Raw genomic sequence first — 72089 nt, 5'->3', positions numbered from 1 at the left:
GAAGGGACCAAAAGTATCATTGAAGCCCGGCTCCTGGCAGTAGCTCTACAAGAGTTGTAATAACCCATCCTTAATATTGTATAATGTTAACAGCAGCTGATCATGCTATCACCAAGTACAGTCACAGTATGTTATTAGAAGTCAAGTTGCCCAGATAAACTCTGCAAATGCCTTCTACAAATTCAGGTTTCAGAAACTTGATCTTTCTTGGTTGAGAGTTTAAGGTATCAAATAAAAAGGAAAGCAAGAAAAAAAAATCATCCTCATCTATGAGGTCTTTAGATTGGTCCATGTTGAAGTGAATCAGAATACAGTTCTGAGAAAAAAATAACAATGCTTCTGAAAACAACAGAAACTATATGCATGGGCATATTATTGGAAAAACAGCTCTTAAAAGCAGTGGGATGCTTCAATTATGTAATTAATATTTTACTGAATAGATCCCCAGTACAAAAAAAATCTGTGACATTCAGTAGACATCAAACTCCACCAGAAACATCACACATTTGAGATTTATCCTACAATAAATGATCAGCTTACTTGAGCACATAAGTTCAGACACTCTTGAAGCTCAAGACTATTTCTGTAGTTAATTGACATAGTCTCTACAGGGAGGATGTTTTTAAAAAGCAGGATTAGATTACAGACAGCTACCCTTGAAACTGAGGAAAAAAATGCTGTTATATACCAAACAAAAATCTTATCGGGTAGTCATTTATTTTTGAAGTTTATTACGAGGTTCAGACATCCTAATAAATTGTCATTCTACTCAGAAAATTAGTCTGCTTTTTTTTAAAGAAAGGATATGAGTGTATGAAAGAGTATTCACAGAGGATAAACATGGAGATAATATTGTTCTGATTTTTTTGACCTTTAAAGACAAGAGACATGTTCATTTTTATAGACTGCAATAACTCTAAACCATATTCTGTGAGACACTCTCTAGGGTCACAAGCTTCCCTACAAACATCTATGTTAGGGACAATATAAGTTTCCAAATAAGTTTCTGGGTTTTTTTGACCTTAACAGTTAAAATGACAGTGTACAGACATGTCAACTGCTTCCTATAAGAACGGACTCAGGGCTCTCCCAGCTGGCAAGCACAACTCCTTTTATTCAAAGGAAACACATTTTACCTATTCCCTACAGATACGTGCATCTCTGCAAGCTCCCAGCTTTTCCTCTGAAGACATTTCTTTGTGGCTGATTATAATGTGTACAATAGGATTCACTGTGTTTATATATGTATATATATATATATATATATGCATATTGTCCATTTTCTAATTTTTAGTCTTGTTTTACTGCACGTGAAGACTAAATCTTGTGTCAGTATTTCTTTGGTTGAAAGTTTATATTTTTTTTAAGGTGAAGGTCTCCAAAAGATACTAGATCAATTAAAGAAAATTAGAGAAAGGAATTATTTTCAAATATGTGTAATTTAATAGCCTGTTCATTGGCCTTCAGAGCATGTACAAATTTTTCATTGTTGCTTGGTTGCAATTTAAAAAATATTTTTGCTATGTAAAATAAAGAAAAAAACATGTTAGCATTAACAAAAGTCTGCTTGTAACCTTCACTGTGCAGATGCTTTTTATCAAAGCATTTTTTTGATGACCTGTAACTCAAAAATCAGCTTGACAGATTTAAATTCATAATTTACAGGAAATATACACATTTGGGTGCCACTCTGCAACAAATCCATTACCACTGCAGAGACGATAATCTACATAAACCATACAAACCTTCATATCTAGGATTAGCTCTTGTTAATCCTCTTTTTACTTCTCTCCACTGTCTTTCCATTCCCTGCTGCACCAAGCATAAATGACTTGCTTTCGTATTTTAAGTCCTTATGACCTATCTCTGCCCAACATTTCATCTCTTCTGTGATAGCAAGACATTGACTCCCACCTGCAGTTTTGCTAGCAGTACCTGTACATATATTTGGTGATATTGAGCTGCTTTTTAGTAAAGATCTTCCCTCCTTTTCCCAAACCATCTGGCAGGAATGGACAGTATGGTCTTTTCATTCTGACCCCTCATATCTTCAAAATGATGACATTATCTTTTTCAAGTCCTTTAAATCTATTCTATGCTTTACAGCCCACAATGGGTAGGTAAATGAGGTGGTGCATTATTTCCCCCACCTTGGATATTTCTAATTCTGCTTCATCTATTGCTACAGTACATAGCTATGTTGGTCTTCCTGACACATCTCATTCTCTGTATTTGACAGTTGAAGGGATAGTTCTCATCAGAACTAGTCAAGTGCATTTTTTCCCTTTCTACTTTTTAGAACATTAAGATTCTAATATGTCAGGTTTTGAAATATTTCAAGCATCCTGAATTGCATCATAGTGTCTAATGCCAGAATTAGTACTTGGAGTCTGGTTCTGGATTTATAAATAATAATATATCATTCTAGAAGTTCTGACAGAGTTTTTCTGACAAAAAATATGTTACCGACATGGAGAAATTCTGTCTTAGAGTACAAGTTACATATTAAAGTCATTTATCTTCTTCTTGAAAGTCTAAAATACACTCACAGTTGGCAGCTGGCAGCCTAAAGAAATGAGGTGCATTGGTTTATTCCGACCACAGTTTGAAGTGTGATGACTACCCAAACTTCTCTTTTTATATATCAACAGGCTTTTTCATTTGCATCACTTTGCCTCATATCCCATCTTTATTGAAATCGTAATGATCAACTCGTTTTCCTGACATTAACAAAAAATATATCCATTAGAAAATAAACAAATTAATCCAACAGAATAGGTGCTGTCTTCTATTTTGGCTTATACCAGCATTTTGAAAATGAAATGTATACTCTACATTGTTCATCTTCCCATTTTTTCTATGGTAAAAACTGTTTTCTGAATCCTAAACAATCACATTAGTTGAGGTTTGTCTGTTTTCACTAGGTAAAAGACATGCAGGCATACATTAATCAGATGTGATGGAGACTTTACACCAAGATGGAATGTCATAGAATCATGGAATCATAGAATCATAGAATCACAGAATCATAGAATCAGCTGGGTTGGAAAAGACCTCTGAGATCAAGTCCAATCCTTGATCCATGTCATGCTAATTTAGGCCTTTATGTCATTAAAAAAACAACAACTTATGCTTTTCTACTAGAATACTGTCATGCAATTTCTCAATAACCTATGTCATTAAAGTATGGATTAGTTATGCTCTTCCTGGCTGAAATTAATAGATAATCTTTTCAGTCTTCCTGTGATGCAGGTGCTGTCTATTGTGGGGCTAACTGTAAAGGTTAGAAACACAGACTTCCATTTTTTGAGACTCATGTCATTTGTCAACTTCAATTTCCATGTAACAAGCAATAAAATGAAATGATAAAATGATGCTTCACAGCAAAAGTTTGCGTTCTAAGCAATAAAAAGATATGCTCATCTGGGAATGTTGCCATCAATTCATGCTTTTCAGTGGAGAGAAAATAATTACGCTGAGCTGGCTTTCATATGAAGCAGAGAATTTGAATTGTAAGCATGTTTTATATTTATAATTGTTATCATTTAGCTGGATTTTAAAAGTGGAATGATAATGTTGAATAAAAGGTGTAATTAGCCTTTCTCTGGTAGTTATGCATGAGTAACAACACATATAAATCCATTGTGATATTGTTTGTGCAATCTGCTAATATATCTGATGGACAGCAATAAATAGCTGATAAGGGACAGAGTGTTGATTTTTTCCACTTGCTTTATCTGTTTCTAGGGTCTGACTCAAACTAGTATGGGTGGTTATATTTTTATCTATTTGAGTAAGGAAAGTATTTTACAATCATGTAAGAGAGGAGGGGGAATAGATGTACCAGTATCTGCATGTGTATAAACAACATGGATTTTCCTTTGCATACTGCGGTGTTAAGAAAGTGTTGTTCTGTGAAAATTGGACTAGTGTTGAGAGCACCTATGAAGATGTAGCTGGACACAAATTAGGGGTGAGGCAACCTGATATCGTTCTGAAAATAAATATTCTGCTTCATCTTTCTGAAGTGTTACCATAAAGATTACTAAATTCTTAGGCTTTTCCTCACTGGGACACCAGTAATCTTGAAATACTTAATCCTGGATTAATTCTCAAGCTTGTCAACTTTACTGGAGAGTATTGAATTGTCCTTGATTAGCATTGTAATTATGCTACCATGTCCCAAAGCCATATTTTCCACCTCGTTGACATTTCATTACGAAGCGTTCATCTACCCTGCAAATTCATTGCACGTTGTCTTAAATATCTACACTGAATCCCATAGATTGCCAATTTTCTTTACACATTACAGGTACAGAACTGTAACATAAGCAAACTAAGTGTGTCAAGTTCAACTCAGCAACATAGTTAAATCCAGAATATTGTGACTACTGGGAAACATTTTTTCTTCTCTGTTCTCTAATCTGTTTGCACACTGGGTATAGAATTTTCAACCTTTAGATCGATTCAGAAACCAAACATGGTTGAATTCATATCAGGTGTTAAGCAAAAGTAAGGATCTTTGGAGTCTTCAGAAGCAAAAAGTAGTTCAAATGGAAAGTGTTTAACCTAAAGAATGCATAGATGCTTTCTAACTTTTCTGTATCACAAACCCACAATTTTATGGAAAGTTAAATAGCATTTCTAAGATAAAGGGATTTATGTTTGGTTTTGTCTTAGTGTTAAACTGCCTAAAATCTTTTAAAATTTTTTTTTCTATTTATTTTGCATTTGTTGAGACCATTTGTTTGCTGTTTTCTCATGACAATTAAATTAATTGTTATGGAACAACTGTCCAGCTGTTTCATCAAATGACCTCTGGACTTTATTTTTTTGAGTCCTGAATGAGCAAAGCTGCAAGAAAAAAACAGTGAGAGATGTGACTGTTCAGAGCTTTAGGAAAAACAGAAGAAAACTCAACTTAATGCCAGCTGACTGGTAATAAAATATTAATCATATAAAACACACAATTGGTTATCAACTACTTTGTCATTATTAAATGTATATTGTTCTTGTTTACAAAAAAAACCCAAACCACCTGCCAATATTTGAATTGATGATGAACTGGGTTTATTGCTGGTTTTATTCCAATAAGGTCAATACCCTCACACCTTGAGTGAAGGAGACTAAGAAGGATAGGAATTGGAAGATATAATTAGCAATAATGTAATTTAATATTGTAATTAGCTTAGTAAGTGGATGCTAGCAGATTCAGCTGATGGAATTTTTAAGCTTTCATGGTAGGGCATTTGTTTTTAATATTTAAGGTCTTTTAACTTACTTTATGAGTCACTTCTTGGTATGAAAGATTGCTTTGAAATTTCTCCCCATAAAAACACACATTATGTTTATTTTAATTGTGTAAAATTATACAAGATTTAAGAATTAATTCTGCTTGTACAGCACTAATTGTATGTTACTCAGAGTAGGTCTAAGCTTCATGTTGCCAACATAATTTTCTTGGTTACCAGGCTTTATTTAGTCACCAACCTGAAATGCCTGCATGAAGAAAGCAAGAATATGTGTTGAAATCTTTCTTATTTAATCACATGAGTATAAAGGTTGCGGCCAGGCATTTTTTAAGTATAGGTTTTCTTTTAATGTGTTTTCTTGACACATGTGCTCCATGCAATATGTATAAAACTGTACACAGTATGACTGACCCAGCTTTAAACATTCTATGCCATGCCATTTAAAATATAGATCCTCATTTGTCAGGACCAAAGAATTTACCAAATGTTGTTCACAGCTTTGTTGTCTAGTTACAGTACTTCAAAAAGAGTTTTCTATTTAACTGAAAATTATCTCAAAGTTTTCTAAAAGGAAAATGTTTCCATGAATATTCAATGACTAGTATGAAAATTTGAAGTTGGAGCACTGTATAGCAACATTGTTAAAATATTCAGGGGCAGAGTTATCCATATTGCACTTGAGTAGTCAATTGCTTATTGATGAAAATTAGTCTAAAAAATTAATTTGGCAAGGTTCAGATCTGGAAATTCCCATACTTAGTGAATCAAAAGTTGGATCTAAAATGTATATCAAAACAGCTTATCGCCAATGATGAAAACACATGAGAAGCCTTGAAAACAGCGGGGTGAAGAAAACTGACACAGAAAGCCTCTGAAGAGTAACCTGAATGTCAGCTTTGATCAATGTTGACAAATTTGTACATTCAGCCCTTTTCTGCTATTACTCAAAAGTACTGAAAGAGCCTTGGGGGGATATATTCTTTGGAAGCAGGAGTAAAATAATACAAAATGTGACCATTTATCATGTAACATTGTTTGAAAATTAACTATCATATAGATACACTATGAGCAGAAAATGTCAGCCTACACACTGTTACCATTTTTTTCCTAGATATTTGAGATGTTACTGAAATTTGAGCTCTGAAGTGCTTAAGGAAAAGAGTGCTTAGGGAGTTGACATGACCATAGGCCATCAGATACAAAGGATATCTGTGCTCATCACTTTATATTACTTTTCTGTATGAAAGAAAGAAAGAAAGAAAGAAATGGAACCTTACAGTTCTGACCTGTAAAATGAGAATCCACAAAGCAAGTTAGGAGGTTTTTGTTTTTAAAACTGGAAATTATAGTTTTTCTCTCAGAAGAAAACCATCCAGTTTCTTAAAGAAGACAATAGTTCTATCAGTGAAGTAGAGCTTCTTTATCTACATTGATACAATTGATGCAATGAAATATGTTTTCCACTGGGCAATTGTTTGTACAAGCTCAGAATGAGAGATAGTTCTTGTCCTCCTGCAAAAAATTAAATAATTTTAAAAAGGAGTCTAATACCTTTCAAAATGGCCTTTGGTCTGTGACAATCTATTGATAGAAGGGGGAAGACTCAGTGATCACATAGGTTTCTTTCTGTCACGTGTCTTGACAAAAGCCATGATGCAGATTTGGTCAGATCTGAAAACTAAACCCTTATCTCCTGAGTCCTAAACGCCAGAGCTTTTCTGATTGAGCACTTGTAGTAGCTGGGAACTAAATTTTACATTTTTTTTTGAGTTCCTGCATGACTGGATTTTGAGGGATGCTGAAATAAACTCATTCTTTTCTGGCAATAGGCCTATGTTTTCATTTTTGGATCATTGACCAGTCTGCCACAAAGCAATTGAAAATTGTGCTTTCAGCTTACTTATCATTGATTTATTAAGGGAGGGGAAAAAAAAGGAAAAAAAAAATGAACTCCAGTCCCATCTGCGTTAAAAAATAATTAAATGTGTGAGCAACCTATAAGCAATATGTTGGTGATAAAGGCCATGTGTCTTGTCACTCTCAGTCTGCTGTCTCAACCATCACAACCTCACCAGGCCATTGCCTACTCATGCCCTTGGCAGGACCAGTCCTGACCTTGACCCTGTTCAACTCAGTGGGACACAGGGGGACTGCATCCCTCTAGGGAGTGGATTACTGTACTCAAAATGCTAGAAATGCCCACACATGTATTTAGTTGTTTACTTATTTGTTTTGAAGCATCATTAATATGTTTGTATTATGGCCAGGCTATAGCCCTAGAGCCAATGCCCTATCACATAGACAGATATGCTGCATAAATTCTTAAAAAAAAAAGTTAAGCTATCCTCTGACTCATATGTTGCTATGATTAATGAGAAGGTAGAAGAGAGATATTATTCTGCAATGGTTTATATAAATTGATAGCTTTTTTCTGGCTTTTGGATCCTGTCATCTTTGTACTACACTTTGGTTCAAGGGTCTTCATGTATCCTGGTGTTATATATGAAATCAATTACTGGAGAAAACAGTAAAAAATGAATGGGTCAAAATACACTCAAGAAATTGTAGAAAACCATGACTCTGGGGTTGGAACATGCAATGTCAATGAATTTGATAAGAAATGAGTATGTCATTTCACAGTAGAAACTTGGATGAACCAATGAAATAGGCATTTTCTTACTGCACACAGTGCAGTTGCATTAAGCCAAGTAATCAATTGTCTGCTATTTAAAGTGACTGATGTACTAAATCGCTACAGCAGGAGCTTTCAGAGTGAACAGATTTTTAAAAATGTAAAATAGTTTTTGCTGCTCAAGTTTTCTCCTGGTCCCTTTTCCCTGTATTTCTGTTTTAATCTTATGTTTGGTTTCAAAAATAGTCAAAGACAGACATGTGTACATTTCCCAGATCCTTCTGGGAGGCCAGCATGAGGGATTTTCATCCCTATATATATATATTTTTATATATATATATATATATATATATATATATATATATATAGTTCCCCTATGCTCAACACTGATGAGGCTGCACCTCAAGTACTGTGCTCAGTTTTTGGTCCCTCACTACAAGAAAGACACTGAGATGCTGGAGTGTGTCCAGAGAAGGGTAACATGTTAGGTGAAGGATCTGGAGAACAATCATCAGAATCAATCATCAGAATCATTTATAGAATGACTTGATTTGGAAGGAATCTTGAAGCTCAATCTAGTTCTAACCCCCTTCCATGGGCAGGGACACCTTCCTCTAGACCAGATTGTTCAAACCCCCATCCAACCTGGCCTTGAACGCTTCCAGGGATGGGGCATCCACAACCTCCATGTGTAACCTGTTCCAGTGCCTCAATACCCTCTGAGGAACAAGTTTCTTCCTAACATCTAATCTAAATCTCTTCTCTTTTCATTATAAACTCTTACCCCTTGTCCTATCACTATCTGCCTGTGTAAAAATTCATTCTCTCTCTTTTTTATAAGCCCCCTCTAAGTACTGAAAAGCCACCATAAGGTCTTATCAGAGCCTTCTCTTCAGGCTGAATTTCATGGGAGAGGTGCTCCAGCCCTCTGATCAATTTTGTGGCCCTTCTCTGTACCCACTCCAACAGCTCCATATCTTTCCTGTACTGAGGATCCCAGATAAAATACTCCAGGTAAGAGTGGAGTAGCAGGACAGAATGAGCCTCCTTGACCTGCTGGTCACACTTCTTTTAATACATCCCAGGATGTGGTTGGCTTTCTATGCTGTAATTGCACACTACCAGATCATGTCGTTTTTCATCCATGAGAACCCCTCCTCCACAGGACTGCTCTCAATGAGTTCTTCTACCAACCTGTGCTCATGTCTGCAATTACCTTGAGCCAGTTACAGCACCTTGCATTTGGACCTGGGGAACTTCATTAGGTTCTCATGGGCCTACTTCTTGTCCAGATCCCTCTGGATGGCATCCTGTCCTTTTGTTATGTCAAATGTACCTCTCAGCTTCGTGTCATCCACAAACTTGCTGTGGGTTGTTACAACCCGTTCCTGAAAATGAGGGTAACTAAGATTCTTGTTAATAGATCCCTCTGGGTGGATTAGAACGAAATGACATTGAATGACTGATATTTATATATATATATAAATTTTTTTTTTCTTAATATACTCATATATATAGGATTTATTTTAGAACAATTTGGTTGCAATAGAAAGGAGATAGGTAGCCATTTTTGTTATCATCTATAGAAATTCAACAATATAAAAGCATAAAAAATCCATTTAAGAAAATGTATAAAGAAAAGAAGAAGAAAGAAAGAATAAGAGTAGAAAGATATTACCACCCATGAATCCAGCAAAAATTGTTTCAATTTAGATGTCTAATTGTCTAAATTGTTTCAATTTAAATGGCTGTTGATTGAAGTGATGATTGTAGTCTGGATCTGTCAGTGGTGGCAGAAGCCCACCAAACACTAAGTTCAAGGGGTTAATATATACTTAGGCTTATGTGGGAACATCCTTATACCTCCCCTGGTGGGGGGAGCTTTGCTGTCTGTTGCAATACTGTGGATCATGCATAGTCCTGTGGTGGAAGCTCCCGAACTTAGTCTGGAGGCACTTTGGGGGTCTTTGACGGTTTATGACACCCTCTAAGACATGACATCTGCCTCTCACATCAGCACAATTGAGCCAATTATGTCCCATCAGAAGAGGTGAATACCTTCAGGCCTATGGGTGAATGTCCCAATATCTCCCCCTGGGGAGAGAGGGTGGGGGGGAGAGTTTTACACCTGAGCCAGTTGTGTAAGGGAGGACACTGGCATGATAAAACATTGGAATGACAAAAAGCATTAACCTACATCAGCCTGTTCCCTTATCTGGGAACCAAAATGAAGCTTCTTGCTGAACAAAGGTTGATTTGCTCTGTTCATCTTCTGGTGCTCACACCCTGTATGTGGGCTGTTACCTTGCCCATTGTTAGCAAAGTGCCCACTGCTTTTTCAAATGGCCAGTAGTTTGAGCCATTAACCATCAACATTTCAGTCACTCACAAGGGTGCACTCGATCCTATTGTCTGTGTCACTGATAGAGATAATAGTCTCTGTCATTGATAGAGCACTAGTCCCAAGATGGAGCCCCTAAGGGACACCACTTGTCACTAGACTCTGCCTAGACAGAGAGCCATTGAACACAACTCCCATAACAAGTCTTATGAGGAACAGCTGAGGGAGCTGGGGTTGTTTGATCTGGAGAAAACCAAGCTGAGGGGGAGACCTTATTGCTCTCTACAACTACCTGAATGGATTGTTGTGAGGTGGGGGTCAGTCTCTTCTCCCAAGTAACAAGTGTTAAGAGTATATGGCCTCCAATTGAACCAGGGGAGATTTAGATTAGATGTTAGGAAAAACCGCTTCAGCAAAGGGGTTGCAAACACTGGAAAAGTCTGCTCAGGGCAGTGGTGGAGTCATCATCCCTGGAGGTATTTAAAAGGTGTATAGAAGTGGCACTTAGGGACATGGATTAGAGCTGGACTTGGTAGTGCTGGGTTAACATTTGGACTCAGTGATCTCAAAAGTCTTTTACAACCTGAACAATACTATAGTTCTTTGATTCTGTGTGTGCAGACACACAGAGGCTCCACAGATTCTTATTTGACAGCCTATTTTTCCCAAATTGCCAAACTTACACAGCCACTCTCATTAAGTGCAGGAAAGGTGGCCAGCTGAACTAGAATCACATCTGTGTGACTTTTTACAGGTAAAAAAAGGGCTCATTTTAGAGTCTCTGGCTAAGCAGCAGGTTTTGTGATGTTTACCTCTGAACTTACAAAGTTGTCTGAACTTTGCATTGTCAGCCATTACAGCTCAAAACCCCTGGTACACCAGCAGAAAAACATGAACTTGGAGAGCTGGTTAAAATTTGTTCTTCAGTTCACATGAACTGCTTAGCTCCTGTGCAACTCACTTTGGCAAATAGTACTTCAATATCTGTAATTGTGCTCCTCTTACCTTATTTTCAAAAAGGCTGACTGAAACCTTTTCATTGTAAAGATAGAAAAGCTATTAAAGCCATCTAGGACAATGAAACACAATAACCTGAATACTGTCCAGGACAAGTGTCAGTTCACAGACAGAGGTGAGATTTCCTTGCCCATGCTGCAAGCTGGCAAGCAGTGTGCTTGCATAGGGAAACAGATGGCTGCTGTGCTCTACTAAAGTAGCAGAACTAGTACATACTCTCTCCTAGCTTCTACATAAAAAATAAAAAAGTTCTCCCATGTAATATATACTGGTTTTATTTGGTTATGACACTTTAATCCCATTTTGTCTTTAATTTATTATGTGATGCACAAAACAGCACATGTGTACTATATCAGTTTAAATAATTAATAATTTTTATTTCTATTTTAGCCCTTATGGCAAGAATTTTGAAAACCTGGTTTATCTGCAGTATCCTGCCTAGGAGCCAGGAATGAGATTTGTAGGAATGAAATATTAAGATAGGATTGAGTTAAAAGCAAAAAACGGTCCATGATCAGTACAGGAAATAAATTCTAAAATGTAGTAAAATGTCAAGTATGTACCAAAAGTAAGGGGGAACTTAATTACAAAATAAAATAAAACCCAAACAGAAAACCTGACGAAACCAATCACTTTGAGCACCGAATAAAGGGCTATAACACAGCCAAAGGAAAACTAGTTTATCACAGGCTTAATCTCTGTTCTCATTATAAACAAAGGGGATTTTGTCACCACCTTCAATCACATGTACAGTTTTATGTTTCTGAACTCTCAGATCCTTTTTTTGCCAGACTCCTAGCTAAAGAATTAGGAATGTTACTACATTACTGTCCAAGACATCGATAATACTCTAACATTTTCTTATGACCATTTTTTGTCACCTCACAGCCTTATGTTGTATCTCTGAAATTTAGCATCAAAGGATACAGAACTACATACAAAGCCTCAATTAAAAGCAGACTGCATATGGCCAGAATTACTATATCTACAATCAGAGATAAAAGAGAAAGAAATCGAACACCAGTTCTCTCAAAGTCCTGCACTCTAGAGGAATTTTTTATATGAAATTCAGAGCCTGAATTTTACGTACTATGAGCTTGCATTTGATTGCAATAGTTTGAATGTCAAAGGCATTCTTAAAGGAGGGAGTATGACCTTTGGTTTAATTTGATTCAATTTCGTGCTGAACACTGAAGCGGTGAGGTCTGTTTATGTGTAAAATAATGTAGGTTTCCCCATCCTTCAGTCCAAAACAAAAGGGGAAGATAAAACATACAGAAAACAAAGCAAAGCAACCCCCCCCTCCCCCATGGAATGTTAATATCAATTCCACATGAATAATGAGATATGAACAAGTTACTTAGGAGATAAAAATCTTCCCATAGTTTTGGACATCTAACTTTCCTCATGTCTTCTGTTCATGTTGTAAAACTCAGTTTTTGCATACTCATGTATTATTCCCACAGCCAAGTATCCAAGGGAACATAAAAATGTAAAAGAGGTAACATAAAGCAAATTTCCATCCTCAGTTTTCAGATTTTATCTTTTTTTTTCTGTTCTTAGTAAATTTCTGTGTACAATAACGCATCACATCAAATACTTTTACTTTCTTCTTTTTGCATTTTTTGCAACTTTTTTTGTAGATAAGGAGGAATTTTAATACTTCTTATAAATTGGCACATCAATCTAATAATTACTTCCTTTTTAAGTTTTACAAGAGAAAGACCTTTGATATACATTATGTGATATAATGCCGAGGTATCTGTGTTCAGAATCTTCTTTTCACATGAATACTTTCACTTCATGGTACTTGCAGTGTTGTGCCACGATCTGTGGGGAAGGGGTGAAGGAACACGGCACTGCACAAAGGGGTTCAAGCGAGGTTTGAGGTGCAATGGCTACTTTATTGAAAGTGTGAGGAGTTATATGAGCTCTGGTGTGGAATGCACCAGAAAATGGGGTGGAACATGAGACAGACAACCAGGGAAACGGATAGGGGTAGGGACCGGGCGAAGAGGGAGGAACCGGGGAGGAACCGCGAGAGGAAAGGACGAATGGCAGCTCTCTCCATACTGCGGCTTCTTCAGCCGATCAGAGGGACAAGCGGGGAAGCAGGGAGCAGGCGACTCGTGGCATGCCTGGGCATGCTCAGGTATTACAACTGTAGGGGAATCATACAATGTACATATTTAAAACCACATAGTTACTGTAAAGTCCATGTAATAAAGCCCTTTCAATTGCTGTATATCTTTTTCCACGTCTGGAACCGTTCCCTTTCTGATTCCTGCTCCTCCACAGTGTTGAAGTGTCACAATTACAATTTGATTGGCAGAAAAGGCCATGCAATGGCATGCTAAAGGAAAATAAATGGAGATTTTCAGGGATCTATAATTCATATGTGGTTGGGAATCTAAATTTTTTCTTAGACTGAAACTGGATTTTATACTAAATTTTTAGTAAATGTAAGAATTTGCATGAAGTCCTCAGAGATCTGAACTTTATGAGACTCAAAACTGTGTTAAAAATTCTAAATCTTAAGCCCATATTTTATGAGAACAATTTCAAATAAATTTCCCCAGGAGTGTTTTCTTAATAAAAACCACAATTGCCTTAAAGCTAACTCTGGTATACAAAATCTAATAAAAACAAACAAACACAAAATAATGAATAGATGTGCCCAGACCATTTCTGTGTTAACTCAACATTTCACTTTTATGAAGCTTTTTCTTCCCGTCTTCCAGTTCTTTCTCTCCTCTGATCAATGACTCTGATATAAAGATTAAAAATTATTCAAAGTTCTCCACATCAGGAAACTTGAATTTTCTGTCTGTAAAGCACTTTGCAAAGTTACAGCTTCTAGAAAATAAAGAAAACCTAACAGTTATTCTTATATTCTTGTTTATTGAGTTTTTTTTCCCTCAACATATTATTGCTTCATATTAGTGTAATAAAAACATTGAGAGTAAACAATTAAGACTCCAGATGTACTCCTCTTTGACTTCAACTGGTTTCTTAAAAAGAATAATACTGAATTTTACTGTTGTACAGGAAAAATGTTTCTTTGTATAATCTTATTTTGAGAAATGAAAACTTTTGCAGTTCAATACTTTTAATTGCCAGAAAAGGAAAATCCATGTTCCTTATCTAAATGGTTTGAAAGTTGGCTGACAGAATTTTATTACTATGCTATATGCCTCTGAAAATGGACATGCTGACAAGACATAAACAGGAGCAGTTTAACTGACATTGCTCTCTAATATATTCATCCATTTATTTATTACTGCCATGTTTATATTTTTCTATTTAATTTTTAGTTATGTTTTTCATTTACTTGGAGATATAAATTGCTAATTTTGGCAGATAAAAAAATAGTGGAACTAAGAAAGTGATTAAATAATGTAAATATTCAGAATTTTTATTCAGATGCCTAATAAAACAAATAGCAATCCAGCTTTCTTTGATCTGAGTCTGCAGAGGAGACAGTAAGAAAAATATTCTGTCACTTACTATTTCAGTTTTCCTTTATGGATCGCTAAGAAATCAAATCAAAAAATAAAAGTCTGAAACTTCACCTAATAACATAATATGCTCCTGACACCTCTTATTAATAAGACAAAATTTAAACAGTAATTTATATATACTTTTTTACCTTATTATTCATAGTCATCCTGTTGGCCCTAAGATTTCTTGTAAAGAAACTTGCGCAAAATTTCTTGCTTTCCATGTGTATGTTAGTATATTCCTTTCCCTCAAAAAAGTCTTCAACTAAATAAACAAAGAATATTGGAGAAGGCTGTAGCATGCTATCAAGGACAGGATATTCCTTTGTATTAATATATTTTCTGTAGCATTGTTACATGAATAAATATTGTAGTATGCATGTACAGTTTGCTAACTTTGTATTTCGTTGTAAAATTCCAAATGCATATATAAAGACTTCAAATAATAAAAGCATTATATAATGTTATCATTACGTGGCAAATATTGTGGAAGATTTAGTATTGAGTTGACATAAAATTTATATTTTATATAAAATATTAATTTATTATTAGATAATATATATATGAAAAGTTTGTGTCAAAGGCTTTCTTTTTTCTTAGAATGGAATAGAATTACAGTCAGAAATTACTTACTATAATGAGATCCTACTCCTTGACTGGGTTTCCTTTACTTTTGATAACAGAGATGGCTGCTAGAAGTAGTTATGAAAAATCTTCAACATTGACATTATTATTCTTTCTGACATATATATAGATGCCTTTTTAAAGTCTTAGTACACTATCATAAACAGTCTTATCTTAACTCTATTTTCTTAAATTCAGTAAGAAGCAACACATTTTTACCTGTGGATTTTAATGAATGTTGTGCTAGTGATGGGGAAAAAACTTGAAGACCATCACAGAACTTATACTGGAAGTCGTGCCCTGTACTGTAGGTAATTTATTTTCCAATAAGATCACTCATAACTCTTAAGATGTTAAGGACATGTAGTACCATGCTTTTGATATTAGCAACTTGTTGCAGTAGGGGGGTGGACAACAAAAGAGTTTTTTTGACCTTAAAGACCTCTTCATGTTTCTGTAACATAAAAACTTTAATTTGACTGACAAGTAACTAATATAAGTAAACAGTGAAATACAAGTATTATGTTGGACTAAAGAATCATATATTATTTCACTGGTCTATGTCAACAACCCTAACCTGTCCTCTCTCTGCATGGACTCTCTAGCCTATTCTGTGATTTCCCCAGAATATCTACCGACAGATCATGCTCAATACAAATGAAGGAAAATTCCTATTACTGTTCTGTGCTTCACATGCTACCTACTTTTTTTCCCAAGTACATTTTCTAACAACTCAGTACAGTCAATCATGAAGACCCATAGACCAAGCATGTTCTTCACAGGATACATCAACCAAAAATATCTAAGTCTCAAAGGTTTTTCTTCATAAGATCACAAACGCGCTGCCCTCCCTAAACATTCAAGTTTATCAAAAATGTTCTCTAATATTCTAACACCTTTTTCTTTGACAATGTCACATGCAGTCTTCCCTATTTATATCCTGCTGCAAGTAGGATTTAGACCTTGACTTAGGACATAAAAAATGAAATAAAACAAACAAACAAAGATATTAAGTCATTAGAAAGCATCCAAAGGAGGGCAATGAAGATGGCGAAGGACCTTGAGGGGAATCCGTATGAGGAACAGCTGAGGTCACTTGATCTGTTCAGCCTGGAGAAGAGGAGACTAAGGGGAGACCTCATTGCAGTCTACAACTTCCTCGTGAGGGGAAGAGGAGGGGTAGACACTGATCTCTTCTCTTTGGTGGCCTGTGACAGGACCCGAGGGAATGGCTTAAAGTTGTGTCCGGAGAGGTTTAGGTTGGCTATTAGAAAAGAGTTCTTCACCCAGAGGGTGGTTGGGTGCTGGAACAGACTCCCCAGGGAAGTGGTCACAGCACCAAGCCTGACAGAGTTCAAGAAGCATCTTGGGCACATGGTGTGACTTTGGGGATGGTCCTATGCAGGGCTAAGAGTTGGACTCAATGACCCTTGTGTGTCCCTTCCAACTCGGCATATTCTCTGATTGTGTCAAAAAAAAAATTCCACACAGACCCCAGACTGCAGGAAAATGTTTTCATTTACCTTTTTTTAAGTGGAAAGCCTGTGATACAGCAGTAAACTTGTTTTATTTTAAGGTAGTAGAATGGACACAGCCAAACCAGCCAAACCACTCTGATAAGATATAGATGATCCACACATTTGGAAGAGATAAAGTTTTGTTCTTGTTAGTATTCTTTTCTATTATTTAGACTCAATAGTCATGTGGCCAAGAGAAACTACAAAACAATTGTTTATTCGATAAGTTAACTGCATATGGATACTTCCTAGAAATCACAGATTAATAGGGCTTTTTTAAGAAAGGTTGGATCAAAACAGTCACGTGGTAGAGCCCAGCTAAATTTGCAAAAATCATTATTTACTACATTAAGACTAGTCTCTCTGGATCAGTTCAAGTTTAGAGAAAAATGTTAATCTTTATTCAATAGTCTTCATTTAACATAAAATGGTTTCTAATAGTACTAAGTATGTATCAGTTTAAGAAAAGTCTTTGCTTGTTTTCAGAATAGAATCACTATAATTGGGGAAAGAAGTCATGAAGTGCTGATGCCTTTTGTGTTGAAGTGCATGAAGTCATAAAAATATTAATATTTTGACATTTTTGTGCATCATATCTATTAGTTTTGAAATCATACAATGAATAGTTAATCTGTGTCTATGGGATTTATCTTTGATGGGGATCTGAGTTCCAGTTGTGTGAGCAGAACTCTTTCCACTGAAATATCCAGAAAGACATCCAACTGTAAAGAAGTTTAGAGCACTCTTCCTCTCCCAGGTGCAAAGATCATTATTTTGTTATTGCTACAGTTACTGTTCCTGAATTAATGTGACTGTTTTCTGCAACTGTGGACAAGTAAAAATAATTCCTTTATGGCTAAATGTCCTTTTATCATAATTCTGATAGTGATTTTACTGAATTTATACCTAGAAAAAAAATTAACTACTTATTCTTGGAGAACTGATGTCAAAATCTCAGTAAAACCTCTAAGTATTTTTGCCATCTAATGTAAAAAATAGATCGGTGTATAAGTTCAAAGACATTCAAAAACATAAACATTGTAAATTATATAATCTTCAAGTCCACTTGTGGATTCTGGTCATCCACACTCCTTTTACATCATTATTTGGAATTTGTTACTTATGTTCACCTTCCTTTTTAAAGCTTTAAGGCTGATTAAATGAAATACAATACATATATATATATGGAACATATTTGTACCTAGGAATCAGAAACCTCACTGCAAAGACTTCTTTCCTGTGCGTAGAGTGATATGCTTCTGCTTTTAGTTCTGAAAATTTGAACTTAAAAAGCAGATAGAGCTTTACTAATTTCAGTCTAAAAAGCTTCGGGAAGTGCACAAAAATAATATTGACTCTCTAACCCTCAAACTAGTATGGTCTTTTGATCCCTATTAAATCTTTAGACCTCATTTATGTTTCCAGCATTCAGAGGATCAACTTCACATCAATAAGAGGAAGAATGGCCATCATACCTTCTTAGTAATTTGATATTGTCCAACTAATGTTTAATTGTTACTTGCTTAAGATCCTATTACACAGGAGATATTACACAGTGCAAAGGGATGCTAACTTATAAGTGAACTTTTTGTATAGATCATATATAAAAAATTGCCTCCTAAATTTTCCATTTTGTGAGTAGATTTTCTCTTCTTCTAACACCTGACAACAGCAGTGTTCCCTTCCAAAATAGAAAGCCAGTCACATCCTGAGCTTTTTAATAAGGCCTTGTGTGCAGCCAGTCTAGAGAAAAGATCCTTTTCCTCTTTTGGGCAGTTGAGAGATCAAATACAGAGTGGTGTGGCTCCTCCATATAAAAAAAAGAAATAAAATAGGCAGTGAGTACAGCAGAGGCCCATTGGAATGACTAGGGGTTTGAGCACAGGATGTATGTGGAATGGTTGAGAGAATTTTCTGCTCAATAGAGGAAGAGAAGGTGAATGGAAAACTTACTGTTGTCTGTAACTACCTGATCAGAGGATATGGAAAGAATGGAGTCAGTTTGAAAGTGCAGAGGGAATGGACAGGAGACAACAGGTAAAAGCTTGAAACATAATAGCATTGTTCCATGATGGGGAACAGGTTCTGAGGGAAGTGGTGTGATTTCTGTCCTTGTAGGTGTTCAAGACATCTGAATGTGTTTCTGAGTCTTCTGATCAGAGTATTCTTTCTATGACTTTGCAGGAGGGAATTGAACTGGATGATCTCTGGATGTCCTCTCCAACATGAGTCGTTCTGTGTTTCTGTCATTCTGTGAAGTATCTGACAACTCATTTTTGGTATGGAAGAACAGCATTGTACCTACATCTCTATAGCTAGAGTATTTTTTTTGTACCATTTGCTATCACACTACTGTTTACATATCTAGATTTTTTTTTTCCTTTTACAATTTTGTAGTGAGTGGGATCTGAGTTAAATGAATTAAGATATTACAGACATCATTCTACACTGCTGTCTTGGCAAATTTATAATTAAGTGAGATTATAAAAGCTTCTGTCTTCTTCCTTAGGCTTTTCAAGACAATAATAATACTCTTCTTCAAAGACTTTCAAAGGCAGTTTCCAAGTCTTTCTTCATATATTGTTTACTTCTCCTTGAAAGCTTTTCAACTGAATTATTTTCTATTCAAATTTCACTACGTAGAATTTTATCAAAAAAACAGAGAACACTCTTCCCTGTTGTTCATCATCAAGCAAGATAAATGCCAAACATGCTGCCTCAATACTAATGTATTTGCAAGACTTGGAGAGTTCTTTCACAGAGCAGGCAAAAAGACATTAAACTAGAAATACCATTATCCCATATGTCTGTATGTCAAACAACTAAAGCACTGGCAATGGTTGATAACTAGCAACTGCTAATAGTTTCTGCTGGAAGCAAATACAGGCCAAGAAGAACTACATCATGGTGTATAAGATGTGAGTGTGGGCTGAAAAGTGTACCCAGATTTTGTTTGACTGTGGAAGTCAGGAACATGGCTAGATGTCTAAGCACTATTATTAATTTTCAAATGTTAATGGTGTTATAACTATCCCTTTGTTTGGATCTGTGCTTATATATGTTATATATTCTAACCTACAATCTGTGTAAGTAACTTCACGAAATCACAAAATCACACAGAATCATAGAATGATCTGAGTTGGAAGGGACCATAAAGATCATCTAGTTCCAATCCCTTGCTGTAAATAGGGACACCTTTCACTAGACCAGGTTGCTCAGAGCTCCATACAACCTGACCTTGTAAAATTGCAGCAATGGCATATCCAACTTCTCTAGGTAACCTGTTCCAGTGCCTCACCATTGTTACAGTAAAGATTTTTTTCCTAATGTCTGATATAAACCTACTCTCCTTCATTTTGAAGCCACTCCCCTTGGTCCTGTCACCACATGCTCTTGTAAAAAGTCCCTCTCCATCTTTCTTGTAGGTTCTCTTCACGTTCTAGAAAACCTCAATTAGGTCATCCCAAAGCATTCTCTTTTCCAGGTTGAACAAACACAATTCTCTCAGCCTTTTTTGGTAGGAGAGGTGCTCCATCTCTTTAATCATCTTGGTGGCCCTCCTCTGGACTTGCTTGAACAGGTCAATGTCCTTCCTGTGCTGGGAACCACAGAGTTGGATGCAGCTCTCCGGGTGGGGTCTCACCAGAGTAGAGTAGATTGGCAGAATCACTCCCCTTGACCTGTTGGTGTTGCTGCTTTTCATGCAGTCAAGGATATAGTTGGCTTTCTGGGCTTCTCGAGCTTGTCCAGGTCCCTCTGGATGGCATCCTGTCCTTCAGGAGGGGTAACCTAGTTCTAAACAATGTATCACATGCTAAACTATTTGCCACAAGCCAAAATTTCTCATTCATATTAGAGAACTCCAACAGAAACAGAAATACATAGGACTTAGCTTTCCTTGTGTTAACTACTATAGTTTTAACAATATCTAACATGACTGGTATTTTCCCTCAGCAATCCAGAACTTTTGACAGTGTTTGAAATGGTCTTTAGTAATCCTTTTATACAAGCAACTTAGTGTTTTCTTTTTCTTTTTTTTTTTTAAACCAATTAATTCACATAATTTAGTGTGTTGGGGATGGTGGTTTTTTTTTTTTTTTATTTGTACTATTTTTTTAAAAATATCATAATGTCTGTTGTGAAACAAATTTTTGCTTATAGCAAAAAGGAAATCCATAACGTTTTCTTATTTGAAACTCACTGCATTTAGTTTAATTTTGAGGCAAAAGCTGAAACACTTCTGCAAATTCAAAGAAGATGATTACTTACTACGTCTTTTTCTATATCTTTAATTCCTAGCACTCTTCTTCTGAGCATTTCATCAAGTTAAATTGTAAATCAAAAACTGTGAATATATTTTCAGTTGCTCAAAGTCTACCCATTAGCAACAGAGCCAGTATAAAAGGTTATATTTCTTGCTACATAAAAGAAGTAAACTATCAAGTTATTTTTTTAACTAGCAGTGATATTCAGAGAGGCAACTCTTTAAGGCATATGATTTAAGAATGTGAAATTCAGGTCTCTAGGACTGTTTTTCTTGCAGTTTCTTTCACTGTTATCATTAATTTTTCTTGCCTTTGATACTGAGGAATCACTGAAGCTGACATCAAAGCCGCCGCTCCTGTCCCCTCAGGAGACTATACCAAAACCAGTGTATCATACTGGAAGGCAATAAGCATTGGATCAGTGATATACTCCCTGAGACAGTGGAAATATTCTAAATAAATATATGTCTAAAGGGTCATGTAGGCAATTAAATGAGTGAGTTATGCATTTGAATATGCACTTTTCTTCACTAAAATAAATACACTGTTAATGATTTTCAGGTGCAATTAAAATTTTATATCTATACTATTTAAGACCACCTATTCATATACATTCCTGATGAAAATATTCTTCCATAGTACTCAACACTGCATTGCTATTAGCAGTTCTTCAGTCTTTGCTGTTATTTTTCCTTTTAATTTATCTTATAAAGTTAGAGTGGAAGAGCCATTTAGCAGGAGGTTTGACACTTGATGTTTACATTTAATTTGTTTTGGAATGCACCTGGAAAACTTCTGAATTTTCCAGAAAATAAAACTGAACTGAAAGGTAGCTTGGGTGGCTAATTTTTCTTTTTAAGATAGCATTTATATATTATAATAAATACCAAGTAAAAGTGAAAATGCAGAGTAATTCTAAGACCTAAAATCAACTAGTTTCATTAAAAAAAAATCCCAAAAATATTTTTCTGTGAAATATTTGCATGAAATCAGTACAGCTTTAGTACTTATTTATTTTATCACTATATTTACCATTTTTCTTTCTAATAGGTGCACAGAAGTAAGTATACTGGGACTTAGACTATACCACGCATATATGGGCCAGGAAAGTCAGGAAAAACACCAGGAGACCTTTTGGATGACCAAAGATCTCCTGGACAAATTCAAACACAAAAAGGAAGCCTACAGAGTGTGGAAGTAAGGGCAGGTAGCCTGGGAGGAATACAGGCAGATTGCCCGAGCAGCCAGGGATCAAATTAGGAAAGGTAAAGCCTGGATAGAATTAAACCTGAACAGATACATCAAGGATAAGAAGAAAAGGTTCTGTGGGTATGTTGGTGATATAAGGAAGATTAGAAAAAGTGTGGGCCCTCTCTGTAAGGAAACAGCAGACTTGTTACCTGGGACAAGGAGAATGCTAAGGTACTCAAGTTTTTTTGCCTCAGTCTTCAGTGGTGAGTGCTCCAGCCACACTGGCCAAATCACAGAAGGCAACAGCAGGAACTAGGAGAATGAAGAATCAATCACCTTGTGTTGGAGACCATCTAAGAAACATGAAGGTTCAAAAGTCCATGAAATCTGATGAGATATATCCAAGGGTTCTGAGGTAGTTGGCAGAGGAAGTTCATAAGCCGCTATTCATCATATTTGAGAAGACATGGTAGTCTGGGGAGGTTCCCACTGACTGGAAAAGGGGAAATATAACCCCCATTTTTAAAAAGCCAAATAAAGAAGACACAGGGAACTACAGGTCAGTCAGTCTCACCTCAGTACCCAGCAAGATCATGGAACAGATCCTTGTGGAAATCATACTTGGGTGCATGGAAAACAAGGAGGCGATTGGTGACAGCCAACATGGTTTCACTGAGGGCAAGTTCTGCATAAGAAAACTTGTGACTGCCTAGGATGTGGTGGAATTGCATCAGTGCTGTAATTCCCAGGCTGAGGGAAGAACAACTGACATCATCTATCTGGACTTGTGCAAAGCGTTTCATGCTGCCCTGCATAACATCCTTGTTTCTAACCTCAAAGAGACATGGATTTGATGGATACACCACTCAGTGGATAAGGAATTGGCTGACTGATTGCACTCAACCAGTTGCAGTCAATGTCTCGTTGTCCAAGTGGTGACCAGTATTGAGGGTGTCAGTATTGGTTGGTGCTGTTTGGTATATTTATCAGCAGCGTGGTCAGTGGGTGAGATGACAGGGGAGCACTGCAAACATGATGAAGATCAGAAGAAAGGTAATAAATTAAGGCACTTTTGCATTTTACAGCTGCTAAATAAGGTCCAGGGATAGACTTAAACAATAACAAAAGTATTTGCGTTCACAGATCATTATTTTTAAGACGTGGAAAAGGACCATTTTTCTTTCTGTTTTATTTTATCAGTGATTTCTCTGGCGTAAAAAGAAATATATTTTTTTAATAAAATTTTTATCACTAAAAACACCAGAAGAAGTTACTTCTCTCTCCTCCTTCATTTGAATTCTTGGAGTTTACATAATTTGATGTGTCCTAAGGGAGTGATTGGAATGACCTCTTTGAATGACATGCAAATAAATGTAACCAATATTTGATTGCTCTTCCTCCTATGTATTTAGCCTTTATTTAATTAGGCAATTCCTGGATATCTTTTTAATATGATTTTGTATATGTTGGAGAAAAAAGAAATCTTTCAATACTTTTCCTGTGTTGATGGATTTCAGAACGCACTTCCAAATAGCAAATTTTTTATTTATGGTACTTGATGATTCTTCAATGTCCTTGACATACCTATGTAGTGTCAGAATAGCAGAAACATATTTATTCAGTTCAAAGAATATAACACATTCCTATAAGAGCTCTCTAAATGATACAGAGGCTTTTACTGCTTGCTTGCGTGTTTAAGGTTCATCAACGCCATATTATCCCTTTGGGAATGCATAATATTGCCTTTAGCTTGTTTTTGAAGCAGATTGTGTTTTCTCTTTCTCGTATCTCGTTATAGTTTCAAGGATTAGGGCTATGTTTAATTATTTAGATGCAGTACTCATCAAAGAGATAGTTGAAATTTTTTACATAGTTATTCAGACAACTACCTGACAAAGACAATTTGTTGACAGCATTCAGTTTTAATTCAGTGTCAGCTCAATGTTACCTTTTAAAGTCAAATGCTAGAATAAGAAGTCAGGGGAAAAAAAAAAGAAAAAATATGGTTCTAAATGAATGAAATATTGAAAAAAACCCCCAAAAATAGACATATTGACATAGATTTCTGTTCTTCACTACATGTTTAACTTTATTATTCATTCAACTTATTAATGATAATCACAAATTATATTAAAATTACCATGTCCTTACCTCTTCTCTTAATTGTTACTAATAATTCTAACTCATTGAGTATGGAAACACATATGCTAGTAGAATTTGTTGCAACTATTAGTTATAATATTGGGAAGCTTTGAAAATCTATTGAGATCTATAGGCCTTCATTTATGTGCAAAACTCTTCTTGTTTACAGAATACACATTTTTTTGAAAACATGGTTATATATTTGCCAGTTCAAATGAAGGTACCAAGCTTTGTGTGCTTTTAAATTCTCTGTGTGAAAGTATTTCAAGTGTTGCAACTGGATTGTACTCACTTGAAAGTCACTTTCTCCTGCAGAAAATGTCTCTAGAGTTACTATAACATATTGTGTCAACAAAGTTAATAAGCATATTGTAATTAAATTTATAGGGAGATGTTTAGATCAATTAAATACAGTGCATCATAAATACACACTAAGCTTATGAGTAGGTTTTTTTTCACAAAAGCTTTCTTACAGGTTTACAAATGTCCGCTTTCTCCTTTCTTGAGATCTTAGTTATGAACAGATTTCTTAGGAAGCTTAAGATTTAGAATCACCAAAATTCTAACACTTTTCAGAGACTTAAGTTATAGACTAAAGAAAAATTGTTCCTTCAGAAAGGCTTACATTGGAAAATACAGTATTATCACCTGAAGGCAGGGTGCGAAACCACTTTATTTCCAGTAGGAATCTTGATGAACAGACTGCTCTTTCCTGCCTCTCTGCAAAGTTGAATGTAAAGAGCAAATTTTCTATCACTTCCTTTTATTTTCAGTTCACTACTTCCTCACAGAATTCTACAGTAATACTAAGTTGTGGCAGGATAAACCCACCCTGATAAGACATAAAATCCAATCAAGCTATCATGCAAGATAACTGCTGGAGCCAGGGTGTTGTCTTGATGTTAATTATGTAAAAACCACCCTGGTTCACCAGACTTCCAACACTCCCCCTGCTTTTTGAAGTCTTATTTGACAGATAAGCTGATAGCTGGCTTGTAAATGTGTGACTAGCAGTCAATCACTTTATACTATAAAAGTCCAGTCACCTCTCATGCAGTCAGGTTCTTCTAACATAACCCTTCTTGGAGTGTATGTGTGGAGATTCCTCCCTTGGCTGGGAATGCTCACCAAGGTTACTCCTTGAGGTTGAGAGAAAGAGATCTCCCCATAAGCATTGATATGGGTGAGTTACATCAAATCTCTACTTAATAATTATTTATTTTTTCTAGCTTTAATATAACTGCTTCAATAATTACTTTGTTACAGTGCACTATACTACTTCATACTATATTAATACTCTACTAGTAGGTAGAGAAAAAAGTTGTTCAATCTCACCTCTATAATTCCTTTAAATTTAAATCTTTAACACAGGCCGAGGCTAAAATTGTATTCAGCTGCATCTAGACTTCTCAGAGAAGGGGTTTAGAAAGCAAGGGAGTCCTTTCTGTATCTCAAGACTCACCAGCAAGGCTTTGCTTTTTGATAACTTTGTATCACTCCCACCCATGGTACAAGGGAATAGAAATCAGACAAGGTGCCTTAGTCCTGCAGTGAGTTTAGAGCACTTTAAAGTTCACAAAGGAGTATCCTTTCTACTTTATTTTTATTTTGATGTCATTAAATTCTTGCCTATACACTGACCTATTCCAGCCAAGGATATCCAAAGTAGTCTCACTTCCCTAGGCAGTGTGGTTTTAGGATTCCTTCCATCACAATTCAAATGGAAGCTAAAACTCCCCTGTCCTTGAGAAATGCTCCACTTGCTAGATCCTTATTGAAAAGGTGGAGTCATGGACTCCCAAAGCATTTTCCAAATAAAATCACAATTTTCAAATAAAATCCCTTCTCATCAGCAAATATTACAAAATTGTTAGTGTAGGTAGAGAAGGCAAATCCTTAGTCCCAGATTGTGTGAGGAAGTAAAGGGTGAGTTGGTACATGGAAAAAGCAGGCAGCCCACGAGATCAGTGCACATTATCCCCATGGGCAGTTCAGAGATCTTGTGCACAATGTCATCCAACTTGTGACTACCAAATGGTCTTACATGGGGGCACTGTTAAAAGTGAAGGAAGATGGTCTTCAGGCTATATCAAGCAGAAAGAAGATGAAGTTTTGGGGATTTGGTTTGCTGGTTTGTTTTTTTGTTTGTTTGTTTGTGTTTTTTTGGTTTTTTTGGGTTTTTTTTGTAGACAATTCCTGGTATTCCTTTCATTCCCTTTCTTCAAGAAAGATGATCAATTTCTCTAATACTACTGAAAAAATTATAAGAAATGCTGCTGGTCTTTTAAAGAAGAAAAATAAATAAAATTAATTCTAGTGGAGGGAGAAATAAAAACATTATAATAGACTGTATTAAATGCATTCCACAGGTGAATATAATGAAAAATATGTACATTCCTTTATTTTTCATTTACATTTTCATGTAAAGAAATTTTGCTTTAATCATGTTTCAGAAGTAAGAAAGAACTACACTTTATTATAAAAAACCCCTGCCATCTGGACCTAATATAGACCGATAATTTAATTGTCAAGAAATTGCAGCTTAAAAATACAACAGAAAAAAAAATATCAGATTTCAGAGACTGTTCTAGATTCTACAAAAAGTGAATAGATATATAAAATAAATTCATACTAGAACAGTTTTCTGTTTAGTTCATCTTGCTTCTGGACTATCACTGAAGTACGTTAAAAATCATCTGAGAATATAAGCTTTTGCAATGCACTTCATTATCTATGTTGATGTTAAGGGGTTTTCTGTAAGGCCTTTAAAGCCTTCAGTGTTTTGTTTAGGGAGAACAAACAGCTTTCAGCTGTAAGGAAAATAGTTCTACTTAGTTATGGTCTACTGGCTAGAGTTCTTTAATTTTGCTGTCCTCTAGAGAGTTTATAGTGAAAAAAAAAATTGTATTTCACTATAATAAAAACTGGTATCAATTTTTAGGTGAATAAGTAATTACATTGATGTAATATTAATAATATTTATCCATGTTTCCTATTTTGTCTCCTTGATACATTGTTAGGTTAAAAAAAAGGAGGGAAAAAATTATAAAAAGATATATATGGAACTGACCTATATGAGTTTTGCAGTTGCAAAGGTTTATAAACAGGCTTGTTTTATTCCAGAAACCCACAATAAATTACCTTTCATGAATAGCTTATGAATTTTGGTTGTTCTTTGGACTGAAAAGTGGGTCTAATAATACCCTTTCACCTGGACTTAATCTGAAGGGAGAAAGACTTTGTAGTATCTGTGCTCATTCACCTAAAGGAAACAAGTTACAGACAGAGCAGAATTTAACATTTGGCCTTGACCTTTATTCTGGAGAAAGGAGTTGTACTTCTGTACAGATTTAGACCAGTAGTTCTCTATCTTTATATCACTGTACCCTGACCCACATTTTATTTAAAGTAAGACAATATAATTAACCTAATTCTGTCAATTATTGGAAATAGCACTTAAATTCTTCATAACCACTTGCTTCTGTCATGAGGGAATCCATGTAATTTTGTTTGTATGATGAAATGTTTAACCATTTTCAAATCCAAGCATGCTTGTCCTAGGCCAGGTTTTATCTTGATTATGCTTCTACAATGACAGAAGTAGTTTCACAGGAGCTTGTAATTTATAATGCCATAACTGAGACAGTGTCCTTTGTCACATGTGTTTATCAACATACTTGTTAATGGCAATTGCATTTTCATTGTTCCCTGTCTCATTCTCCTTTCTCTGATCATCTAGTATTGACTCCTGATCCCTTGGCTCAGATCCCATCTCTATTAAGCCTTGTCCACTTGAGTTCAACATACTTATACCACTTTCTGGCAGACATACAAATGCCTCATTAGTTTTCTGGAGATGTATTCTGCTCCTACTAAAAGAGTTTTATATCTTATAGTCATGGCATTTTGTTATCTGGGTATAGCTTCCTTCTCATCTGTACTTTTTAGTTTAGTTCCTAGATGACTGCTTGCATCTAGAAATGTTATTTTATCTTGTTACTAAGTTATTCTATGAAACTGCATTTTTATAATATGAGGATCCTTTGATGGTCTGCTTTTTATTGGGATAATGATTTTGCATTTGAATAACAGCTTTGTAAAAGAGAATAGATCTTAGAGCACCTGTATATGAAAAACCATTAAAACCAAATACAGACAGAGGCAGTGATACTACTGATTTGTGGAAGACAATTTTTTTGCTTCTGCTTTTAAAGATTATAAAATTTAAAATATTTTACTATACTTAGTACTTTGCAATGTCCTTCTATTTCTCAGTTGTCTGACTATGTAATGTGGTTATTCTCTTGAGTTCCTTTCCTTGCCATTGCTTCTAGAAGTACTTGTTGCATCTTCAACTTCCTTCTCTGCATTCCTGCTGGTGTCTTGATACAAAATTAGATAACCAGCTGTTGTATTTTTTGAATTTGCCATGGCCACATGTAACATCAGTAATAGAAAGAATTAAAAAGACATTCTTAACATTAGCCAGGGTCAAATCTACAAACCGAACACTGATAAGCTTGCATCCAGGAAAATGTGAAAGAATCTCTTTATCAATAACACACCAGTTATAATTTTGGCTATTGCTGAACAGTGTTTGCACACCATCTTGGCCTTCTCCCTGTTCCACCCTCCACAAGAGACTGGGGTGAGCAATTGTTTGTGAGGGGACAAGGCACAACAGCTGACTCAAACTGACCAAAGAGATATTCCATATCATACAACTTAGTGCTGAGCAATAAAAGCTCAAGGAAAGGAGGAGGAAGGGGGGACATTCGTGGTTATGGTATTTGTCTTCCCAACAAATGTTTGATTACACATGTTGAGGCCCTGCTTCCCAGTAAATGTCTGAATATCTTTAGTGAGTGCTTCTTGCTTTGCTTGCATGCCCAGCTTTTGCTTTCACTGCTAAATTGTCTTTATCTCAATCCACAAGCCTTCTCTTCTTCCTCCTGTTTTCTCTCCATTTGACAGAACAGGGAAGTGAGAATGACTCAGGGTGAGTTTTAGCTACTGGTCAGGGTTAACCTACCACAATTATTTATCCTAACCTACTTACTCTTAAAATCAGCATAGAAATATGAAGAGATACTTATAAGACTTTTTATAGAAAAGTTAAAAATATTTTTCATCCCTATTTTTTATCTCTGGTACTAGAAATGAGCTAGTCCTTATAAAGATGCAATTAAACTTGGGTCTTGCTGGCTAAATTATTGGTTTGCATTAGGTTGGAATGGGGGGTGAGGTAAGAGAGGGATGGTGTGGCATTCTTTCTGTATCTCAGTAAGAAAGACCTGACAACAAATGGCTTAATGGTGCAAGGGGATTAAAACACTCGGGAGGTGCTTTCTCATAGGTATGAGGGTTAGTGGATTGTAGAATGTGGCAGGGGTACACATGAAATCAAAACATGTAGATCTCGTACAGAAATATACAGTCAGAACCTGCACTCATGGGTGAGGGGGTGAATTGGTAACTCATCTGGCCATTTGAGGAGCCAGGCCCATAACTCTCTCTGTGAATGAGGAGAGGGATTAGACTGTTGGTTGTTTCTTGGACTTTGTAAATGGCTAGTATCATGGTTGTATTACTGTTGTATTACTGATACTGATCCTGATGTATAATTCACTCACTGCTGGTTAATACATCAATAAGAAATCAATGAACCACCTTGTAATTTGGTTTAAACTACATGGGCAGTTTTTTACCATGGCTGTTCACTACAGAAAGCTCTCAGATGTGGGTACAAAATCTTCATGAGTACCATTTCTTTGTTTTGTTCTACTTTTTGCATATGGGATTTGGGTTAGTTCTTTTCTGTAGCATTTTTCACTGTTCTGTATTGCATACTTTAATATCTTGTACCAAAGAATCTAAACAAATATTATTCAAGTATAAAATTTATATATTAGTGAGTAAATATAAAATGCTCAAACCCTCATGTATCTGTCATCTTTTTCCAAGAAGTCAAGTGTGTGAGATTTCCTGTCAGCTACCTCCTGCTAAACCTATAGGATTTGTATTACTGATGCTGGTGCTAAATAAGAATGACAAGTACTTCTCTTTCTTCCACTGTGCATAAGATGATAATACTATAATACTTTTCACCTTCAAGGTCCCGGATAAGACACAGTTTTCTTGTTGGGCAGTCTGTTTAATTCTGTCATAATCAAGATGCTAAAATTGCTATCTATGTTATAAAAAAAAAAAAAGCATCAGATGTGGTGAGCTGACTAAGTATAAGCAGAAGCGTGGGTGGGTTAAGCAGTTAGTATAACGATTGCTGAAAAAATCTCACTCAATTTAGTGGACATATGCATGGAAGAATTTTGTGCACACTTTGGGAACTACTTATCAAACTAAAGAATTTCTTTAAAAAAAAGAAGATATAATAAAGGAGATGCAATAAAGAGAGAATGAAAAAGAAACCTGAAAAAAAGACAGCAAAACACAAGTATCACATCCATGTAGAATCCACTACTGCAGGTAACAAAACAGCTGTGTTCCCATCTATGGCTGCATCTGTTCAGTGCAGTCATGAACCAGATCAGTGTTGTCAGATAAGATCTTGATGTTGCAGGAAATGGTGAGAGTAGTAATCAGAGTGGTACAGTTTTCCTTGCCACTTCAGTTATCCCCAGTGTTTTACTTTTCCTTTGAAGGAACCAAAAGAGATTAAGGATTTGCCTCTTGTCATTATTTTATCCCTCATTTAGGCTTCCTTCTCTATGGATTTGTTTTGGTCCATTGATTTCCAATTCTTTTCTCCTTCACTAGTAAAAGATGATCATAATGCAATCATTTGTGATGTCAGTGCATTTTTTTGTGTAAAAGAATGCAGACTTTTGTCCTTCATTTCAGAAATGAGTTTATACAAAAGGATGAAATTTGCCAAAAATCTTTTAAGTACAGACCATGATTCAAATGGTTCCTAAGCAACTTAGTCATATTTCAAAATGTTACCCACAGTAATTAAATTAGAAGGGATCTGGCATATACGAGCATATTTCACAGAATTACAGAATATTCTGAGTAGGAAGGAACCTTTGTCTGACATTATTTTAATTGCTTAAGATTAATGTACACAATCCTGTAGTAAAAAGGGGAAGAATATTGCTACCTAGTGCTGAATGTTCCAATGTCTTTTTTTGTGTGTATTTGCAAAAATTTTGGTTATGTGGTTTTCTTTTCCTCTTTTGTGATTGAATCATATTGGAAAAAGAACCAGTCATTAATATGCTTCACAACCTATCTCCTCTGTCTGACTGTTAGGTGATGTATGAGTACATTTATCGAAGTAAAGAAAATTATTACTGTGAGGCTTTTCTTTAATGTTCCAAACATCTTGTGCTTTGGATAATGCCAATTGACAGTAAGGCCAAGATCTGTAAAGTTAAATCTTCTGTCTGCTAGCTTGGCATTTTGCAAAATGTGATATAATTTTTGCTACTTTTCTCACTTAGTCATCTAGTATGATATTTGCAAATTGTTAAATGATTTAAAAGTAATTAAAATGTAAATTAAGAGAAGTACTATCTTATGGGGAAAATCAGAGGACTACTGGGTGGGTTGTTTTTTTTTTTTTTGTCTTTAGGGCTGCAATTTTTAAGAATTTTTATCAGTCAGCTCTTCTGCACAGAATAAGTTTTGCAGTCAGCGTGGATGGCACCAAACACACTAAGGTGATAGAAGTCTCCTGGGTAAATAAGTTCAATAAGTTCACTTAGTTATAATCCAGATCTGTCAACTTCTGCATTAAAATTATAATTTACATAATTTACAGTTTGGTAATTTCATGTTTAAGTGACTCAAATTTCAATTAATTCGAAGTCAGTCTACAAAATGGTAAAAAAATTTTTGCCAAGTTGAAAATTGATTACAGAATAACTATAGTTCATTGTTTATCTCTTTAAAAATTAACAGGACACATAGAAATTAATATTAAAATAACTATCAAGATGCCTGCTTGCAACTCTAAATGCCCTAAAATGCTTAGAAGATTTTAGGCCATGCCTGTATGAGAAAGTATAGTTGCACAAAGGAGTGGATGTGTAGGGCTGGAATTTAAGGAACTGATGCTCGCGAGGACTTGTGAGGATTTCCTATGGACAAGATACAGTATGGTCCAATGAGACTCCTCTAGCCTGCGAGTTTAGTGCAGGAATCATGATCCTAGGTTGCATCTTCTGAGAAAGAAGTGATCAGGAGATTGCTTCACTGTAAAACCCAAGGAGAGCTGAGCTAGAGCTCTCCTGCGGCAACACCCTTGGGGTCTCAATAACCCCATGAACACTTTATCAGCCAGTTACACAGGTTTTTATGGCCTAGGGAGCCATTGCTCAGGTTTTCCCTAGCAGATATTTCTTGAGCTGTACCAGGAAACTCACAAGTACTACCAGAGAACAGAGAAAGATGATGGATGTCCCTGAAAGCCTCACAGACCCTGTCAGATACTACTCGAAAATATGAAAGATCTTATCCAGCATACAAGACTGGTGTCCTTGTATGTTTTTGTAAAATCTGCTTGATTTTATAGCTATTATTGGGAGTTTGGGGAGTGATGGCATTGAAAATACTGCCAAGTTTTTAATTGTGTTCATTCCAATGTTCTGTCTTAAACTATGCAAAACTCCCAGGAGTCAGCCATATTTTAGAAAATGTTGGCTGGCGTATGCTTGCTATTAAGTACAAGTGGATGATAGTAAAATTACCTATATATCTGTTAGACATGTGTTTAAGGACCTTTCTAATTTTGAAATTCGGGGTGTTTAGAATATTTTTTATGGAAATAGAATATAGTGACACTTGCCTGGTTTATCAGTATTTACAAGAGCTTTTCTGAAATAGTGCTTTCAAATATGCCTTAACTGTGCTAATATTGAACTTTCCATATGATTAATATGACATTTTTAACAAACAAATAATTGGCTTGTTTGCGATCAGACTATAATTTAGGTATTTACATGTGTCTTTTCTTGTCTGAGAATAACAGAATTTATGCTTGGATAGATCATCTATACAGTTCAACTTATTGACTATTAAAAAATTAGTGAGAATGACTGCAACATTGCATGGGGTTTTTTTCTCATCAAAGCAATACGTGAAGGAATTATTTTTGTATTACTTGAGATGTGAAAGTCACTTTGTATCTGATTGTTCTTATGATAGTTTAAGACAAATCAATGGACATTAGCAATAAATATCAGTCTAATAAAATATTTGTGTATGTGCTTGTGTGTGTAAGTAAACTTTTCCACCCTGGAAATAAAAATAAATGTTCAAAATACAGCTATTGCCAACAGTTATTATCCAGTAGCCTAAAGTATGAAATTCTCAAAAAATTATGCATGTATTCAGCTCTTCATTGTTTTTCTTAAACCAGCTCATGACAGAATTTTAAATAACTAAAGGCAATTTTCTGAAATCACTGACTGGGAGGTGAGGTGAGAGTAAGGGCAGTGCACATATAACAAGTTAGCAGATATTTTCAGGTTTTCTTTCACAACATAATAATAGTAATTTATACCAGGCAGAATGAGTTTTAATTGAACATCTTTCAAACTGCAGTACAGCGAGTAGCTTGGATTAATGTTAGCAAATGTGGAGAGCTTAATGTTCAGTTTCAGAGCGTGCAGTAACTTTCTGTTTTATCAACATGCCAGACTGGAGCTTAAAGCATATTTGGCATATTTACATATTCATAATGCACTGTTACTTTGCAGATTCTACAATGTCACATTGGCACTACATGGTGAGAAAATGCAAAAGCAAGTTAACATTATGGCTGTTTATAATCTCCAATATTTTTCCAATTGTCTTTATTTACAGATGGCTTCTTAGGCCAACAGTTTGCACAATAACTAATCAAACTAATTTGTTGCTGGCTCAGAATGTAATGCTTTGATTAGAAAATTTAGTTTCAGATCTATACTTCCCATATATAAACTAATTGTGGTACAATTTGTAATTACTTGTTTCTCCATGCAGTTCAAGTTGGCAGAATTATGGATGAATACTCTAGAGAGAAAAGAAAAAAGGCTTAGGTTCAGTGTTTAGAGTTTTGGAGTTATTCACTCCAGTAGACATACTGAAACCACAGATATCTGAATGGAAAGATGTTTATTCCATAGATATAGCCTATATCTAAGCCAAACATATTCATTCTAGTTCACTTATAAAAGCAGTAGCCTCTCTGTTTTGTCAGAGAGGATCCCCATTTTTTGTTCAAGGAAATTGGCTGTTTCAAGATCCATGTTGTACTTGGATATTTTGCTCACTGACTAAGGAATGCTGTGATTTATTTAAATAATGTGTCAATGCAATCCTTTGATTTGTTTTCAGTGAGCACATAGTGAAATGTACTGTTGTACTTACACTTATTTAAAATCACAGAGAAAAAACACACACGTGTGGTTTTTTTTACAGTTGTGTATATATATGTGTATATATATATGTGTACATATGCACGTTTCAAGAAAAAAAAAGGCATAGGATCGGTATCGTACTTACCTTCAAACAAATATGTTAATTTGAATTGAAATAGGCAAGATTCCTTGTTCTTGAGAAGTGCAGTGCATGTGAAAGCAATATAGTCTCTTGCCCTATTAGTTAAAGTCCAACATATTCTGTTCAGAGGAAGCAGTGGCTCCTCTGGACTGTGATTTGTCTCCCTTTCACTCTGTTAGATAGCTTCCTGCTTCCTTCTTTGTGTAAAACATGAAAGAAGAATATGTCCCACAGATACCTTCTTCGTGCTGAATGAAGTTTAAAGGTAGGTAAAAACGTGATCAGTATTGATAAATCTGCATTTAAATGGACAAACATAATTCTCATGTTCTCTCAGTAATCACATCATTTTTATAGCATTAAATCTACCATTATATATCCTTTCTTCACTATGTGATTCAATGTGAGCACTTCTTGGAACAATTAATATGTCATTATCTTTTTAAAGTATTAATTGCAGAAGAACCAAATGCATTTCTTTCAAGTATAGAATATTAAGAGCAGAAAATATTACTGTTAATCCTCTTCTGATTTCAAAATTTATGTGACAGTGAATGCAATTAGTCCATTTTCTCATTAATTTTCCTGAGAAAATATGCACAGGCATGAACAAGAAACAGACTTGACTTAATAAAAAATTATTTTAAACTAAGTTTATAAAAGTTTAAAGTAATGTTCCAGAATTTTAAAAAATCTTTCAAGTGGTTTAAATTTTCGTGTTTCTGTAGCTTTGCTCTTAATATAGCATAGAAGTAGCTCTGTCAGATTAAAAAAGGCAAATATAAATGTCTGATTAATTCATGTTTATTTTGATCACATCATGTTACATCAGACCAGAACAAAATAACACAAACTGACAGAAATGCAACTTAAACTACACTATTCACTTACAGTCAGAAGTATGAACTTTTGGAATGAAAATCAAATTGACTGAAAGTTCATCATCCCCTTCCCTTCATCTTCCTTCTCTTCTGTTTTCAAAGGTAAATACAAGTATGGTGGTGTTATTTGGGAAAAATTTTCTGGGAGAACCAAGTCACCCTGGAGAAAAGAGGCTGAACAGAAGAAGAACAAGGGAAAATATAGGACACTACATTGCCATTTGTCAAAAAACACTTTATATTCTGCAAAAGGCGTTCTAAAGATGATTATGAGTAGCTAAGCTTTGCTTTTGGCTTTATACTTCTAGTAATTTTTAAAATGTAGAGTTTGATAGGAATGACCATCTGTGGCATTCAAAGCCCATTAATTTTATTGCAGATATAAGTATGTACCAGCGACTTACGGAAGATGACTGTAGTCCAACTTAGGAAGACTGGCTTTTCAATTACTCTCAGATGTCTAAAAATATACCCTGACTAGTTCCACCTTGCCAAGGCAAGTAAGTTTCCAATAGTCAGATAACTGGATCTTTCATAATGGAAATAAATAGCAGCACTTAGTTCCTAAGTCATGGTTCTTTTCATGACAGGAAGTGGTGGACCCCAGAGCAGCAAGACTCATCTCCTGGAGAGCTCAGATAAGCGTCTGGAGTTAAGTAAATATACCTAGAACTGTCTCATCCTTTAGCAACAAAACACCACTGAACCTCTCTCAGGACTGGTTTCAGTTGTCCAGCCAGCAAAAGGCTGACCTGTACATGCCAACACCAGGATCCTCCCATTCTTCTAGAATGGTTTGTAACCACTTTGCTAAGTTTTCCTTCTTGTCTGTTCCTACCTTCAAGTATAAGTCTGAGGTATAAAAAGAAGTTAATGTAGGTATGTGTATTCTTTCCTATTCTCACCTTGCAGCAGTCAATAATGTTGACACCAAAACAGGCTACAGAGAATTGCTTTGTTTGGTACTGAGAAAGATCAGAAACCTGAAAACAACGGATACCTTCTCACAAGACAGAGTAAAGCTATATGCCGTGACTATTCTGTGGTATATGAAGTAGTGTATAAACTATATTGCTATTCTGGAGGTCATTTCTCAATGGCAACAGTCATTACTGTCCAAAGCAAACATTTCATCCTGTGAGCCACAGCCTGGACCTATAACTGAAGCAGGTATAATGTTTGCTCTCTCAACTGTATTTTGTAATAGGTGAAAATACACAATATGTGTCACACAGATAAAATTATTGGTTTAATAACAATCTGTTCTTAATTCTGATGTATAGCACTGACAAAAGACACACAATAGCTTCTAGGTCATTTTTTGTGAAATACTGGGTTCCAGGTCAGCAGCAGTTTCTTTGGACTGTAATGGGAGTTAGAAAGCTATATTTCTGTGTATTGCCTTGAAAATTTAGGGGCAGATGTCATGCAGCAGGCAGCAAACAAAGCTGTCACTGGCCTAAGCAGATTTTGTCAATACTGTGGTGTTGGTGACAAATTTAAATATCTGAAGAAATAGCACAGTCCTATATTTCTGACACCAATTTGGCAAATTTGACTGTTTCACCTTTGCTCATCTACACCCTTCCCTAATAAGAATTTCATCCACAGATATTGCTGATAAGTGTTCTTTTCCCTCCCTCGTAATATTTACATCAGGAGATAGCACAGAAATAAATATTTTCTCATAGGCTTTTAGTGACATTGCCTGTTAGGAATCATGCAGGCAGACTCCTTCACTCTTTTTCATTCATAAATATGAATTACTGTAGACTGTCAAGAGTTATTCTCTATTTATTCCAGGAGCCATGATCTCTGGGGGTAACCTAGATATTTATTAGATTTCATTAACATTTTTTGTGACTTTTTAAGTAATAATGACCAAAGTTCAGACCACTGCTCAAGGATTAATGATTAGCTGGATGTTACGAAAGCACGAGGCATAACCGAAAACCATTAGCTCCGGGTTCTTTTACAAAATAAAAAAATTCCCTTTCCTCCAAAAAATACTCAAAAGCCCCAAAGCATAGCAGAAGCTTGAGAGACAGAGATAGTAAGTTTGAAACATTGTTTGAAATAAAGTTGTTAAAACTGAAAAATTATAAAGAACTTGTGCACTGTATACAAGTTTGATTAACATTCCATCCGTCTTCATACGTCTCTTTAATATTAGTTGTTAATTCCTCTGTAATAGGTGTACATTAAATATACACTTCATTCATAAACAGCATCTGGAAATGAATGGGTAGAAATAAAGTAAAAAGAAGATGCTATAAAAGAAACATAATAGAAGAAACATAAACATTTTTGTCTAAGATTTACCTTTCCTTTTTTTTTTTTTTTTTTACGGCACATACTAGGAAGCACCAGAACATTGAAAACCAGCTGTGATAACACCCTAATGGGAAAAATCCAAATCACTCGAAAGGTAAGTTTTCCCCTACTCTTCCATGATAAATTCAAGTCACTTTACTTCCATAAAACATCTTTCATGTAAAGTGACTGAAAATTATCCATACTGAAACACAAAATAATGAGATGGCATTCATAGGAAGGGCTTCAATGGGTTTTATAAAGATAACAGGCCAAAATAAATGAAATTGGACCAACTTGCTCACAACACGTACATGAATTTTCCAATACCCTGAAGATAAGTTCAGATTTACACTTTGAATCCTGTTCCTTCAGCCCTCACTGGATAAATTTAAGTTTCAATCTATTTAAATTTGCTTGATATTGTTTTTTCCTGTTTTGTTTTGTTTCCTTTACATGTATATGCTGTTATTATCATTTATCTTTTTGTTTTACTTACAATAACACTAACAAACAATCAAGATGAAACAAAGAAAAATATAAAGAAAAAAGACTAACTACAATACCGATTAAATCAGTTCTGAGCTTCATATTTATAGCAGGTCATTCAACTATTCTACTTCACCATATTACAAAAAAGTAATTTGACTATACATAAGTGATTAAAGGGGAAAAAATCATACAATACAACTATTGTTTATGTTCTACCATATCTAATAAACAATTTGAATTATTAGCAATGGCATATTTCTCAACTACTTACTGTTTCCATAAAGAGTTTCAGAAAAAAAAAAGAAAGAAAAAATTATTTTTTTCATCAGATCTTTATTTTATGAAAAGAAGGGATTGATTACAACATGTAAGCAGAGAGATATCTTTTGCTCTCTGTAAATCTGATCCCAGCAGAACATAGAAAGAATTCATGTGACTTGGTGACCAGATGCACTTTGACTGACCTTCCCTGTGCAAATGTCGTGTCTGATATTTCTTTATCATTTGTGCTCCTCTTTAACAGTTAAACAAGACAGATAAGCAATACTGACATCCTGTATGTTTAGGAGGCATGAGTGAGACCCAAAAAATGTTGTGTATCCTCATTACATATTTCTAGTTTAAACTTAATTTCTAATAGGTTTTGAGTTATATAGACAAAAATTCAATTGTAAAATATGTAAGAACTTTCCCTGAAGTGCTGAGAACTAAACATTTCTGTGAAAGCAAAAAGAAAGAAGATCCACTTCTCCTCATTTGGTCATAAGAGGAACATCCTCTAAAATATTCTTCAGACTGATTAGATGCATTTCCCAGGATTCACCAAAATGCTCTTTTTAGACATGATTTTCAATCCCAAATGATTAGATATTTCCATAATTGGCCAGTCTGTGAATGATCTATAACATACTCTGCAATCATCTAGGTCATTGGTCATGTATTTTTTGTAAAAAAGAATTATAATTTCTTGTCAAATTACATGAGCTACCACTATTACAGCTTTTCTAATGGTGATGTTTGTTTCTATCTTACATGTTAGGTTATTTAATGTTAATGTACTTATAAAAGCAACAAACTTGACTTTAATGCTAAGATTTATTTAGTGGGGGCTTTTTGGGTTTTTTTGGGGGGGAGTTTTTAATGAAAAAAGTCATCAGAACTGTAGAGGTGATGCTTGCAGATGACTAAAAGATATGTTAGACATTTATATAAAGACTGAGAACTGGTGAAATTAGATATCAATATTTACCATATTACTATCTAGTAACTGAGCAGAAGATGTAGTAGTGTATATATTTGTCAATACAATGCACCAGGCCATTTTATGTTGAGGATAGACCCAATAGTCTGACGGAGTATGAGGTAAAGAGTAAAGTTGTAAACAGTGAGTTATCAAATCGAGGTAACTCAGATTACTCAGTCATGGAAGATCTGTGAGACTGATCAAGCTGAACATCTATAACTACTTTAACTATCACTTATTTTCTTCCTTTTGCAGTATAGACAACATTAGGTTTAATTTTGAAAATAATAAATTCTTAAAAAAAAATCCATTGCAATATATATTTGCATATAGTGCCAAACTATGATTAATAGTGTCTGTTGTTGATTAGCCTGTGCTATTTGCTGCCAGTAGTCTGGGACTGGGTGAGATGACTGCCTTGATCCTGTGCCTTGATTCCTATCAGGAACATGTTATTCCATCTCAGAGAGTATAGTAAGCTGAACAAGGTTTCTGCTGGATAAGCACCATGGGGAGACTAAAAAAGTAAGTAACCTGAACAAGCAGCAAAAATTCCTATGATCTCTCTGGGGAGAAGCAAGAAGCAGAAATGTAGGCAAGACTCAAGGGTGTCAGTGAGAAAGATGTTTGTCATAGATACCAAGTTCTAAACCAAGAACTAGGTTGGAGGAGAGACAGTCCTTTAAGGACAGAAAGGACTGGGAGATCGCTTTTTTACTTATGTTTTTATTGTCTACCTTAGCAGGTGTGTCTACTTATCTTTAGTTTTGATTCTGTCTTTTATTAACTTTATAGTATGTAAGCTTTTCATGTGGCTTCTGTTATATTCGCTTTAAGCAATGTTAGACTTACTAAGACATTCTGGCTGGCTCAAGGTCTCATCACATGTTCATTTAACATGTTTTTTTAATTCAGAAATAGCCTAAAAAAAACCCACTTGGACATGTTTTCCTCACTTACATGATATGGTTTTATAGACATAGACCTGCCTCACCAAGTTGAAATGAACTGCCTTAGTTTAAATAAAGAATCAAGTGCAGTTGGAAGTATTTTGAATAGTTATTCATGAAAAAAACACAACTGATACTTTGACATTGTGTAAAACTTCCCTGAAAAGAAGAAAATTTGAAAATTAAAATATTTAACTCCAAATAAAATACTTTTTAATTCACTTCAAAGAAAGAGTCAAGACTATATTTACGCATTAAGAAATGGAGCAAAACTGATCTTTTGTCTCAAACTGATATGCTGCTTGGTGACACATGCTGTGAGTTTTTGGGTTTGGAATGCTGATCTTGCAAGTCAGTTTCTCAGCTGTAAGAAATAGAAATTCATGGTTTTATATCAGGATAGAGCTACTTGGAAATAGCCCTTATTTAATTTTACCAGAAGTTAGGTTTCTCTTAAACATAGATCAGAAACAACAGCCTCTGGAATGGCTGGTTAAACACCAGGTTTTTGAAGTTTTCCAGATTGTCAGAATCAAAAGAATTTCTGAAACAATCATTTTTGCTCTCACTTTTTGTGCTCTAGTCACAAGGAAAAGAGGTAAAGAAGATTGTACTGGAATCCTGATTCTGTGCACACTATTAATATTATTTTCTTCTTACAAATTTCAGAAGCAGTTTATTTACTTTATTTCAGACAGTTTTTTGCATGAGAACATTTTTTTGAATACATGTAAATCCAATTTTTGAAAGCAGTTCACTTGCTCCAAAGTTTTCTTCACTCGTAATCATTAGTTTAATATTCTACCACAATGAAGTCCTTTAGAAAATTTACCCTTAGGATTATAACTAAGACTACTATGAGAGACTCAAAATTACATAGCATAATTCAGTAAAGCTTATGCTATATATTGTGAGCTATTTTGTCCTCAACATGGTAGAGAGGATTTGACCAACAGTTTATCATCCATCTGCCCATAAAACACAGAACTCATTGTACCTCCATGAACAAATATATACTAGCTAACCAAGAATCTTGCTCATAAAATATCTGAATGACTTCGGAGTTTTTACAAGTAAGTTATCAATTTACAATTGTAATGATAGTGCTCAGCCCTGCAACAATTTAGAAAATTAATGTGCTCTATCAATGAAACATAATTAATTATGTGTTCTGGTTTGCTAGAGAAGGTGTGAATAACTGTATTGATGCCAAACCTATTACTCTGTATTTACACAGTATGCCTGAAGACTGCTTTCCACAGTAGAAACATGCAAAATTAAAGGGGTTGGGGATGGCTTCAATGACAGTAGAATAGTTCTAGCTACCAGATAATAATTTTAATGTGTGACTTGATATGAAAAGCAACACTCAGATTTCCAACTCACTGCAAATCAAGTGACATACTGCATAAAATAAATATGCAACAGAGATAAAAAATATATTTAACTTTATGTGGGCATGTATGGCTCATTGAATACTTTCACACTTTTCATGAGATTTCTTTGAAAAAGCTATGAAATAGAGTGCACCAGGGAAAACCTTTTTATAATAAAGTGTAAAAGAATAACTGATGGATAGTAACTGACAACCAGATACTAAAATGAAACTTTAAAATTCATTTCGTCATAAAAATAACAAAAAAAAGATTTATATCTTTACTTTAGAAAAAAGGTTAGATTCCCTAGTGTTACTATAAATCATAAATAAAATAACTTTATTAATCTTAAATAACAAAGACATGAATGAGTACCCTTATTATTTTACAAAAGGTTTTCTCCCTAATGTTTCAGCACTATCAAGGCAACTTTATCCAGGAAACTTTAGCAGTATATTTTATTTACAGCTAAAAAATGGACACAGAATCTTGAACACTTCATATACCAAAACTAATTCTGCATATTATTTCTCTTACTTAAATGAACATAAATCATATCTTTACTCTTAAACCACTTTTTTATGTAATACTCTTTAACACTTCCCCTGAAAATTGCTTTTAGATTGCAGTCACAGCACAGTTGCACTTGTAGTTTGTTTTGAGCGTGATATTTTCTGCTGCTAGCATGGTCAGGCACCTTTTCAGTCTCATGAACACTAGGTGTAAAGACAATTTAGGATGTGGGAAATTTGGAAAATTTCAAACATTTCAAACATTTTTGATTTGTTTACTCTTAACATCAAATCAATACCTTCTAAAATCTGAATCTGATTCACTACAGCATAACCAGTGCTTCTTACATTAGAAGGTGCTCCCACTATTCTAGTACCTACCCTTTTTTTTGTTTCTTAGTATAAATCAGACTCATCAATGCTTCCACTGCTTGTTTTATCTTGAAAATTCTTGTATTTTTGTTTGCACAGGCCAAAAGAGAAGCCTTTTTGATATTTTTGAAGCATTTTTTCATGCTATTCCTGAAAAAATAACACATCATTTTCAGAAAGCATTCAGTGTCTGGTGCATGCAACAGAACAAACTTGTGATTCCAAATATTTTACTGCATGATCTCATAAAACATATTTAAATTCTCATTTTCTTTTATAACAAATGGGTTAATCTTTGGTATTTCAAAGAAAACCTTGCATGAGTACCAATACAACAGTGACATATCCAAGGAGATGTCTTTTTTACTGAGCAGGTTGTGTCTTCTGAATTACAACTTTGTTAGTATTTGACTGATTTATTACATAAATTCAAATTATTTGCCAATTGTGCCTGTGATTCAGGTTTAATTTCAAACTTTGAAAAATGCCTAGGGAAGAAGGTATGAAGCATATGTTGCTGAAGTTTCTTAGAAAAGATTTGATGTCTGCACATCCTGTAGCAAAGTGTTCATCTTTAAGATCTGAAAACCAAAGTCCTTAGTCTGGTAGTATGTTATTATGAACTGTATTTTCTTTTAAGACTTTTTCTGTGTATAAATACGTTATTATAAAAATAATATGTTTAATATTTTATACGACTATTTAAACAAGTATGCATAAATTTATAGATTAATATCTATTTATTTAATCTCTCTTATTTGTATTAATAAGTCTTCAATTTGACTGTTAATATTTCAATTACACTAATAAATTACTGACTTTACACATCAGGTATATCCTTTAAATCTATAAAGACATTTTGGGTGTAATAGAAACTGCTCAAATATCTCAACATTAGGTGTCTAGATGTATTTAATTCGCTTCAGTGGTTTGTTAATGGTATTTAAGTCATCGAGTACTTTGAAGCAGAAATACTAGGGGTTTTTTAGCTCGTTTAAGGAGGAAACTAGATACCAAAACGTGTCACAGAAAGGCAGAGTCATGGAATCATAGAATGTTTTGGGTTGGAAGGGACCTTAAAGATTTAGTTCCAACCCTGACAGGGACACCTTTGAGTAGAGCAGGTTGCTCGATGACCGATTCAACCTGGCCTTGAACACTTCCAGGGATGGGCTACCCACAACTTCTATGGGGTACCTATTCCAGTGTCTCACCACCCTCCTGGTAAAAAATTTCTTACTAATATCTGATTTAAATCTACCCTCTTTCAGTTTAAAACCATAATCCCTTATTCTATCACTATATACTCTTGTAAAAACTCCGTCTTCAGCTTTCCTTGTAGGTCCCCTTTAGGTACTGGAAGTCTGCTATGCGTCTCTTTGAATGGACTATAAAATTCAGTAACAGAGATACTTTTTTTTTCTCTAACAGACACCAAACTGAACACAGAGTTGAGCTAAATGTTAATGTCCACAGATTTAGATGACCTCGGTTTAGACTTCAGGTAAGTCTTTGTGATTTGTCTGTATGATATCTGCAAGCAGACCTTTCTTAAAACAACATAGTATTAAGAAGATTGAATTTCAGCTGAAATGAAAGAATGGAAGAATATGTAGAGGGAAACAATATATTTCTGATTCTTTTCTATGCATACTTTTTCATTTTCTTAGATTATTTTTGTTTCAGAGTTTCTCTGAATCAGAAAAAAATGTATAACAAAAAATTTATTCTGGAAATTGCCTGAAAACTGTCTGAAAATCTCTCATGGCAACTAGCTAGTTTGGAAACCTTTATTATCTGAAATTTAAATACAGATACTTTTAAGTCCAGCATAACACTCATTAATTAGCTGCATAGATACATATTATTGTGTGTTTAGATCAGATTAGAAAGAGTGATGTTTGTTACATAAAAATTTACGTGAGAATTTTTGAGCTGTGTACTCATATGAATTTACAGTAAAGTTTAATATTTTTCTTGTGTTGTATCGTAAAAAAAATTCCCTTAGAGCATCAGAGTGGAGTTTCTTTTCTTCTAGAATCACAGTTTAAATATACACTGCTTGCAAAATATCTAAGAAAAAAGGGAAATTCCATTAAAAATAACTATAATAATTATTGTCACCGCATTTTTTTTTTTTTAAACCCACATTCATTTCCTGATCTTGGTAGATTCTGAAAGCAAAAATGCTTAGATTTGTGACCTGGAGATTAGTAAATCCAGGCCATTTTATATGAGCTTTGTGGCATCAGATATAAATGTAATCAAAACTTGCTTAGTGTTCTACTGTTTTACTAAGGCTATCTGAGATACTTAATTTTCCTGAATCAAGACAAGCTCTGGGAATAGCTTCCTATATATAAATAATAGCTGAGAACTTGGCTAAAACTGGGAAGAATTAAAAGAAATTCCACAATTAATTCTTCATCCAGAATTTGTTAGTCTATGTAGATAAGAGGTCACTGCATCTACTCACTGCCAGGAATAATTGAACAAGCCAAATTTCTGCAATAGTTGTAATTTTATGATCTGAACATGGTATCACTGAGACCAAGAGCTTAGAAATTAAAGAAATTAATTTGACATTCATGTGACAATGAAATCTTTTCACTGTACTAGAAAACGTTGGTTTTCAAAAAAATGATAGTAAAAGGCATTGCCTTTGTACCTTAGGGCACAGGTTTGCCCTCAGCTGATCATTAGGAGGTGAGTCAGTTAAAATGCAAGGTCAGCTACAGAGACAGTTCTTGCTGCTTCCACTGAAGTTAGTAGGCCTAATTTCTGGTGGGAATAAAATGCTGAACTACAGAGATCTGTGGTCTGATTTTTCATGGCAGCACATGTATTTCATAAAAACCCTTTTTCCATTTAGTTCTAAGATACAATTTTAAAGGGTCATTTGTTAACACTGTCTGCAAACATATAAGGGCACTTGAACCAGTTGAGCTCCAATTCCATCCAGAAGCAGCAAACCTTACTAGAGGCTTTTAAAATAATTAATAGTCTGAATAAGTCCATTATCATTTAAGATCTATTTTAGCTACACATATTAATATTCTGTTTTTGTAGCAAAGCTATTTAGATACTGCCATTCATTGATAATAAGTCATTTATTCCTCATTAACTGTTAGGATGGATGTAGATACTCATTATAGCAAGACAACAGACTCATTTAACTGCACACAGTACTTGATTATACACACGAACATTGACTGGAATACAAATTTCATTCAACATAAGTCTCAACTTGGTTGTTATTCTCACCATGGGATAAAGTATCTTATCTGCTATAATTTTTTTTCTTTTTTAGTGTCTTTTTTAAAAGGCAAGAAAGAACATAAAAATGATTGGCAATAATCTCAATTTGGGTAAATACTGACACAAGAAATAAAGGTTTCCTCATGTAAACTGCTGTTGGGTTTTAAAAATGTGCCTTTGCTTGATAGTTCTTCTAAAATTAGTACAGTCTTAAAATAAATGAGATTCAGATTTTAGAAATGTGAGACCTTAACAAATACTCATTACGCTGGTCACGAACACAAGCTTTTACTTTCTCATGAAATACAGATTCTATGTCCCAACTACAGAAATCAAAGACCAATCTCTCCCTGTCAAGTGGAAATAAAAGTATATTCTCTGTCATCTTTTGCTCTATAACTATGACTTATTTTTTTCTGTTTGTAATTTCTTTCCTTTTGCTTTTCAATTTTAGCTGTTTACATTTATTGAAAATCATTGTGTGTATATGTAGAAGAATTGCAATCACCCTTCAGTTATTATTAAATACTATGCCACTTCCATGCCCAGAGCACTGTACAAGGCTTTTAGTAATGTAAGAAAATTACAGCTTAGAGATAAACTGAGGCTTTGTGTGATAGGTAGGTCAAGTCTACTGCTCTATCTCACGAAAGGAACTATGACTCAGTAACACAACTGCACTTATTGTTGAAAATATAAGATAATTTTGTGGTGTTTTTCCATGGCCCTACTCAAGGCTTCCCCATTGCAAATATATATGCATGTATCCTGCAAGATATTGGTTCATTCCCAGGGGGTGTACATAGGAACTTCGCTGCATAGTCAGTGATGTTTGCCCTTTCTGCAGGCAAATTACTCCTTCTTAAGTGCAAAACTAGCAGCCCCACCTACTCCTTATTGAAATACAGAGAATAGGTAACAGAACTGTCCAAAGCAGCTTAAAAACTGGGAGGAGAACAGAGCTCGGATTTAAAGAAGAATAGCTTCATCAAGTCAGTTGTCTCAGATCTGCTGTTCATCTGGTGGAAGGCTTCACAGAGAAATTCCCAGCTGCCTAGAGCAATAGTTCTTCTTTCCCACTCTTGAATGAAGAAGATTGGATTAGCTTTTGGCAACAATTAACACTTCACATGAAGAAATCCAGGTTTTTAGTGTGAGTAAAGTCCTTTTATATTTCTTTCTGGCATCCCGTTGCATGCACATCCAGACGATGTGATGTCTACATGTGCTGTGGCATACATATGTAATGTCACATACATATACAGTTACATATGATGTAACTATACATGAAAACTGGAAAAAAAAAAACAAAACAAAAAAAACCCCCCGAGTTATTAAGCAATAATATTTTACCTTTTCTTTGGCATTTGAGATATATTAAGATTGGACTATCTAGCTTTTAAGGATGAAAAGTCCCAAAAAAAGTATTCTGAAAAGCAGACTTTTTCTTAGGAAGACATCTGTGTGGTCAAAACATAATTTTACACTGAAGAATAGCTCTGCTGGAAAATGTTCAACTAGCCTTATTGGAAAACTTTTCATATGGAGGAGACAAGACATACAGTATCTTGCAGGACTAAACTGTTCAAAGATCTATGAAAAAAAACCAGTACAGGATATGCTATATATAGGCAGTAATACTGAAGGCTCCAAGGGCTCCTAATTTCTTCCAGCTGAAACCAGTTTTCCTGATAACTACTCTCAGAAGTAAATCTTATTAAAGACTCTTTCCATCCACGTTTGAACTTTCTATTCTCTTCCACTTCCTCTCAAGTCCTTAAAAGTTTTTGTTTTCTAATGTCAATATATATTTTGGAAATTCTGTTAGTGAGAAAAAATGTCAAATTATCACATCTGTGAATGTAATAAGACACTGAATACTTTAGAATCAAGAATTAGAGTGCAAAAAGTAGACAACACCATAATTTGTCATAGATTCCATGGCCTGAACATTTTTTTATACTATGTCATGCTTCCAGAATTATGCAAATGTATGTTTTATTAATTTAATTCACTTGATAATTTAGATATTAAAAAAACCTCTAAAAAGATCTAATTTTTAAAAAAAACCTACTACATAGAAGTAAACTACTACAAAAGTAATTTATTAATTGGACCACAAAACTGAAATTCTTGTTATTATATGAATCTCCGAAAAAATATAGGAAATTCTATGTTTCATTATCCTATTGAGCCATACTGAACTTTGTAACAAAGTAAGTGCTATTTATAATTTTCTTTAAAGTGCACAGTTTAATTGGCAAAATGTCAAGGCTGATTCAATCAGATTGGTGGCATGATCGTTGACAACATTCTCCAAGAATTCTGATTCACATTAGAAATTGAAGACATATGTTGTGGGAGAAGATGCCTTAACAATGAAAATATTGTTGGTTCAGACAGATGGTAACTTTTTTAGTAAGGAAGATGATAGCAAGAATGTGACAGCTGAATAAAAGTTAAAACCTATTAAAACTGACAAGGTCAAAGATGGGATGGGGCAACAAGGAGGTGGATTTCAAAATAACTGTTAAAAATAATACTTTTTAAAAGAAAAGTTTTCTCTGCATGATGATCTTCATCACCAAAAACATTTGCCTTTTTTTTTTTTCTAGATGCATAACTGGTACAAAACTGCCACTGTTTGGGAAAAAAAAAAATCCCTAAAGTTCATTCAAAGTTTAATTCTTTTTATCTTGCAAATCAATACTGCTTTATGTTACTGGAGTCTTTATTCAGAAGTAGTCTTTCAAGGCCAGACTGTGTAGCCTGTATTCACACGAGTGAACATGTAAGTTCTTCTGCTATAGCCAATAAATTTAATTGCTTATTTATAGATTGGCAACACATTATGGGTTTCTCTGTTCCTTTCCATTTCCAGAGAGTGACTTTAAATCTTTGTTCATTATTTCATTTCACTTTCCTTTTTTATTTTTTCTTAACTGGTAAGTGTTCTTATTTTATCTCATAGTTAAGTTTTTTTATGCCTATACTTGATTAGGTAGAGTTAAACTTGCTGCTTGGCATCGATAGCACTTTTCAAATAATTCAATTTTAAAAGCTTAAAAGAAAAATAAGAGCTTGAAATATGAAGCATTAAAATTACAACCATTTAAGAAAACCCACCTCTAAATGCCAGATTCCAATCAGAATTTATAAATTAAACTGCTTTGTCAGTGTTATATAATCTCATGTAAAAGAAAAAGAAAAGGTACAGAAATACAGTAATACTTTGACTTGTAATAAAACAATATTATTTGTACAAAGACTAGTTTAAACATATCAGTCATTTTATTTACTTTTCATCATGATAATTTTTCTGCTGAAAGAAAAATATTCTTCTATAAAACATTAAAAAACATTCTATTTGTACCCTTATAGGCTTGAAATTATTTATCTTAAAATCACATCAAACCATCAGAAAACCTAAAAAAATTAAATTAAATTTAGGAGAAACTGATTCCCCAACATTCAGGAATCAAAATTCTACTATTCCAGAATAAGACAATGTTTTCTCAGAACTGTAACGCTGACCCACCCTTCTAAATAGGTTCTTCTCATTAGGTCATTGAAGTTTATATGAGACTTTTAGTTTCTACAGTGAATACTTTCTGGGATTTTTATTCTACTGAATAGCTACCAATACTTGATGTTATCTTTGTCAAAGTAACTTGATGTTACTTTGTATGTAAGTGTCATTAAAAGGACAGAGAAAGTTGTAAGATATTTATTGTAAGGAATTGTATTTTCTGCCTAGCACTAAGCAAAATTTCATTAAAGTTTTCTGCTGGATGACGCTGCTACATTACTGTTTACTGACCAAAAGCCTCTTTTAATAACTCTTATAACAGAAATAAAACATGTACCCAGTTGTGGCATACTCATGAGATTTTAGGACAAAGCCATACAGCAGTGCTGGCTACCATCTCAACTCTTATTTACAGTTTTGCATATACCATACTTTGGAGTGCTTAAATTTGAAACAGAATTATTCTTATATGGTATTTTGTAAAACAATGTCATAACCTAATCCTTGTTAATAATGTTGCCTCTTACCTTTTACAGGAAGGGATGAATATGCAGGTGGATTATCCAGGTTTACATGGATACAAGTATCAGAGCAGCATAGAACTGAGAAAATCTTGAAGTCTTCTTTGCTATTCGGCACTATTTCATGACAGACTCTCATTTCAAATGGTGTGTTGAGGACAACTGATCTAGCATGTAGGGGTAACCTAAATACTAAGTCATCTAAAAATATTATTTCCACTTTTATTGGTGATTATAAAAGATCAGAATATGCACTATCTCTCAGTCGACCATACATTCATTAGAATTCAGCATGAAAAATAACATCTGTATTCTCTGAAAGAAAAATGAAAATTATGCAAGGAAATCACTAAGAAACAAAGAAACTTCTGAGAAATTTCTCATTGGTCTTTGGAAGTATTTATGTGAGAGAAAATGACAGGCATCCATTTATACCACTTTCATGATACTTTGGGTTTTATGGATTCTGTAGTATGTAACAGCCCCATTCCAGAATCCTTCTGTAACAGATTCTTATTACAAAAGGAATGATGTTCTTTTTTCACTGAAGGTATCAAACAGTTGCTGAGTGCAATATAGACAGGATTTCAGAATACATGATTGGACTTTCTCACAGGAAGGAAAAGGTTTTTTTCAGGAGTAAAAATATTTTTATAATGTGGACAAATCTTTTCCTTTGTTTCTAGGATAACATCAAACCCCCATCCCTCAGGACTGATATTTTTCTCACTGAAAGCATAATTCCTTCTGATCCAATTGTGAGTTCCAACTGTATTAAGACTGAGGGCTGGAAGTCTGCCACATCTATCTAGAATTTGAATTAGATAAAAGTATGTGCTTAGACTTAAGCACAGACTTAAACTCTTGTTTGAGTGGGATCTATGTCAGTATCTTGGCAGGAGCTCAACAAATACAACCCAAAGCAATTAAAAAAATAAGGGCTTTTTTAAGGTAATGACTTTACCTATGACTTCACTGAATGTACAGTCAAGCCCAAAAATTGATGAATAAGCTTAACTTAAACATAGAATCAAATTTATATGGTCTCTTAGACAGCAATGTTAGATGAAGTTTTGTCATACCTGAATTCAAAAGACTCCTAGACACTTTGTCCTATTAAAACAACTAATTCCTCTTTAAAATTTTAGAAATAACTGGGGTTTATATTACTCTAAATACATCAAAAGAGAAAGTCTATGACATTTGAACTGCAAATTTTAAAATTTTCTGCTATCTAGAAACAAGTAAAAAATTCCTTAGGAATGTTAATGTCTTTTTTCTTCCACCCTCCAAATATGCTTGACAAAATACTTTCCTAATATCCAAATTAGGTCAATTAATTTTTCAGTATTTTAAAATTGTTATAGGTTTTCTATTTCTTTATCAGAAGTAAAATTAAATATTAGTTATGTGCTGGATTAAGTAAATAGATTTGCTTCCCTAGGAAAGCAAAATAAAGTCCACACAGAAATCAGTCACTTATTGGAATGAAACACCATGGCAAGTGTTTAAACTGCATGAGAAAGAATTCACACCTAAAAGCAGGTGTCTAACAAGATGCATTAAAAAAATCCAGCAACACAGTTTTCTTCATCTGTTCTAGGGTTTTTTTTCTATCTCTTCTTTTAATAATAAATATTTCTTGTGTTTCCATGATATTAGTTTAAAGCCCCATCTTTTATCTACTTCTCTCTATTGCCTGTCCCGAACTTCTCAGTGTATTCTCCAGAGCATTTCTAGCTCCTCTAAGACTTTTATGTGATAACTTTAAAACATTCTGATTTTGAAAGTCTTCTTTAAGGGTAGCCGCAGCATGTCACAACCAGTGTTCATATTTTAGCATGAACTTTCATTTCAGTTCTTCATACAATCTTTTACTTGCAAATTCAGGATTTAACTTTAAGAAAATAGTTAGATTTCTTTTTCAAATGAAGCTTAGCTCACCCTGCATTCTAAATAGTCATAGAATCTTCCAGATTAATTAGAAGTCCTATAATTTACAGAATAAATTAACAGTTGAGCCAAACAGAAAAAGCAGTGATTAGAACATAAATTGTTTTATTATTTTCAGACTGGAGAAAAAGAGTTTGATGCAAAGAGATTTTCACCATATGATTGTTGCTTAAAGAAAAATCAAATTATCTGGGAAAATTAAGATCTATTAATTAGAATATTTAGTTTTGAAACCATGTTGTTAGCTGGGGATGCCGGGAGACTTGGAAATAAAGTTATCAATTTTATCTGTTAATTATAAATTATTAGAAAAAGAGTAGAGATAGCTGATTTCCTAAAAAATATTTTTTGATCTAAAATTGGGCTCTTAGTAGCCAAGGAAGTTAATGAAAAATCGTGTAGAAGCTATACCCAGTAGGAATAATTTCCTTCTTCTTTACAAGTTCTGTCATACCTGCATAAATAGATCAGAAGTTATTTCACAATTTCATATAAAACCTGAAACGCAAATATGCCACATAAACACATAGGTGTGTTTCAGATTGTAATCCTACCCAATACATTTTTCAGTCACCTGAACGTATGGAGCCCTGATATCACACAAACAACTGAATTCACGGTGGATGAGACACCAGGAATGTTTGTGAGAAGCATGGTGCCTCTATTAACCTTCAGGGTTCTGCACAGGCACATTAACATCAAACAGGTAGACTGTGCTTGTAGAATCTCTTCTGGGACGTTTCTGCTTTATTGTGACTTACAACAAGGTGCCAGCTCATGAGATCTGGGAAGAAATGAATACCCAAATAAAACTCTAAACTACTATTTTTTAATTTTTTTTTTCTTTTTGAGGAATGAAAAACCAACTAAATACTACCCACAAATTTACAGCCTCTGCCTTCTAAAAATATCACAAACTAAACATGTATTAGATGGACTAACAGAGAAAATATTTACCTATAATGGGAAAATCAATTTTTAGGTATGTTTCCACTCTTACAGAAGTGGAAAGTTCAAAATAAGTAAGTATCATGCCTTTGTGCCTCCTAGTTCTTCTGAAATGGAGAAGAATAGAGTAGTCAAACCTCTCAAAACTTTTGTTTTAAGCATTATCCAGTTATATTTCTGTGTCAAAGGAGGGGTCTGCGTCTAAGACCGTGGGTCTGCAGATCAGCATTATAAGCTGCCAGATCTGTAACTCCTCTTTCCATCAGTCCTCTGTATGTTCTTATAAAAAAGGCTTCTGTCCTTTATGTAGCATTCAGTAACAGGGTTTGGTAACAATTTAACTCAGAAATTTCGTTTAAAATGAAAGGCAGTTTTTTTGTTAGATTTTGCAGTGTAATCACTTTCTTACTTTCCAGAACATAGGGGCAGTGAACAACTTAAAAATATTCTTGATTTATTTTTTTAATTATTTTTTTTAATCCTTACCCATTAGAAGAAAGGATAACATTTTCCTTAAATCATAGGCAAAACATAATAATGCAGTTAATCACCAATGAGATATTAAAATAAATATAACAGGAGCATTTAGGTGACACATTGAAGACTGACATATATTTATCAATAAAACTGACAGCGTTTAATTATCTAAAGGAAAAAAATAAAACCTGTATACATACTTGTCTATATCGCTAAAAATTTGGGGAATATGTAAGAAAAAGAAGTAATATGAGATTTCATTTAAGACAATTTCTATCCCATAATATATATTAATATGCTAGAGGAAATTATCTTAAAAAATATTGATTAAGAAAAGAAACAGAGGCCTTTTTTACATTGCTTATCTTACTCTAGTTGGACTGTTTCTATGCAAATAAACTGCATGTTTACTTCAAGCTGAGTACCTAAAACTCAGTCTACATAAACTTGCTGAGCACTTCTGAGACATAAGCAGCATAATTTATTTGGCAGCATCCTAATTAATTTGTGTTTTACCACTTTAAAAGTGGGGTTGAAATGTATTTTATTTTTAATAAGACTTATGTTACTGAGCTACAGCTTTACCCTCACAGTTTTATATGACAAGCAGGATTACAGAGTAAAGGAGACAAATTAACTGACCTAAACAATGAAGTGGATTCTCTGCTTCCCTTGGCTCTGTTATGCAGTTACTTGATCGTGCTTTTCAGCTGCACTATTTAAATAAAAAATTCTTAAATAAGAATGACTTTAATGCTGTACATCACTTCTATGATGATTACAGTAATATTGTTGGCACTCAGAAGTCTGTAAATATTTTTTACAGTCTACTAAAGTGTTTTGATGTGGCATTTATTAAATCAAGGAAAACTGAAAGAGAAAAAAAGATGCACTACCGTGAACTGAAAGATAATAAAGACAATACAGTGGCACTAATTCATAATATTTGTATACTTGTTCTACACTGAACTATGACTAGCACTTAATCATATTACCAAAAACTTTTATTCCTCTGGTCTTTGGCCTCCTTTCCTTTACCACAGAGAATTAGACATGAGGTAGTTACAAACTCATTGATCTCTTTGAAATTAGGCACAAATAAATTCTGTTTGCTGGTATTCACAGTCTTCTTCATCCTTGCACCAGGTTTCTGATAGAGTAGGAGGCAAGCATGTGAGTCAAATGTTCAGCCCATAAGAAGGAAAATATTTCATCAACAATGTATTATTACAGGTTGTAGATTTAGCACAACTTTCAGAGGGGCTGGAAATTTTCAGAGATAATAGCCTAGTTTATTTTGGTTAATTAACCACTGTAACGATCAGTAGTTTTCCTTTTTTTTTTTTTTTAATTCTTTCCAACAATAATGGTCTACAGGATTGGTTTTTTACTTGGTTTTATATGTGAATATTTTTGGCAGGAGAGAAAACTAGAATGTACATAAGCATTTTTTGATTTTTATGGTAGCAGCAAAGAACATTGTAATGTCACCTGAATTCACCACCAGAATGAGCAACAGGTATGTACTTTTTTAGCAGCCAAAATATTGTTTGCATTTTTTTGGTATTTACTTCTGTTTCATTAATTATTATAGACCTTGACTGCTCTTACTTTCATATGCAGATCTGTGTAAAACTCTTCTAAAATAGTGATGTCATATGATCAAGGGAAACTTATCAAAGAAAGTTTTACATTTTCTAATAAGCTAGAACATATGAATATACATCATAAGATAATACATACTATTTACTTCCTTACAGTTTGCATTTAGCCTGACTGACTGTAAGGCCAAACCCAAGAATAAATCTGTAGCAATTTCCTTAGGTTCAGTGTTTTGACATGGAGAGGTTCTGAATGAAGGTCAAGATCAAAATCTGTAATCAAAACTGTATAGGTATTTTCAAGATTTTTGAAAGGCACATCTTATATTACAGGCAAAGAACAGGTAAATAGTTAATGAAAATACATTTTGAAAATAAATTTGATACATTTTAGACTGACAACTCAGCAATATGAATTGATCAATTTGAATGACAACGTAAATGCCATGCCAAGAATCCTAGAATTAAGGTGATCTTTCATAGTGTTCTTGGAATTAAAGTGAAATCTGACAGCTTCTCTGTGGAGGAAATGGAAATGGACATACATCTGACTAGACTTTAATTGTGGAGGGATGCAGTACTCTATTTTCTTAGTTACTAATAAATTTTTTTGACAAAAATAAAAGAAACTATATAAACAGTCAGTGTAATTAGGTTGAGTAGGGTGGATATAAAACAAAATTCGATTCAGATTCTTTCCCATTGATTAGCTCAGACTAATAGTGTAGCATATTCCCACAGACTACATTATTGATACTCACAAAGAGAATTTCCAGAAAAAATCAGCAGCTCTAAACTTGAAGAAGCAAATAAACCCATAAAATCTCAGAAATCTGAGGGATTTAACTTGTGTTGCTCTACTGAGTGAATTACAATTTCAGCCTAGTCAGTCGTAACAATGTTTACTGCTTGTATACAGACACTTGAAAATTTCACAATTTCATATAAAACCTGAAACGCAAATATGTCACAAAAACACGTAGGTGTGTTTCGGATTGTAATCCTACCCAATACATTTTTCAGTCACCTGAACGTATGGAGCCCTGATATATGAATGTAAGGCATTAAAAATTGCCACAGGAATGAAGTCTTTCAGATGTTGTAAAAGTTATCTTACCTTCTATTTGGTTAACTATATTGCAATATACTTTCTTAACTGACAAATAAGTTGATTCTTGCTATTATTTGTATTACCATAATTCTTAGAAGTCTATTAGAGGCCAGGATCTCTCTGCCAAACGTGAGCCAAGAAGACAATCCCTATCCAAAGAATTTTCAAACTAAGTAAAAGACGAGACAACAGATGGAGTGAGACAGATGGTTGGAGGCTAGGAGTAGTAAAATAAAGCCCAGAGATCATATTAGGCAGTGGTTTTAGAATCTATGAATTTACCAATTGTCAGATACTTTGAAGACAGCATGAAAAACCAGAATTTTAATTGACTTTCTGAGGAATTACAGTGAAGACCTGAAGATATCTATAAAGGCTTCCTGTGTGGGGAAATTAACATTTTTAATATCTACCTATCTATCTATCTATACATACATTTATATGTTTATGCAAACATAGATACGTGTCTGAAAATCTTGCAAGCAATGATAATTTAACTTGTATTTGTGCATAAGATTCCCCTCACTAAGGTGAGTCAAAAGAAAAGGATAGGTGGAAAGTAATTTAGATGAGAACCTGAAAAATATGATTCAGGAAACAGCTAATTTACCAGTACAAAGATATCTTTATTTTATTGCGTTTGCCTGGCCAGGTTTTGGTAGTGGAGGGGTTACAGAGGTGGCTTCTGTGAGAAGCTGCCAGAAGCTTTCCCCATGTCTCACAGAACTATTACCAGCCAGCTTCAGGATGGACCCACCACTGATCAAGGTAGTAATATCTTTGTGTTAACATATTTAAGAAGGAAAAAAAGTTATTGCATATATGTAACATGTTAACCCTGGCTGGCCACCAGGAACCCACTAAAGCTATTTTCTCACTTCCCTCTGCAACTGGACACAGGAGAGAAAATATAACGAAGGGTTCATGCATTGAGATAAGGACCGGGAGATCGCTCACTGATCACTGTCATGGGCAAAACAGATTTGAAGTGGGGATATTAATTAAATTTATTACTAATGGAATCAGAGAAGGAGAATGAGAAGTAAAATAAATCTTAAAAACATCTTTCCCCATCCCTCCTTCCTTCCCAAGTTCTACTTTCTCCTCCACCAGCAGCTCAGGGAGACGGGGAATGGGAGTTACACTCAGTTCATCACAGGTTGTTGCCGCTGCTGCTCAGAGAAAGGAGTCTTTCCTCTTCTCCCTGTGGAAACAGTCCCCCACAAACTTCTCCAGTGTGAGTCCATCCCCTGGGCAACAGTTCTTCACAAACTGCTGCAATGTGGGTCACTTTTCCATGGGATGCAGTCTTTCAAGCACAGGCTGCTCCAGCGTGGGCTCCTCTCTCCACAGGTCAGCAGGTCCCTGCCAGGACCCTGCTCCAGCTTGGGCCTCCTGCAGGGTCACAGCCGCCTTCAGGCATCCACCTGCTCTGGTGTGGGTGTCCTCCATGGGCTGCAGGTGGAACTCTGCATCCCTGTTGACCTCCATGGGCTGCAGAGTCACAGCTGCTTCATCATGGTCTTCACCACAGGCTGCAGGGGAACCCCAGCTCTGATGCTTGGATTACCTCCTCCTCCTCCTCCTTCTTCACTGACCTTGGTGTCTGCAGAGTTGCTCACATGTTCTCACTCTGCTCTTCTCTGGCTGCAGTTTTTATCTGCCCAACAACTTTTTTCTCCTTAAATATGTTATTATGGAGGTGTTACTATCATTCCTGTCTGCCTTGGCCTTGGCCACTGGCAGGTCTGTCCTGGAGCCAGCTGGCATTGGTTCTACAGGACATGGTGAAAGCTTCTGGCAGCTTCTCACAGAAGCCACCCCTGTAGCCCTTCTGCTACCAAAACCTGACCATAAAAACATGTACAACAGATAAGGGAATAGTCTGAAACTGTGTCAGGGGAGGTTTAGGTTAGACATTAGAAAAAGGTTCTTCATCCAGAGAATGGCTGGGCTCTGGAACAGGCTCCCCCGGGGAGCACCAAGCCTGACAGAGTTCGAGAAGTGTTTTGGATGATACTCTGAGGCACATTGTGTGACTCTTGGGGCTGGTCCTGTGCAGGGCTAAGAGTTAGACTTGATGATCCTTGTGGGTCGCTTCCAATTCAGCGTATTCTGTGTGATCTGTAATTGTGCTCAGAGAAGAGTGGAGTGAGAGAAAGCTGTGACCCCATGGGAAGCCCATGCTGGCTCCTGGTAGGGTCCCATGGACCCGTGGAGAGAAAAACCCACACTAGAGCAGGTTTCCTGGTAGGACTTGTGATCCTGTGGGGGACCAACATTGGAACAGGCTGTTTTTGAAGGACTGCACCCTCTGGAAAGGTGCCCATGTTGCAGCAGTTTCTGAAGAGCTATAGCACATGGGAAGGACTTGCAACTGTCTCCTGTGGGAGGGACCCCATGCTGGAACAGAGAAAGGACTCTGCTCCCTGACCAGCAGTAGTAACAACCTGTGATGAACTGACTGTAACACCCATTCCCCATCTCCATGTGCATCCAGGGAGAAAGAGGTAGAGCCTGAAAAAGAGGGAAGGGTGGGGGAAAAAGTGTTTTTAAGGTTTGTTTTACTTCTGATTATCCTGCTCTGATTTTGTTTGGTAATAAATTCAATTAAATTCCTTAAGTCAAGTCTGTTTTGTCCGTTACAGTAATCAATGAGTGATCTCTCTCTGTCCTTACCTAAACTCACGACCTTTTGTTAAATTTTCTCTCCCCTGTTCACTTACAGAGGCAAATGATAGAATGGCTTTGGTGGGCACCTGGCATCCAACCAGGTTCAACCCACCACTAATATAAGTCTACCTTTTCATTCTGAAGATGTATTCCCTCAAGTCACATGGTATTTTTAATCTAAATAATATTTGTGTGAATAGCTTTACTATGTGTAAAGCTACTATACTTTTGAACAGTAGCCCACATGAATCAGCTCTGTGATGGATCTCACGCTCTTCTGAGTGAACATAGATTATTGACAAAACTTAAACTTCACATACCTCTGAGAGAAGTTTCAGGCTTTTCAGATATGAGGAACAAACAAAATTCCTGCTGCCAGTAATGCACTTTAAGCTTTAGTGGAATACTCTTGGCTCACAGATGGAAATTCTACATTGTCTGATAGTGTGTCTTGACATGACCTACTATCCAGAGTGACAAGTATTCATGGGGATAATGTTTCCCTGATTCCCACACCAACTGACAAGCATAATTAATCTTCTGATGCTCAAGAGGAAACAAGTATTGATTCAGATTCTAAGCAAGGAGATCAAGTAATGTCAAAAAGCTTAATTTTGCCATCCTGTTATTGAGGAAAGGAGAGAATGCATGTTTTCTACATTTTCTCTTCTAAACTGCTACCATAGGCTTGAGTTGCTTCATTTGGAACCAGTATCAAGAACTGAAGCCCAACAACCTTCAGAAATTCTGTGGCAATATAAGTGGTAAATGTTTCTGGGAATGGTCAGTCATCAGCAGGGAAAAACAAGTGGGATAGTGTGGTAGGTTGACCTTAGCTGGAAGTAAGGTGCCCACCAAGTTGTTCTTTCACTCCCCTCCTCAACACGACAGGGAGGGGAGAAAATAAGATGGAAAAGAACTCATGGCTCAAGACAAAGTCATTTTAACAAGGCAAAGGCACAAGCTTTGTGCAAGGAAGCTGTGAATTTTCCTTAACTGTGAAGTCAAGAAAAACAAAAGATTAATATCTGTGTTCCATCAGCAGGCAATGTCAAACCATTTCCTGGGAAGTAGGACTTCAGTGTGCATTGTGGTGGCTTCAGAAGACAACTGTTATAACAAAAAACATCCCCCCACTCCTTCTTTCTTTCAGCTTTTAGAGCTGAGCAAGCATGATACGGTATGGAATATGGTCAGTTTGGGGCAGCCGTCCTGGCTAGGTGCCCCTCTAAGATCTTGTCTATCTCCAGCCTTCTGGTAAGGGATGAATATTGGAGAGACAGCACTGATGCTGTGCCAGCACTGCTCAGCAGTAGCCAAAACACTGATGCGTTTTCAACACCTTTCTAGCTACTGATACAAGGCAGAGCACTATGAGGGCTGCTTTGGGAAAAATTAATCTCAGTCAGAACCAATACAGATAGAAAAGAGTTCAGGAGAAAATTTTTCATCATCAGGACAGGGAAGCAGGCTATGCAGAGTGCAGTTGTGCAACTTGACCCTGTTTTGAGCAGAAAATTAGGCTAGAGATGTCATGAGGTCCCTTCCAATCTGAATTACTCTGTGAAACAATGTAACCTAATTTAGAACTGGGAACCTACTGTTGAAGGAAGACACAACACACCATGAACTGTAGAGAATAGTAGATCTGCCAGAATGCTTTACTGCCTCATAATATTGACCTCGTAATTCAGGAGAAATGCTTTTGGAAAGTTTTTCTGGTATGGACCTTCACTAAGACAATGGAAGTGTCTAACATGGGAGCACTATGGCTGCAATATTGCCATTGCAAACAGAACAAGAACAAGTACTAACTTTGAAAGAGATCACCAGTAGGAAATGTGGTATCTGAATGATAGTAAACCAAGACTATTGACACTGAAGGTGTCCGTATTCACAATTGAAAAGACAGGTCAAACACATTAAAAGACAGATCTGGTGTGCCCAGAACTTCAAGAGAAAAGGAGAGATAATTATTTGGAAGACTAGAGAGTTAAATATGAAGTTTCTGAAATAATTTCTGCTGTATGGGAAAGACTACATCAAGGTACAGGGGGAATAGCACAAAGAGAATATCAGGCAAAACACTAGAGAAAACAGAGTGGACTTGCACTCTGAGTTTGCATCATGTTTTTGTCTGCAGAATTTCTGTTCCTTTTAATACACAGTAATTGCCTGTAATGATTAGAAAAATAAATTCTGACCAGTAATGAGAGATCTTCAGAACTAAAGGCTGGATAATTGAGTAAAAAATGAACTGCCCTCCACAAAAAAATCAAAACAAAAGTTACAGGTTTCACATTTCATAATATTATCAAAAAACCCCCCACCAAAACCCAAACCAAATCAAAACACCTACAAAGCAGAGTTAACATCACAAATGTAATTTTCAGTTTGTTATTTTTTGTTGTATACTAAATTTTTTCTTGTGTCTTCATTTTTCTTTTTTTTTCTTTTTTTTTTTTTTCTTCTAGCAATGCAAAAAATTGTTTTAACTAGTTTGCATTAGATTTTTAGCTTTCCTCCCCCCCCTGCTTTCTATCCAGTTTCATTCTGAGGAAAAGGGCAAAAGAAAAGAAAATCCATGTAAAGGTGAGGACTCAGGTCCTCACCTTGTTCACTATATGTGTGTGAGTATCAAAGCACAAACACAAAATAATACACACGCTTGAGGTTAAAAAATATTCCTATGAAAAATTGAAATAATTTACAAAATGTCAATTTTTTCAATTTTTTTTTAAATTTTATTCAGATGGAAAGAAAATGTTTTTAGTGATATTCCTAAATTCCAAATGTTTCAATCAGTGGTACTCAAAAATAATTGTTAATACTTTCTATATGATATAATTCTTTCTATATGAATACCTCTTATTTTTACCTAGATTAGACTATGTTTTTGAGGAAGCTAAAGATATCTATACTTGATAAAAAGAGTAAAAGTACTGTAAAAGGATATAAATTCCCTAGTCACATAATTAATATTAAAAAACAGTCTGCTTTATTTGTACACTTTTGCGTTTAGTGATTGGATGTTGCATTCTGGATCAAGTGAATAATATCTGCATAGCATCTTTATAAAAAGAAACAAAAGAATAATAGTTCATTTTTCCTTTGACATTAATGGTATCATATCAGTACCTTAGGGAAGTCTTAGAGGATAATACATCTCTTTTCTTCTCAATTTTTATATGTAGATTTGGAATTACCAGTATGGTTCATGACAGCTTTTTGAAGAAACCTTTTTACAAGTTTTGTGAAGAAACCTTCATAGGAAGCAGGCCACATATGAAGACCAGTGTTGTCTTGAGTGGGAGGAATGTGTGAATGTGTGTAGGTATTTTAGGATTTTTTCCTGGATTTTTTTCACTATCTAGTACTTGAAAGGATTCAGAGTAACTGATCTTTTTAATATCTTGGCCAACTCTTAAAAAAAAAGCTACTAACCTAAATGTTTCATTTTCCAAAGTCTGGATTTAGGCCTTTGAAATCAGGAAGATTTTTTTCTATTTCTATTTATTCTGTTAAATTACATTCTCAGTGACAAGGATATAGCAAAAGTAATATTTTCCTCTGATGTAAAAGAACAGTATCTATACATGTCTTAATATGTTTTGAGACAAACTATAGGAGAACAAATTGATTTTCCAGTGCATTTGTTATTCTCAAGACTCCTGAAATGATATCAAGTGAGGAAAGCTAATAGTCCTGTTTATTAAGTCAGGCTTTGTTACATTAGATTTCCTCAGGTAATTAGTGCAGTTTTACAACTAAAATGAGGGAAATAGTTTCCACAAAGAATCCAAAGGGTATACTTCCTGCTAATGTAAAATAGCTCTAGTTGAACCTACTACTATGTGGACTCATTATTTTTTTTTTTAAATTCAATTTAATGCCTGATTTTTTGTTCACTTCTCTTATCCTGATTCAGGTCATTTTCCTGAGAAAGTATGTTTCAGTCAATTTAACTATGAATTGATTTGTAAATACATGGTAAAATAGTTTACAATTAGTTTTTTAATTTAAACTTTTAAAAAAAGTACTGTTACTTTTTGCTTTTTTTTTCCTGTTGGAAAGTATGGTATCTTCAGATGTATTTACTACAGCCCAATTGTGCTAGGCTTTGGAACTATGATACTTCGTGTTCATAATTTTTTTTTTCCCACATGAGTGCTCTTACGAACCTGCATTTTTCTTTATGCAGTACATTGTCATCATCTTAGAAACAAATGTGTATACATTTGCAGTATAAATAAGAAATCAATAGAAGCAGTAAAGGAAAACAAATTACAATGTTCTCAATAATTCCGGTTTCTCAAATCCCGATGAAGTTTGGAGGAATCCACTCTCTTCCTGTATATTAAAAAAAAATATATATACTTTTTAATAAGGCTGGGAATAACTGCAGTTATCTTTCAGTAGGTTGGGTGAAACAGTAGTAAGAAGAAATACAGTAGAAAAAAAGAAAAATATTTCAAACTGTCCACTCAAAGCCTATATGAAGTTTGAACTTCCTACAAAGGCAGGCAACAATTCTTTTCTAAATTTAAATAAAGATTAGACGCTTTTTTTTAATTTCTTTAATCAGAAGGTAATTGCTTAATTTTAATGAAGTTTTGTTTGATCTACATTGCTCTGAGGAAGTAGGAGAGAATTTATTTTAATAATTTTTGAAGATGTAGGATAAGAAATGGCAGAAGAAGATTGGTATTCATTGAACTGTAATTTATGAAGAAATAAAAAAAAGGGATGAGAACAGAGAATCTACTTGATGATTGTTGGTTTTTCCCATGGGATTAAGCAGCCTTATCTCACAGTGCCTTCAGAGGGTGTTAAGAATATTCTGAATTTTTTTTATGTACCCCGTTCATTCATTTGAAAGCATGAAAATATTCTTCTTCTATCTTTTTTCCTACTCAAATTTTAAAAATCAAACTCAATCAGTTCTGTATTGTTATTAAAATGTATTTTCACTAGTGCATAAATTCCTGGCAGATAAGAAACTATATAATACCAAATCCATTTCAAACATTCAAGCATTTTTAAAAGACTTATTAAAAAATATGGAACACAGCTTTTTGAACCACAATGATATTTTATCAGCCATGGAAACAAGTGGAAAAAAATTAATGTTGGTACACTTTAAAGCTTCACAGAACAAACTCTCCAGATAACACAGGATAATCAGTAACAAAGAAGTTTAAACTGCATTTCCATCTTCTTGCCTAAAAATGGAACTTTTCCTAGTTACAGTTTTCAACCTAATTGAAGTGTTATTGAAGATTTCTTTTTACAAAGACAACTGTTATCCCTATGAAATTAAAACATTTATGAGGAACAGCTTGATGACTGAATAGTTTCTCCTTTGTAATGTTAATTATTCTTATAAAGAAGACACAAACAAAAAATGGTCTGTATCCAGTTTCAGGCACAAAACGTAAAAGAGGACATTTTCCATCAAATATGCTAAGACTGCATATTTTCATTACAGATCATTACCTCTCTGAGGTCAGACTCCTAAAGGTGCCAAAAGATGTTAAAAAGTAGCCATTTGGGGACATAACTTTGCCTATACATATTTGTACAGTTCAACCACATGGCTATCCAAATACATGCATAGTTTTGATACATTTTAACTGAATGTTTCATTGTTAATAAACATCTTGAAACAGAGGACTTTCAGAGGTTAGTTTTGATGGAAAAAACTGCCAAATGTACTGTACACGTGTGTATTTCTCTCTGTTTGAGTAGTTCTCACCATTGCACAGGGAACTTCTTTAAGCACACAGTTTTATGATGATTGAAGCACGATTTTAGCCAAAAGTCCTGAAGTCTAGCACATCCTTAAATGGTTTAAGTTCAAGATTGCTTTTTATTTACAACACTACTGCTGACATAAATCCAAAAATGAGGAATAAGATTGGAACTAATCTTGTCTTCTTGTACATTTCTATAAAATCTGTACAGTCTTCACAGTTTTTATAAAATCAGTAATTTTTTTTTTCAGTAATGTAAGAAGCAAAACTCCTAGCATCTAGATCTACAAACTTTTCTTGTAGTCTCATGCTATCTATCTGGTTCTAGAGATTAATAATAATAATAGTTATTAATTTCATAAAATCATAGAATGGATCTGATTGAAAGGGACCTTACACATCATTTAGCTCCAGCCTCTCTGCCATAGACAGAGACACCTTTCACTAGATCAGGTTTCTAAGAGCCCCATCCAACATGGCCTTATGTCATCAACCACAAAGGGAGTGGAAAAAGTAAGAGAATAATCTAAGATATCTTTATTAAAATATGAGCTAAAAAGAACCCAAACAAAAACCTAACAAAACCCGAATCAACTCAAAAAATAAAGCAGTTTGTAGTTGATGGTCACATGATCTTATACAGGTGTTAAAAAAGTGTTCTGTTTTTCCATTGTAATGTTGTAAATCAACTGTCATCACTCAGAGAAGTCAGGGAAACTTCCATGTCCTAGATTAAAATAATATTTAATATTTTTTTTATTTCCTGTGTTTCTGAAGGTTTGGTAAACAAGAATTTCATAGTTCTCTTGGAAATACCTGGAACAGATCTAACTTCCACTATTGGCCCATCACAGACCACCATGACACCCTCTTCATCAATAACTACTTCTTACATGACTCTTGCAGTCTTCCAGAGGACAGTTGCTCCTATGGGAATAAATGAATTAACATTGCATTTATAAAAACAAAACTAGAGTATGATAAAATAGAACTGTTGTTCTATTTTAGAACACATTACAACATTACATGGGTTTGTTTGCATGCTTAAAATATTAACCTGCTATAGAAAATATTGAGGGAAGGGAGAGGAGGGGAGGTAAATCTGGTAATTTTTCAAAATATTTTTGTCAATAATAATAATGAAAAATACAGTAGGAAACTTAAGGAGTTGCCCAATTTACTATGTAAGTATAAAAAATGACACAAGATATATTTTTCTATGTCCAAAGGAAATTGTTGACTGACTAAAAATTTCTGTAGCTGTAGTTAGTTTTAAGTACAGCTAAAGCAAAAAACCAGCAACCTACATCTTGAGTGCTTAATACTACTTTTCAAAAAAATCAAGAAAAAATTTTTATCCTCCCATTTTGTTAGATCAAGTACAAGTGAGAAAATAGATTTTGTTATTAAAAAGGTCCTTTAATTATATTTAATTGATACAGTTATTATCAAAGTTTTCATAGGATTTTGATATTTGTTCCTATCCTTGATAAGAATTTATAAATCATGAATTTTATGTAAAATAAAATAATTACAAATTAGACTGAATTCCTGCCCATATATTTAACACATTTTCTTGTATTTAGAAATATTTAAATTCAAGGGACTAAAGTTTTTGTCAGATGACTAATACTTTGAGGACTCTACAGCTCACAATTTAACAGAAATATTAACACTAGAAAGTAATTCCACTTAAGCTCATTTTAAAAACACAGGCCTGGGTTTCCATTTTGACCTCTTTTGCTCACATAATCTTCAGTATATCACTACTGGAGACATATGACCTACTGAATTTCATATTTTTTAGACAATTATAAAGCCTCTAAAGCATAATATATAAAAGTACTAATTTAACAAATCAATGACTACAGTGTATTTGTTTATAATAGATAGTACATTAAAAGTACATAGTACTTGATCTTCATGCCAAGAAGTGTTCAATAGCCATATATTCTATATTATTTCCAACTGAATCATCAGTAGGAGGCCCTGATTTGTCCACTGAACTGTAAAAGGACACATTTCAGATTGTTTAGCTTCTCATGTCTTCCTTCTCCTCTTTGAAAGAGAATTTCCAAAGACCAGACAAGATCAAATTGTTATTAATTCATCTAACTTTCTTGAAGTTATTAGTCTATGATTTTATTTTTGTTCAATATTAAGCTGAATTGTTCTTCCTTTTGACTTCAAATATATATATATATATTCAATATATATTTGTGAAATTGCCTTCCATCAGCTCACGCGTCTTCTGTTTCTTAGTGAAACAAGGGTCAGACCTAAAAGAGTTAACTGAGATATCTGTGCCTGGTGAGAAAGCTCTCCCTAACATCTACTCTGGCTATGCTGCTAAGACTCATTCTGTTGTGTTCACTGGATCAAAAATGCAGAAGAATACTAGAAGCAGTATACAATAAACCTAGGGGTAATAAATTAAGATAAGGTAGGATAAGGTAGACATTTGAATAGGAGAAACAGGCCTAGGCTGAAAGCGAAGGCTTCCTCCAAGCTTCAGTAATTGGGACAAGAACAATAGAAAGGTAGAAAGGTCAGAGCAAGAAAGATGAGAAAAAGATCCTCATCTTGAGGCCAAAGGCTGGATGGAGCCCCAAAATTGAGTGTCAAAAGAAGCACCGCCCTAAGCCCCGCCTAGACTCCGCCTATCATCAATATGTATAGATGTTGCAATCATATGAATATGTATAAAAATCATGTATGAAAACTATATAAAACATCTGATTTTGTGCGATACCTTCGAACAAGTTTGTCCGGCATGAGCTAGTTTGTTCCCGATGTTGAATAAACAAATACCTTACTGCTTAAAGATACAAAAGTTTCTGAGCAGTTAATCAGTCCGAGGTTTTTCGGCATCGCTAGTTCTGACGTAATCCCTAAATAGCAACCAAAGTCATCAGAAAGCTGAAAGATAGAATTCTCTGAATTACTGAAAACATACTCCTCTTGTAATTATTTACCTCTAGGGTACTGGAAGTAAAATATCATCCTTCCACTTTTTTTGTTCTCTAATGTAGGACTTTGTGGAGTCTTTGGATGCTTTAAATGATTCACATCTGAAACAAACTTGTTGCTGTAATTCCAGAATAAAATTTGGTAAAATTAACTGGGTATTTGTATGATTCATCTAATTATTTTTAGCTCGTGCATTTTTTTTCTCCACTTCATGGTTAGATTATCGCTTTGCACTCCTTTATATTCTTTTAATGAGGTTTGGCAAGGGTGTATAGTAACTATGATCATAACTGATTTTTTTCTTGACTTTTAAACTATATAAACTTCTTCACACTACTGGAAAATATTAAACAATAGTCTTTGCTTATCACATTTCTGTTACATAATTTTCTCTTATGCTTCTGTGGATCATTTTAAAAGGCCTACAGAATCTTTACCTTTTGGTCAACTGTAAATGAAAGTTTATCTACAATGCAATACAACTGTATCTGCAAATGCACAGACAAAAATAATATAAAAGTACTTCCTTTGCCAGCACTTCAATATCTCTATTTCAATTAATTTTTGCCCTCTGTGCTAGGTATTAAACAAGCAAATAAACAAAACTCCAGACCTGTCAGATAATCTTGAAAAATCATCTAGCACAAACTAAAGATAAAATTGAATACATTTCAATCATTCCTGAAAGAAAGATGTTTAATCTACCTTTCCAAACCCCCAAGAGAGGGGATTCCATAAATTCCATTGCAAAATATTCCAAAGTTCCATTGCATATATCACAAGAAACATATTTCTAACCACAATTTATCCAATTTTCAGAATTTTCTGAACTACAGTTCAGTATGAGGACTGGTTCCTATAACTTCTTCAAAGCTATTTTTCCTAAATGTGAATAGAATAATTTCATATTATAAAAGAAATATGAAAGAAGGAAAGAAGGGGAGAAGTAAGGTAGATTAGAATAATCTTACAGACATAGTCAGGGTTCTTGTTACTTGGTACCTCCTGAAAAGGAACCTTTGCCTCATGTCCGTTTAAAAAATATCCCTTCACTTTTATTCCATAAGAATGCCTTCTTTCTCTTACAGGATTGAATACACTACATAAAAATTTCACAATCATCATAGCATCTATCATTATATTATCCTGGAACCATACACTTATTCTTCCCTTCATATTCCCGAGGCAAAGAACATTGGCAGACCCAGAGGGAGGATTTGGTACCTAGAAATTGACCATGGATCTTCTATTTCCCATCTGAAAGCTTTGCTCACAAGCTTGCTCTCAGTCCCCCTCAGCTTCTTTCATCTTGAGAATCCTCATTAGTAGTAATAACATGCACATAATTAAAGCCCAATGAAGTATCAACTACATCCTTAAGCTTTTCTTTATACTTAGAATGACTCGAAAGCTTCTTCCTAGCAAGCATTGCACTTGGAAATTGTGTTCTTCAAGCATGACAATGTTGTCATTGCAAAGATAGTTACTGATTTTCCTTCATGTTACAGCTAAGAAGTTGCAGACCAGCCTTCTGTTTTCATAGTATGATTCCCTCTTCCCTTTCAAAAATGTAGTTTCTGTTGTCTGTTTAAAAACACCTTTGTTTATTCTACTTCTTTTGGAGTTCTTCCTTCAATATGGATTTTTTGTGTTGATTTGTTGGGTTTTTTTCCTTTCTTGATTACGTTTTTGTTTTGTTTTGTTTTCTAAATTTCCGTTTTCAGTCTTTCCTCTTCTCTTCTCAACCAAATGTCTTCAATATTTCTGAATAGTCTAAGCCATGCCTCACTGAATTCACTGAAATACTGAAATCGTTTATGCATATTTATATTCTGTCTCTCTTACTCTGTGTTTTACATTGTAAAGTTGTTTCCTTGAGGATGACTGTTTCCAGGATGCGAAACTCCCATCTGCTTTGTCTGGTAGCTCTTGACTTGAAGAATGTATTTGCAAACAAAAGATATGTTGTATTGACAAAAGCAAAGAGATTTGTGTCTTGGTCACAGGCTTTTCTCTGCAAGCAAAGGGATTTTCTTATTTCCTCTGTATCCCATCCAGAGACCAGAATAAAATAGGTATCAAGGTAGTAAGTCTACTATATGCTTCATTCAAAACAGGTCTCATCCTCTATACTATTAATTCTTCTTTTCAAGAGTTTACCAGTTATTTTGCAGTAACTTTTACAGAAGCTTTTGTCAGACTTCTCTAACACTTATTATCCATTTTGTTATCCATCGACACAGGGATAGGAGAGACAGTTTTTTAAAATCATATGTGTTCTATTTCTTTTTAGATTTTTCCCAAGCACAGGAAGAGCAGCTTATACTGGAAAAGGTTTCCAGTAAAGAAATAAAGTAGGAAAGTTGCTAGCTTTTCTAGTTTAACAGGATTTTTTCTGTTGGCTTTTTTTTCTCTTCCCAGTGTATTCTTTCCTTTTGTTTTCTGTTGTCTAAAAACCTGATAAATAAGAAGTGTTTTGGAACATTCCTGGTCCATACAGAAAGCAAATAAGTAAGCATTTATGTGAAATGGATAGTAAATTTCTTTGGATATAAAAAACTGGGTAAATAATGCATATTGTTGTATCATCATCCCCAGTTGTTTTAATTAATAATTATAAAAGCTATTGCTACATGAATTTAATATAATTAAATACTTACAGATATAGTAATTTAATATAACCAACATGTTTAATGAAATATGATTAATATATTATAATAATATGTTGTTCACAAAAAAGTAAATCAGTTTGCATAGACCTTTAAACAGCAATCAACAGTGAAAAGTTAAGATTGTTGATTCAAGACAAATCAGAATAATTTTTGTTCCATACGACCTTAATAATTTTTGAGAACGTTTTATTTCTTTCATGAATTTCCCTTAGATTTTATTATACATAGATAACACATAGATTACATACAGATAATAACTGTTTTTTGCAGACATATGGTAAGGCCAGGATGAAGATGAAGGAGAAAATTACTTCATCATTAAAAAAATTTTTAAAGTTAAAAATTGCTAATAACACTGATACATTAACTGGACAAAAATTGGCCTCTTTGAGATCCACTTTGATCTGAGAGGGCTGTGTAATATTCTCACAGTATGAAATTTATTTATGATTTTAAGAATGTGGAAAGAAGCTCTCATTAAAGACCTTATTTCACTAATTTTTACTTTAGATATAATTTTTTACAAGAAAAAATTACATGAATGAATGCAACTGCTAAGGTAATCAAAATATTCTATGTTGTGATTGTTCTGTTATTTTATTATTTTAAAATACCTTTTTATATGTAAAGTAAAAACAAAGGGATTTCATAACATGCAAAATGTCTTCAATTTTCCAAATAAATTTCTGGATAACTACTGAATATTACACGGTTCTGTTAAACAGAAATGAAAAAAACCATTTCCAATCTTCCAAGTTACTCTCAAGATCTTGTTAAATCTTTTAAGTCCTTTGACATTTTATTTCACAGTGACAACTCCTCCTAAATCCCATGCACTTATGCCTAAAAATGGTCACCCGCTGTTTAACATACCATAATCCAGAATCCAACTTTAAATCCTTAGTCTCTTTAGCCTACAGATTCAATAAGGTATTAAAATGTTTTCTTACCTTAAAACAAATAAGCTGATTATGGACTTTCCTTTAAGACTCTCCCCTATAAGAAAGTGCTATTTCATGCAAACATTTCTTTTTAACTTAGTACTAATTAATATAAGAAGATTGAGAATAATATAGGCTTCCAGACTTTCTAACTCTTGAGAGCATTCCTACTGATATCTAGGATTTAGTGGCTCCAGGCTTCCAGGCTGTTTGCAAAGAATGGAAAAGTTGTAAGTATTCTGTACTAAGAAAGAGCTTTCAGGACACCAAGGCTCCCTTGTTCTAAAAGAGGACATATTCTTGCCTAAGAAAGAACATATGCACCTGCCTTTAACTACTGATGGTCTTCTGAAGAATGTAACAATCAGTTGTTACATTTGACTTACCAAAATTTAAAAAACCAAACCAAACCAAAAAACCCTGGAAAGTTTGCACAGATATGTTCTCAATTGTTCTGTGATATATAGCAGTTTATAGCTTCCTCCTGAGAGGAAGAGGAGGGGCAGGCACTGATCTCTTCTCTGTGGTGACCAGTGACAGAACCCAAGGGAATGGC

General features: G+C 34.6%; 1 long non-coding RNA gene across 1 annotated transcript; it reads left to right on the top strand.

Moving 5' to 3' along the window:
* Positions 1 to 38218: 38218 nt before the first annotated feature.
* LOC127476464 (uncharacterized) lies at positions 38219 to 56459 on the top strand. The gene is made up of 4 exons (XR_007906630.1): positions 38219 to 38296; positions 49000 to 49175; positions 50450 to 52917; positions 56397 to 56459. It is a non-coding gene; the product is annotated as an uncharacterized LOC127476464 (long non-coding RNA).
* Positions 56460 to 72089: the final 15630 nt, after the last annotated feature.

This window comes from Manacus candei, unplaced genomic scaffold (assembly GCF_025592945.1).
Source record: "Manacus candei isolate 608988 ecotype Guabito, Panama unplaced genomic scaffold, ASM2559294v1 h1tg000049l, whole genome shotgun sequence".
Classification (NCBI taxonomy): Eukaryota; Metazoa; Chordata; class Aves; order Passeriformes; family Pipridae; genus Manacus; species Manacus candei.
Note: the sequence above shows the minus strand (reverse complement) of the source record. Positions and strands in the feature narration are given on the sequence as shown.